Raw genomic sequence first — 72,089 nt, 5'->3', positions numbered from 1 at the left:
GGCCATCTTTATGAATGAACAATTAAAATGCTTTCCAGCTTTGTATTTGGACCATGCAATTATCTGCCAAATTCAAAATTCAATTAAAGTTAGGAACCATTTTTTCAAGACGAATGTTAAGGGACAGTGAGCGAAAACAGCCACCAGAGGGCAGGAGTTCTCTCCAGCAGCCCATGGGTCTCAAACATTTACATGAGGTCCACCAATACATTCTCACAGTTTCTCCTGCCCTGTTGGATTTGAATGCTTATATTGGAAAATTTGACAAACAGTGGCCATCTGAGAGGTTGCAGAAGGAAAATGGCCTTATTTGCCTTTAAGGTTGATTCAAGATTATAAGAAATTATCTGCACATCAGCTTGTCTCAAAATTAAACAAGATCAGATCACAAATGTGTCCAAATAATGCTGATTCTTCAGAAAATGAAATCACCTGAGTCATGTGTACTCAGGATGGTGTAACCTGAGGGTCACCACTCCTCAGGCAAAGGGAGAGATTGATGACAACGTCAGCCAGTGTGTGAACTGAATCCACATTGTTGATGTTACTCTGCAACGCAAACTAGCAAAATAATACTAATATACAAAATAATAATGGGGCAGCACAGTGGCTCAGTGGTTAGCACTGCTGCCTCACAGCGCCAGGGACCTGGGTTCGATTCCATCTGCAGGCAACTGTCTGTGTGGAGTTTGCACATTCTCCCCGTGTCTGTGTGGGTTTTCTCCAAGTGCTCCAGTTTCCTCCCACAGTCCAAAGATGTGCAGGCTAGGTGAATTGGCCATGCTAAATTGCCCAGAGTGTTCAGGGATGTGTTGAGTAGGTGGATTACAGGGGGACTGGTTGGGGTGGGATGCTCTGATGTTCGATGTAGACTTTTTGGGCTGAAGGGCCTGTTTTCACACTGTAGGGATTCTATGATCTATGATTAATACTGACCCTGGATCACCCCATGTGCATGGTTGTTTCATCAAGCTGTCACCATCTGTCACTGATAACAGTTTGATTCTTGTGTCCTTTTATGCATCTGTGCTTAAGATTATTCCACTATAGATTGGATTTAAGAATTAATGAACTCATGTTTCATACCTCTACACCATCTCAAAGTAATTTACAACCACAGAATTCATTATTAGTATATGGTGGGTTGCCAACTAATATGTATAGAAATACAAGGAGCCTACATAGAATAGATAGGATGCAGCTAACTCTGTCAAGAGGAGGTCAATGAGTAGGGAGCAGAGGCTTAAATTTGAGGAAGTTTGTTTTATTCGAGAGAGTGACAGAGGTCTGGAACTTTATGAAAGATTGATAGAGATAGAAGTCCTCGTTGCATTTAAACCCAGTTGGATGCCCACTTGAAGTTGTTGATTAAGATGACGATGACGTTGACATTGCTGAAGATGACGATGAAGGTAAAAGTGATGATGACAGTGAAGAGAAAGATGATGAAGTGTTGATGATGAAGATGATGCTGATGATGACAACATGTTGTAACGTGTAGGGCTACAGTCCAACAGCTGGAAAATTGGATGAAGCTGAATAGTTCTTTTTTGGCCGACATGCTCACACAATGGGCTAAATTGCCTCCTGCTGTGCTGTAAATTTCTAGGATTCAATCTTTTTATGACTTGTTGTTAGACGTATTCCTGGAGACTATGTTTCATGACCTCGTGCCTCCATATTGATCAGCCCTTTTAATAAAAAGAAAAAGAAGGGGTGTAAGTAAATCAGAAAAAAGAATTCTATTTTACTTTCAAATACCCTTTAATTTCTTTCCCTGGGTTATTTGTAGCTGTGTTCTTGATGTTAATTCTTAATTCTTGGACATTCTGAAAACTCCTAAGGAAGCAGATGCAGCAGTCAACATCCAGGCCCAAATAGCAAATGAGAGGAATAAGCAGTTTTCTTATGCTTTGGTTGAGGGACGAATGTTGCCTAAGGCACTTGGAGAATTTCCTGATCTACTTCCAATGCTACCTCAAGTTCTCCTACATCCATCTAAAACAGACAGAAATAGCCACAATTTAAATTTTTCTCAGTAAAATGGGACATCTGACTCCCTCAGTGTTGTGTAGAATTGTCAACCTGGATTCATTTTTGTTTACATCAGAAAATAGGCTTTAAACCATCATATTCTAGTTCAGATGTGAGACTATAATCAATGGAGGTCACCCGAGGAGTGATTAAATTGAGGCCTAAAACTGCTTGTTTGGGTCAACATAAAAGATTCTGATGCACTGTTCAAAGAAGATCACAGAATTACCAACTACCTTAATCAACATTCATTTAACAAGTAACTGCTGGCATAGATGTCACTTGTTTCCAGCAACCTATTCTCTTAAAATACATAAAAAAAAGGTTTACCTCACCCATCAGTATTTGTGAAACTGGATAGGTAATTTCACAAATTAGATTTGCAATGGGTAAATATGATCAGAACTATATCTGAGCTATTATCTTAAACTTGATATAAGTCAGTGTTGAACAATGTAATCATTACTTCATATGGATCTTAATTTGCTTCTCAACTGTAATTACCAAGAGTTCACACACTCTATGTTAGGCCTTTCAGACTTGGAACTGTCTTTATTTCTGATAAAAGAGTTACGAAGTTCTATTTATTTTCATGGGTCTAATCTTAGCTTCCCAAAAATACGTTTTCGCATATCAGAAAGTATCCAAATAAGAAGCTGAAGCAAAAAAAAAATTCTGTAACTTGTGCAACCAACATAATTTCAGTGCTCAGTATCCTCTTCTGAACTAATTAAACCAATAAACCAAATCAGCAGCAATAAATAATATTGTTAATTGAATCTAAACGGTAGAACAAAATGACAGCCGCAACATTATTGTTCCCAAATCATTCCATAACAGTGAATTTCGATGGGATTTGTCTGCACAATATTTCAATGTATTTTCTTCCTCTTTATGACTACATTTGCATCTCAGGTTATGGTACACTGTGATGGGTCAAACTCCCGAAGACAAGATTGGACCTTGTGTTACTTCCAACTTTATTTCTTCCTGCCGTGAGCTCTAACTAAACTAATTTTGCTCCCATTTCCCCTTGTGCCTTCTTCAATATTCATCCTCAGAACCACATTCTATCCCTTTGACTTAATTTTAACTTGATTGCAAATCATTCATCTACCCTTCTGGTTCCCATTCTAGCCAACATTATAAACACTTCCCTCTCCTATGGATTGTTCAGGTACTTGTGTAACAGTAAGAGCAGCAGTCATATCCTAGAGTTTGAGAAGGAAAAGCTATATTCTGTACCAGGAAAAGTACTTACCTTGAGCTGTAGAGTGTATTATAGTGTAGATAAGGATTTTAGAGAAAACTATCACTCAAAGGCAGAGGACAGAGGGAAACTCTCTAATTATAAAGCAGGCCACATGTTACCCAAAGAGACTTCCAAACATTATTCAAAAACTGGAACCAAACCATAAACCATCTTCTCATGTAAATATCTCCCTACTTCTCATCGTTGTCAGTACCTCCTAACTCGCATTTCTGAAGACTCTGAATTAGTTTCCACATGAATAGGGATCACATTCACCTCTACCTCCTCAATACATATCTCGACTGATGTAATGCCACTATCAGATTGATCCACTAAAGTTCAGTCCTGAGTGGGCCACAATTTTCTCCACTTGAACATTAAGTAGGCTTAAGTCCTCATTGCAAACTCCAGACTCATGGCACCATTTCCAGCTGTCATCTCAATGTAGGTATCCTAATCGATCATAAATTGACCTTCTAATAGCTTGGAGTCTCCAAATAAAAGGTTGCCTAATCTCTCTTCTGTAACATAACTCTCTCCCTCGCTCAACGCACTGACAACTTATACTCACCCATACCTGTCACTCTCGAGTTATAATGCATTTCTGGCTAACATTCGTCCTCTGCAAACTACAGCTCATTCTAAACTCTGTTCCATGTAATCTATCTTGCAATGAATCCTGTACAACCCCCTACTCCTGAGTACCTCCATTTGTTTTCAGTCCCCCAATGCTTGGAATATGAAATTCTCATCCTTGTGTTTAAATTCCTTTATAGACTCACTACCTCTGTATCGTTCCCCAGTTTGAAAATCCTCATTAAACTTCTTGTAGCTCCAGCGTGGTCCTAATACATCTCTGGTAACTGTTGACAGCCATCCCTAAACTTTTTACCTAACCATCTCCATCTCTTCTGTTAAATCTCTCTTTAAAATGTATTTCCTTCATTACTGCTCCCAATGTCGCCCACTTTGCATTGTTTGTAGAATGATAGAATTCTTACAGTGCAGGGACTGGCCATTCAGCCCACTAAGTGCACACAACCCTTTGAAGAGCATCCCACCCAGATCCTACCCTATCCCTGTAACCCTGCATTTCCTGTGGACAATCCACCTAACAATCCATTTCCCCTGGACAATCAGTACTGTGGGAGGAAACCAGAACACCAGGAGAAATCCAATGCAAACACAGGGAAAATGTTCAAACACTGCATAGACAGTCTCCAGAGGGTGGAATCAAACCCAGGTCCCTAGCACTGTGAGGCAGCTGCATTAACCACTGAGCCACTATCTGATGATGCCTGTGAAATACTTTTGTTTACTCACATGAAATATACAAATAAATTCACACTACCATTGTCAGAATGTAACACTGGAAGATTTGTCATGTGCATCCCTGCACGTTTTCTGAAAGGGTAAATTATTCTGCGTTTGATACAAGGCTTTTTCAGAATTTGGGAAAATGGGTTGAAAACTTCCATCCTATTTTGGTCATATGTATATGAAAAGACAGGTATTGATATTGTTCAAAGATGAGAGCAACAACAGAATCAGGTCTTAAATCTGAGCTTTGAAGATAAGCTGGTGCGTTTTTATTGAAGAAGGGGAATATGACCTGAGTTTTTAAAATGGAAAAGATTTGGTGAAATAGAAATGAGACCTGAAGATGATCACTGAGAACATAATTAAACAAAATAAAGTCAGTTATAGTCAAGTGGTTTGATGGAAAATACTCACTTGGAATGCTGTCATGAGAGTGATAAAATATGGGTTATCAATTTTTGGCTTCAATCATCTGATTTTCCAGTACTTTCACAGGCTTAAGTGGTTTTAAAAGGTAAAACATTGACTTACAAATGACTGTGATGATCACCTCACTAAAGGTTCAGCTGAGCTCCAGGAAACCAATGTGGACTGAGAAAAATCATCTGAACTAAAATTAACCCTTTTATCAAAAGAGACTGAAACCGGCCAGATGTGAAATAATTTGCTCCTCATGCTTTTAATTTACACCTGTATGATAAGTTCTGCATTCTGGAGATGAAAGATTTGTCAGTAATTACTGACCCTAAGAAAAAAAATGAAGTTGTAACATCACATAGACATATATACATTACCAAGTTAAAAAGTGGATAATGCTGAATACAAAGGGGAAGACAAAAGTCCTAAAGATGTAGTTTAATGGGGATGGCATAGTGGCTCAGTGATTAGCACTGCTGCCTCACAGTGGGTTTGATTCCACCATTGGGCGATTGTCTATGTAGAGTTTGCATATCCTCCCCGTGTCTGCGTGGGTTTGCTCCAGCTTCCTCCCACAGTCCAAAGGTGTGCAGGTTAGGTGGATTAGCCATGCTAAATTACATATAGTGCCCAGGGATATGCAAGCTAGATGGGTTAACCATGGAAAATGCAGGGTTACAGGGATAGGGTAGGAGGGTGGGTCTGGGTCAGATACTCTTCAGAGGATTAGTTTGGACACAATTGCTGAATGGCCTTTTTCCACACTGTAAGAATTCAATGTGATTATCCACCTTGGGTACAATAATCCCAGATACAGGAACACACAAATGTGTTGTATTTCAAACAAATGTTTTTGCAGAAGTGGCAAATGGATTTGTAACAGCAGACTTGGAAAAAACTCTCTCTCTGTGCTTTCATTCAGGAAGGACAAAGTAACCGCTGCCAAAACAATTTGGCGAAACATCTACAATCCCAAGAACTCAAGGATAGCTCCATTTCTTAGGCAGTGCCTTGGGATCAATGGTGACTTTCTTCCACTCCAGTGTTGGGGTCCAGTGGTTACTAAGTAGCCCAAATAGTTAAAGATATGTGTAGTATTCGGCTGCTGGTCCAGGCCACTTCTAATGAACCATGGTCAGGATAACATTTTACACCTCAAGGACACCTGAAGAACTTAAAACTAATCTTATTTTATCTTGCCCTTTGTAGTCAACTTTTTAACTTGTCCATTTCATGTGTATGTCCATTTCATGTCATAACTTCATTCTTGTTCTCTCAGTCAGTAAGCAATAAAGATCCTCTACATTTCACTCAAAAAAACCTTGTAACTGTCTCCTTGATGTTTCTGTTGAATTAATTGACTACTTTTGAAATGGAATAAAGATTAGTAAGAGGGGTCCTATAGATTAAAGACTAGAATAATATGCATCCAGAATGGAGATGAAAATGTTTTGAACAGTTCCCACACATGGGTAGCTTGACTATTATTACCTTTTTAGATTATTCCCAGCTAGATCAGATACCCCTCAGAATACATTTGGTTATGCATTTCTCAGAGAACACAAGCAAAAAAGCCTTCCAAATAACTAGCATTATACACAGGGGAAATATGCCCTATTATAAAGCTGTCACAGTTTATGCTAAACACATTCTGATCTTCATGAATTCAGTTTGGGCTGACTTTTTGAAGGCTATTTGCCAATACTTGGCTGAAAATGTGCTCACCACATTGACCCCAAAAAGGTTTATAACTCTGTGTTCTCATGATTCACTAACTTTCTTTTGATGAAATTGGACTGAGAGCTAGCAGACAGTGACTGACCCAATCTAAAGGCATGTTGACTCTCTTCTTAAATGAGACAGCCAATATATTTAAAGCATGTTCACAATTTCCACTGGGAAGCTGTCAGTTTTTGCAGTATGTGTTGCAACAATGCAGGCTTGAGCTCCCAAATCAATTCCAAGTGTTTCAACATATGCCCATGGCAGACCAGGGATAAAGTTAATGGAGTACCAGCATCAACCCACGCCAGCTTATAAATGTCTGGAGTCCAATTCAACCTCAAGCCATATTTAAATGCCAGCAGTGAGCCACTAGTAGGTGGTCTGTTTTGCCTTACCACTCTTATGAGTAGCAAGTTGGCAATGGAGAGAGGGCTGTTGAACATTACTCAGGACACAATGTACTCTGCACGGGAAACTTCAATGTCCATCATCAAGAGTGACTCGGTTGTACCAAGGACATATCTGCCAGGTTGGCGGTGAAACAGCCAACACAAGGGGAAACATAACCTCATCCTCGCCAGTCTGTTGCAAACACATCTGCTAATCTGCACAGTGCTTGTGAAGACAAGATTGCACCTTTACAGTAAGCATCATGTTGTGTTGCCTTACCACTGTACATAAATGAATTAGATTCAGGGCTGACCTACAAGCTCCAAACCTGGGGTACTGTGGCTTATCAGCAGAATTGTGTTCCAACACAATCTGCAACCTCATGGCCCAACAGAACCCTTACCCTCCTATTACCAGAAAGCTGGGGTCAACCCTGGTACATAAAGGAGAACAGAAGAGCTTGCCAAGAGACCCATTTAAAAATGAGGTGCCAACCTGCAAGCTATAGACAGAACTCAGCAATCCTACAACCATTGAATCAGATGGCAGAACCCAGCAAATGAGTACAAACCACAACACTGAAGTATTCATTCAGCCTGAACTGATAAGTGAATAATCTGAGAACTAATACTCATGCTCAAAAACCAGCAGGATCTTCAGCCAAGCTATTTCACCCCTGCTACAACACTGGTATCTACTAACAAAGTGGAAATGTTACCCAGGCATATTCTGCCCATGAAAAGCAGGAAGAATACTTTCTGGCCAATTTCTGACTCGTGCTACATGGGTACTCTTTGAGTCAATATCCATGTTACGCACCAACACTCAGTAGCAGCAGTGTGTACTGTTTACAGATGCACTGCAGAAATTTGCTGAAGATCCTTCAAAGCTCCTTCCAAATGCATGACCACTTCCATATAGAAGGATAAGGGCAGCAGATACATGGAAACACCACTACCTGCAAGTTCCCCTCCAAGCCATGCACCATCTTGACTTGGAAATATATCCCTATTCCTTCTGTGTAGCTGGGTCAAAATCCTGGAATTCTCTCCCTACCAGCATTATGGTTCCACCTTCAGCACAGTGTCTGCAGAGCTTCAAGAAGGCAACTCAACAACACCTTCTCAAGGGAAACTAGGGATGGGTAATAAGTGCTGGCCAGCCAATCATGCTTACATCCGATGAGTGAATAAAAAAAAAATGCAGTTGGACAAATTTGAGTAGTTTAAGTTGTATGGGTTATTATGGAGTTCCATACTCCATAATTTATTATGTAAAACCATGGGTCTGATCCCCAAGTACAAATAATGCACAGAATATGAAGAAAGAAACCTAAGATTTGAACTTTTTTTTTGACAGTCTAAGGTTTATGTTCTCACCCTTTAGTTCAAAAGAACACCTTTATTGCATTAATGTAACTATCTCTAATTCTGACATTAGTCACCTTTGAGGTCAATTTGAGCACAGATCTGTCAAAATGTGGCCAGTTTTGGCCTATGAACAAATTTTCATACATAAAACCATTACATCTCTTTCTGCATTAATATTGTTCCCAGAACACAAACGCATTTCCTCCTAGAATATGTTTAATTATATTTATATTGCAATTCAACAGTAAGTCACCCACTTCCGTTGACTACTTTCCTGGATACAGTTCTATCTAATTTAATGCATGGTGTCAAGCTGCATAAGCTGCACTTGTATTTAACCATTTTACGTACTCTTTTTCAGTAATGAGTATTTGTGAAGTTTGGTAGCAGCTTGAGGATAGCAGAACAGTATTATAAAATTACTGCACTCAGATTTGTAAATCTTTGGCTATTATTTCGTTGTTCCACCCGGAGTCCAACATCTACAATTCTGAATCACTAAAGAAACCAGTCCGGTTAGTTCAAAATAGAGAATGAAGGAATTTCAAACAGATGCGATAAAATGTGATTTCATTGCAAGGGTGTAAATTCTCATTATGCAAGCAGAGTTTCAAGCAAAACCAAAACTTTGTCAAAATTGCACCTGTTACAGAAGTCCAAGTCCTGAAGTATAGTAAGCAACTCATAGATACCCTGGTAAACTTTCTGATTGCAATAGAGTTCTTTGTACTCTTCCAATTCTGCATTAATACACATCCTGAACTTGATTTGATTTGAATTATTATTGTTACGTGTATCGAAGTAAAGTGAAAAGTATTGTCCTTTGTGCTTTACAGGCAGATTGTACTTTACAAGTGCATCAGGGTAACAGAACAGAGTGCAGGATACAATGTTACAGCTGCTGAGAAGGTGCAGAGAGAGATCAACATTAACATTAAAGAGGTCCATTCAAAAGTTTTATAGGTTTTTGTTACTCCATCACTATGCCTTCAGGTGCCAAAGCCCAAAATCTGGAACTCCCTATCTAGAAACATAGGAACAGCTGCAAGCCATTCAGCCCCTTGAGCTTGCATGCTCCATTTAGTGAGATCATGGCTGATCTGATCTGTAGCCAAACTCCATATACCTGCCTTTGGCCCATATCTCTTAATACCTTTATTTAACAAAACTCAGATTTAAATTTAACAACTGATCCATCATCCACTGCCGTTTGTGGATGGGAATTCCAAGCATGTGCTTCCTAATGTCTCTCCTGGATGGTCTGGCCCTAAACCTCAGACTATGTCCCCTAGTTCTAGAATCTCCAAACAGTAGATATAGCTCTGAGGAAGGGCCACCGGACCCGAAATGTTAACTCTGTTTTCTCCTTCACAGATGCTTCTAGACATGCTGAGATTTTCCAGCAACTTTGTTTTTGTTCCTGATTTACAGCATCCGCAGTTCTTTTGGTTGTTATTTAGTAGGTATAGTTTCTCGTTATCCACTCGGTCTTTTCCTGTTGATATCTTGAAGACTTCAATCAGCTCACCACTTAACCCTCTAAATTCTAGAGAAAACAGGCCTAATCCCTGTTTCTCACATCTCTACTGTTCCTTCCTCCATTAAGATACCCCATAGAACTTAGCTCTAAACAGGATTTTGGTTTCCTATCCTAATATAATCTTGATGTAGGTTAGTTTTCAAATCTTGTTTGATAATGAGGTTAAGCATTCTGAGATTTTTTTTATTCTAAGATTGTTTGTTTAAATTGTTTACATGTGGAATAATTCAATGGAAAGTTGATTCCCAATAAGACATATATAAATGGTTTCTGTCAAATATTCACCTCAACAAAATGAAGTTACAAGACTGAAAAACCCCATTGGTATTCAAGGGCTCAGTCCTAGTCTCTGGGAAATATCATATCATACATTTCTATTCATAGCTTTGTATCACATTTTTATAGGTGCTTCTCTAGTTTTCAGTCGAATTTTACAATATCACACCTTTGCTGTGCAAAATCCTTACCCCCATTACCCCAAGACCTCATTCCATATATCTACAACTCTTTGTGCAAAGTGGTAACAATGTGATGCTCAGAATATTTTGCTAATTAACTTCTGCAAGTAGCCATCAAATAAAGGCAATGGGCCAAATCTTACATTTTTTTGGCAAAATCTGAGTTGCATTGAAGTTTTTTGGAAGGTTTCTCACCATGAGGCCTACTGAGATTTCTCGCTGTATCTTACCAAATTTGCCTCTTTAATTATCTACCCAGTCCCTATGGTTTGTCTCACATCCAATTTCCATCCCATTGCACCATGCACCATTCCCATGATACCTTACCACTTGGCATATGTCCTGGAATTTACCAGCATCTCTTGCACCCACACCATCTTTAAAAGGCCATTGTGCATCCCGACAAGCACTGTCTGTCCAAAGCAGTCCCACATGGTTCCTGACATTTTCTATGAACATGACATGTGGCAAAATTGGTGCCCTGATTTGTGGGAAGGATTCTGGATAGGGTGGTTACAGTTTGGGCTTCCTCTTCCTACAGAACCACCAGTGCAGACCATGACACCAGACCATGATTCAATGTTGCCACCTAGGTTAAAGCAGTCTCAACCATTTGGAGGAATGCCAAGTCCTGTAGGAAGAAGATCAAGGTGCTTCTCCATTCCACCAGTGTAGGTGCCACCATCTTCTCTCTGCTACCCACACTCACTGTATCTCTACCAATGTGTCCATCTCTCACCAAGACTAATGCTCTACCACTCTCAGTATTGCCTACAACATCTTTCCCACTCACTTTCACTCAACCCAACCCCTGGCACCACTGACTGCATGTCCACTGTGTTACATACCCATTTGTTCATGAAACTTGCCCACTCTGACCAACAGTAACAGCTGTATCACCCACATTTGTCTTTCATAATACCTGCCTGTCTTTCACTTGATGAGGACAACAGTAGGGCATAAAGTGTTGAGATGGGTATTTTGCTGCCCATCATTCTGCTCCTCACTCCCTATGAGGAGAGGATACTGAATCTGACTGGTCTAAACAGGGCTTAGATTGGTATCAGAGCCTGCCCTTGACTTATTGTGCTGGCACACCCGAGAGATGGTTAACCTTCTTGTCATGGCTGAGGCCTACTGATAACTGTATCAAACTTCCCAGCTGTGTGCCAGGCTTTGTGTCTGTGCTCAACAGCAATGGTAAGACATCAGTCTTGTATTTCTGGTTGAGCAGGAAAAGCCTGAAAAAGCAAGTCAAATTAATGCAAGGCAGGGATGCTGTGAGCGTCCAGATTGGGTCAAAGGGATTAAGCAGTATCACAGTTAGTAAAGAAACCAGAGATACAGCCTGGTCCAGTCCAGGGTGCATGTCCCTGAGTACACAGTGTACTTGCTACAGCCTTACAATGAGACTTACTGGGGCAATGCGAGGTTCAGCGTTAAAGTGCAGAAGTGTCCTGTGAGTGGATCAGAGATGTGCCATCAGGATTCTTAGAGGCAGGCAGATGTTGGATGCCAATATGCATGGGCATGGGGTGCATGTGGCCAGTGCCCACGAAGGATGCCCTGAGATGTTGGTGCACAGTTTGCAACATGGAGATGATTCATCAGCAGTGAGTTGAATTGGTAGGTCCACACTCTGGTTTCCTTGTCAGGTTTTCCAGTCGTTGAGCTTGTTTGGCAAGTTTGCTGAAATGGGAGGTTGAATATTAAGGAGATGAATTATGATATTAACAAGGTATTTAACAAGCGTCAATACCCAACAATTGGCATCTTCCCACTTCTGCTTGTGAAAAGCATACAAGGTGAAGCAAGTTGAACCCAGCATTAAGATGGACCTCACTGCACTTGGCATTTGACTTTGCCACATATCTCGCCATAGCTCATGTCTTTTAAACCCCTGTGAGATTCCACCCAGAGTTTATGTTGAACCTGCTCACATGTCAGACTCTATGTTGCTAGCTGTTTCTATAAATGACCACAGACATATTCCAGGAAAGGTTTTTTTTTGGACAGATATATTCAGAATATTTAACAGATAGCTTTATCTTGATTTAATGTGGGGGATTAAGAACTGTTTTAGGAGTGTTTCTTAGTCCTACTTTCTCATGACATTGCAGGGAAAGCAAGGGCTCTGTGCAATTTTTTCCATAACATGAAACCCTGCCAATATTTCTCTTAGCACAAATGTTCCAATACAGATCTGAGTGGCATAGTAACTCACAACATCATTCTGTCATCTCTGGAATCCGATTTTATACACTCCATTCTGAACGACAACAGTCTCTTTTAGCTGGTTCTAAAGGTATTAAATTCACTGAAGATAATCAACCTTTAATCACCGTGTTTTCATGAATAGATCAACTAATCTCTATAATAAAGCACTGAAGCATTTTTATAGATGCTAAATTTACATTCCACTTGTAGTGTGAATGTAAAGTGGTTTGTACAGTATCACACTAATGTTGGAGTTATGGATACAGAAAGACTGAATCAAGGCTTACAACTTAACCTAAGGAGGAAGTATTATTCCTCTTTGCTTCAGAATTTGTTTGGGCATTTTCAACTAACTTGCAAATACAGAGATCCAATTTTTCTTGTCTTCTGTTGCAAAGGCCACTATAAAAGTGGGGTTCAAAATCACTGCATCACATTCTTTTTGTGCTGACTATGGGATTCCAAGATCTTGTCAGTCAGCGAAAGGCAGGAAATACAGGTCAGATGGAGCAGTAAAAATAAGGTAGGAGGAGGCATTTCTGCCACAGCTTCGAATTCCCTTTGCAATCTTTGTTCATCATCCAACTGCAGGTTTATCTGGAAAACTCTCATCCAGTGGTCTGCTCCAGAATCCCTAATGATCCAAGGATAGAACAAAGATATTAAACTGGGCCATAATACGGACCTCTCCATTACAGTTGCACTGTTGCAGATGCTATCAAACTGTTTGCTCATTTAGCTGGGCATATAAGATCCCAAGAGACAGTTTGAAAAAAGCAGGTGAATTCTCCAGTGTTCTAGTCTATAGTTATCTCTTATTTAAAACTGAAAGAACTGTGGAATGTGTAAATCAGGCACAAAAACAAAGTTGCTGGAAAAGCTCAGCAGGTCTGGCAGCATCTGTGAAAGAAAAAACAGAGTTAACATTTCCGTTCCGATGACCCTTCCTCTGAGGAAGGGTCACCGGACCTGAAATATTAAGTCTGTTTTTTTCCTTCACAGATGCTTCCAGACCTGCTGAGCTTTTCCAGCAACTTTGTTTTTGTTCCTATAGTTATCTCTTACCCTGCAATTGAAGCAAAATATCCAGTCATGTATCGCATTGCTATTTCTGACACTATGCTGCATGTAAATGGCTACTTCATTTCCCTACATTACAACATTACCTGCAGTTTGGAAAAGTAGTTATTTAGCTGTAAATCACTTTTGGATAGCCATAATTTGTGAAAAGCAGTATATAAATGCTCATCGTTTCCAAGACTTTTGGCGTACATTGCTGCAGAAACCATAACAGTAGCTCATGTGTGAATTGGAAAGATTTCACAGTTACAAGGGGGGCTATAGTTGGATTTCTGATGAGGTATTTGGACTGGGGCGCTATAGTGGGAGATTGTACCATATCAGAGCTAATTTTGGTCTCAGTGAACCCTTCCTTTCTTCTTGCTGCAAGATTTTAAGTTATGTCCTCTGTTTATTTCACCTTGATTTGTTCACTGATCCAGATTGAGACACAGTGTGTAGACTGGACCTGTTGATACTAGCTATGTACTCAATACTCAGCATTATTCCTTTAAAGGGATTTCATTCGACCTCTGCTGAAATGTTGGGCTGTCTATTCCCAAAACCGTACATGGCTCTTTTTCCATCATTTGTTTGCAATTCAAATTGTGCACTTGCCTCCTCGTCTTTGGAATTTCAGAATGACAGATTATGTTCCATTTCATCATTGCTCTGGTCACTGCCCCTCAGACTGTTACAGTTTATATAGTTTACATCTTTCTGCAGTAATGGTTAGGCTCAATGAGCAATGCCAGTTGCAACTTTCCTTACAAACGTGGTCATGAAGTAGTCACAAGATAATATGACCCTTCCAGCACCATCTCTGCAATTAGTGCATTGTCCTAGAAGTTATTTTTTCTTTAGAAATTGGTGATTCATCTTTGGCATAATGCTACCATCTTCTGCAGTTTTGGTCTCTCTCCAACCTAGTTTAAAATTGAACGATTATGTCTACGCATGTTGCTATAACATTTGCAGAAATATTCATTTGAGTCATTGCTCGACCTTGACGGAGAAATATTTATCAGAAATGAAAACATCATAAGTTCAACAAATTAGCAGTTTTCCTGTAATACTGCACACCACTTGTCCAATATCTGGATTACAATTTCTGATGTTCCCAGTCTTGCAATTTAAACACAATGTCAGTTTGTCCTTTACTGTAATATAGCAAATTTATTGAAGCAGTCTATCATGCAATTAAAATGGTTAAAGAAATACAACATTGCAAGCTCACAGGCTCCACACATAAAATAGTTGAAATACTCCTTGCTTAAGATGTGCTTAAGGTATAAGTAACTTCAAACATGTAAGGTTAGGAGCAGGAGTATGCTGCTCAGCCCCTTAACTCGACTCCACCATTCAATATGATCATAACTGATCTGATTATTCCACAATAACTCCTGCCCACTCCCAATAGCCTCTCAACCCTCCTTGCCTCTCAAGACTCTATTTGCCTCTGTCTTAAAAAACATATTCAAAAAATATTTGTTCTTTCTTCTTTAAAAGTTATTTTCTTCCTTATTTGCATTGAAACTTTTTACTGATCCATCTCACACAGTGTGGAAATCGAGAGTTGGAATCTTGGCAGAATCTCCCTTCTTTAACCTGGACTAAGGCTGCCAATTGAAAAGATCATGTAGACCCGGCCAAACTGAGTAATCTACAAGTTTTGACATGTTAAATCCTTGTGAGATTCACAAAAATGGTTGCAAGAATGAGGGATTTGGTTTCTTTCAATAGATTGGCAAAGTTGGAACTGTTTATCTTGGAGAAGGCACAGTTGAAAGGAGATTTGATCGAGGTACTCAAAATCGTGAGGTGTCTGCACAGAGCAGAAGAGGGGAAAATTGTTCCCAATGGTGGAAGGGCAAGATTTAAGATAAATGGCAAAAGAAACAATGGAGAGGTGAGGGGAACATTTTCATGGCAAGCGAGAAGCTGGGATCTGGAATGTGGTGCTTAATGGTGTCGTACAGGTAGGTTGAATTGAGGCATTCAAGAGGGAACTGGATTACTATCTGAAAAGGAAGAATGTTCAAGGCTACAGGGGGAAGGCAGGTACCAGTTGAATTGCTTATTTGGAGAGTCAGCGTAGGCAGATTGTGCTGTAATTAGTCTGTGATTCTGTGAGAGTTTTTTTTTTAAGTGATGGCAGAACAGCACCATTTCTCCTTTTAAGTGGAATAGTTTAATTAATTTATTTTATGTACTTTCAAAACAGTATTCCAAAGAGAGCAGACCAATCCATAAGCCACAAGAGGCTGCATGTCATGTTTACATGGTTATCTTGCTGATTGGTTGTCATGTAAAGATTAATGGTCTATGGAAACAGGCACAATTACCTGAAGAGAATCATTCCCCTTTCTGGCAGATATTTATACTCACTCTGAAAATTACCAGCACTGAATTTATATAAATATATCAATGTTTATATTTGACGTAAATGTTACATCACAATATTTAAAGGGTACTGTAGGATTAAAATAATCTGTAATATCAACTAAGCAACTAAAGTGTGTTTTCTTATGTTGCAACGAAATCCATCAAATTTAACAGATGACAATATAAACAATGTAGAGAGAAAGTTTCCACTAATGGGACAGCTCTGCTCAATCTGAAATATATGATTGTTGGCAGTGGTGGACTCTTTAATAACTCTTCTGTTGCCTTGAATTTTATCATTTTAATTACTCTGTCTGAGTTGTAATTAGAATTTTCAAAATAATCGGCAGTGCATTAAAGATTTTCTGCATCTCGGGCTGAGATCTTTCATTATAAACTATGCATCATTCAGATGTCAAATTTGATCATGTGCTCTGTTGCATTTTCTGATTTATAGAGCCAAAACCATATCTACATCAGGGCAAATGAGGAAACAAAGGGAAGTATGAACAAAGTCACTGAATTATAAGCTTTCAAATAAAAATTAATTTTTTTTCATCTTTTTCACTATTCCTAGAGCCTGAATGGCATCTGTGGCCATTATGAGTTATGTCTGACCGCTAACTTGCTTCTTCCTAGTGTGTTAAACAAGGTTGATAGTTTGCTTTGGGAGGAAGCGTGAGGGTCATGTGTAATGTCATGCTCTTATCTACAGGCAACTGTGCCCTATCCAAATCGTTATGAAGGGAGACAGAAGTAGTCAGGACCATGTTTTGTAGGTAATGCATACCATTGTTAACACAGTGGCTTTTAATTCGTATGTACATTTGACCCGCCAGAGATGTAATTTAAATCCAAAATAGATTTCTCTGCATTGAAGCACTGACTCCACCATTACAAACACTTCTTTCTGAGTCATAGAGATGTATAGCACAGAAAAAAGCCCTCCAGCACATCGCATCTGTACCAGTCAAAAACAACCACCAACTACTCTAATCCCATTTTCCAGCTTGCCCATAGTATGCCTTGGCATCGCAAGTGCCCATCTAAAGTTTGCTTAAATGTTTTGAGTCTTGAGTATAAATTGTTCAGCCATGTTGTCCACAAACCCGTTCCTGCTTACAGCTGTGCCGAATATGACAGAATGTTACGAAGGTTCATTGTAGACCTGGACAAAAATAGAAATAGCTGGTAAAGATCAACGGGTCTGGCTGCTTCTGTGGAGAGAAATCAGAGTTAACATTGAGTGACTGTTCCTCAGAACTGATGATAGCTAGGAAAATGTTGGTTTGTATGCAGAGGATAGGGTGGGGGCAGGTGGTAAGGAGTAAACGATAGGTGGGGATAGAGCCCAAAGAGAGAGAAGAGCAGTTGGACAGACAAAGGAGTGGATAATGACCTGGCCACGATGGTGAATAGCTGTTAATGGGGACTGTTAGTGGCTAACAATGCGCTATGTATAATAGCAGACTATGTGATAACAAGGCCTGGTGTGTGGGCGTTCAGGTAAGGACATGGGAGACCTCAAGCCCTAAAATTATTGAATTCGATATTGAGTCTGTAAGGCACAGAGTCCCCAAGCAGAAAATGAGGTGCTGTTCTTCCAGCTTGCACTGAGCTTCACTGGAACACTGCAGCAAGCCTGAGACAGAGATGTTGGCCAGGGAACAGGATGGTGTATTGAAGTGGCGGGCAACTGGGAGTTCAGGGTCTTTTTTGTGAACAGAACACAAATGTTCTGTGAAGCAGCCATCCAGTCTACGCTTTGTTTCCCCAGTGTAGAGAAGATCAAAATGTGAGTGGCAAATGCAGGTAACACTGCTTCACCTGTAAGGTATGTTTGGGCCTTTGGATACTGAGGAGGGAGGAACTAAATGGACAGAGGTTACACCTTCTGCGATTGTGTCTACCTCACTTTCCAAACTTCTAACAAGGAGAGTGATAGGAATATACAAAAGGTGACGTCTCAGGTCAGACACCGAATTGTAGGTGTGAGGCCTTGTCCAGAAAATAGCAGTTTCCAGAAGCCATCCTACACCTCATCTGCTTCATCCTGGGCCACAATCTCTTCACCTTCAACAACCAATTCTTCATCCAGTCACATGGAATAGCCATGGGGACCAAATTTGCACCCCAATATGCCAACATTTTCATGCACAAGTTCAAGCAAGACTTCCATGTTGCGGAGGACCTCCAACCAACGCTATACACCAGATACATCGACGATCTTTTCTTCCCTTGGACTCATAGCGAGGAATCACTGAAACAACTACATAGTGATATCAACGGATTTCATCCCACCATCAGGCTTACCATGCACTACTCTTTAGAATCAGTCTCATTCTTGGACACATGCATCTCCATCAAGAACGGACACTTCAATACCTCACTCTACCACAAGCCCACGGATAACCTCATGATGCTGCACTTCCCTTGTTTCCACCCTAAACATATTACAGAAGCCACCCTTACAGACAAGTACTGTGCAGACACAGGATCTGCTCAGATAAGGAGAAATGCGACAGACACCTAAAGGTGTTGAAGGATGCCCTCATAAGAACGGGATACAATGCCCAACTCATCAATCGCCAGTTCTGATGTGCCACAGCGAAAAACCACAACTCAGAAGACAGGCACAGGATACGACCAATAAAGTACTCTTCATTGCCCAGTACTTCCCCAGAGCAGATAGACTATGCCATGTTCTTCACAGCCTTCAACATCTCATCGATGACAATGAGCATCTCACCAAGATCTTCCCTAGGCCTCCACTTCTCACCTTCAAACAACCGCCAAACTTTAAACAGACCGTTGTTCGCAGCAAACTACCCAGCCTTCAGGACAACATCGATCACAACACCATGCAACCCTGCCATGGCAACCTCTACAAGACATGTCAGATCATTGACATGGATACTACCATCACCAATGGGAACACCACACACCACGTACATGGGAGATACTCATTTGACTCAGCCAACATTGTCTATCTCATACGCTTCAGACAAGCATGCCCCAAGGTATTGTATGTTGGTGAAATCATGCAGATGCTACAACAACGGATGAATGGACACAGCTCAACAAGCCAGCTGTTTTAGGTTTGTTCACTCCACTCACACCAGTTGTAAGATCCTTTGATCACTCTGCCCTTCATCTCTCTGCCTCTCTGTGTCTGTGTGCCCTCCTCTCACTGCACCTGACGAAGGAGCTGCACTCCGAAAGCTGGTGATTTCAAATAAACCTGTTGGACTATAACCTGGTGTTGTGTGATATTTGACTTTTTCAGGGAAAGCTTTGGAGCATTTCTTAAGAACCAGGAAACCTGTGCTGTTCAAGTTAAATTTGGATCCAAATTAAAAGCAGTTTCTAAAAAGCTCAGTCAATGTCTCGTAATGAAGTTAATAAGCACTCTCCCACATTCAGTTATAAAGTCCTTGACTTTGGCGAGTAGACTTTAACTAGTCCCAGCATCTAAATGCTCCTCTGTTAAACTCAGAAGAGGATGTGTTGAAGTTAGGTCACACTGTTGCTAGAGAAACCCAGGTATTCATTCTTCAGCTGCTTCAAACTCACCAGTTAAAATTCCAGTGCCAATTAGGCCTAAGACTCAGCTTCCACAAAACACAGATGCTTTTATTTGTTTGTAGTTATTACAAGATAAAAAAGACAATTCCACGCAAAAACGTAATTATTTTGTAAACAAGCATGTTGTCTGATTTCATATTTATTTTGCTGAAAACTTTGAGATTGCAATTAATGAGAAAAGAAATTATAGATGTTGTGTGATTTAATTGGTCCTCATTGTTGTTTAATGTTTTTTTAAATTTTGTTCTCTAGATCAAAAGAATCCTCTTTTCTTAACAGATCTTATTTTTTTGCATCAGCAATCTTTGAGCTGCTTTCTCCGTTTCCAATTTCCTGAATTCTGTCAAGTCTTATTTGCTGGTCATTTACTCAGAGCTAATCAATTATGCGACAGGGAAAGTGTGACATCATATGATAAAAACCCGTGGCATTATAAGGAGCAAACATACAATGGGAATGGTATGAGAGTGTATGTGGTGCATTGGTAATGTCCTTACCTCTAGATCAGAAAGTCTGGATACAACATCCCACCTCTTCAAGAGATGTGTCTGAACATGCTGATTAAAAATACCTATGGTAGAAGAGCAGAAGGTGTTTATATATTAGAGTTAGATGTCAAAAAATGTGGAGCTGGAAAAGCACAGCAGGTCAGACAGCTTCCAAGGAGCAGAAAAGTCAATGTTTCAGGTCAGAACCCTTCTTCAGAATCCTTCTCCAGTCCTGAAGAAGAGTTCTAACGCAAAACGTTGACTTTCCTGCTCCTCGGATGCTGTCTGACCTGCTGTGCTTTTCCAGCTCCAAGTTTTTGACTCTAGCTTCCAGCATGTGCAGTCCTTACTGTCTCCAAGAGTTAGATGTCACCCCTCTTGTGCTATCTTGCCACAATAGAAACAAAAAGTAATCGGAAATAAGGCATGCCTTTACACATTCAAAGCAAGGTATAAAAGCTATTTATATTAGGAATTCTCTTTCTTACTTGTTCTTTAGTTTTGATTAATGGTTGCAATTTTCAGCTATGCAACAGAGTCCTTTTGTTGTAAACAGTCCTCTACTAAATCTTTGGGTTAGCAAACGCACTTATGGATAGTTGGAATCTATTGAAGTCAAAAAAAAGCAAACAGAAAGGCAAATACAAGCACAAACATTGATTATCAGCTGACAGTTGTCACTGTTGTAGGTATACATCTGTAGATGAGGAGCATTATATACACTACAATACAATGCAGCACAGGAACAGGCTCACCAAGCCTGCGAGAATTCCTCATCCTATTTAGAACCGGTACTTATTGTATCTTGATAGACACATGAATGGGAGGTGAATAGGGGCATAGACCCACGTAAAGGAGCTTTATGTGCGAGGCTAGCAACAGTTCAGTCTCAGTGACTTAAACCACAGCTTTATGTCTTGAAGGGCAAGGGTATATTTGCTGCAGAAATTGGTGGAATTCATTGCACAGGTAACACTGGCCTGGGAAAGATATGTTAACATCAGACCTTGAGCAAAGTTCCCAAAGTTATTACAGTTCCATATGAGATTCAGCAAATACTTAAGCTCCTAGTTGAGGAGGGATAGATTGGCTCCTCTTCTCAATCCACCCACCACCCACTCTGAGTCTGAGGACGTAAGTTGGTCCCTTACCTTGGAGATCCTCCTGGGACATTTTTGCACCAGATCAAGTTCCTTCGACTCGGCATCCAATACGAGCAGCGTGTAACATACGGGAGTTCACCTCTTGCGCCAGGGACACCTCGGTAAAAATTCACTTTCTTCTCCTGCCAGCAAAGGCTTTGATGCAGCTATATCCATTATGTTGATCCCGGATTTGGAAGTCTTGTCAATACTGGACGGAGAGGGTGAATCCACAGGTTCTGGCAGCCTTTCTGACTGTTCTGAGGAAAAGGGCATGTTTTTTTCTAGTTTGCAGCTTTCATATGGTCCACGTACTTGTGCTATTCCTAACCAAACTTTATACATCACTGGTCCTGACCTCGCTTTTGACCATTCCTCATATCCCTACATGGTCATTTCTGTGGTTCTTACTCCAAACATCACCCCCCCCCCCCCCCCCCCCCCCGTAGTAAAATGGCTCTCTCACTTGGTGATTTCTTGTGTCTGGCACTGGCGTTCCTGATGCCCTTTCACCCTCCCCATTCAAGTCCAGGAAGATCAGATTTATCCTGGTGCAGAGTCTTCTAATCATTAGCAACTCTGCTGGTGCTATCCCCATTGTTGCATGAGGGGTGGTCCTATAATCAAATAAAAACCATGACAGCTTGGTATCTAGTGAGGCTGCAAACTATTTCTTCATGCCAGCCTTCAAAGTTTGGACTGCTGTTTCTGCCAGGCCATTGGATGATGGATGGTATGGAACTGTCCTTATATGTTGGTTCCAATTTGACTTTAGGAAATAACCTAAATTCCCTGCTGGTAAACAATGGCCTGTTATCTGTGACCAACACTTCTAGGAGTCCATGTATTGAAAAGGATGCACACAGTTTTTCGATTGTCATCCCCGTGTTTGGTGAATGAACTCCATGCACGTCCAGTCACTTTGAGTGGGAATGCACAATGACTAATAACATTGAGCCCATGAAAGGACCTGCATAGTCAATGTGTAACTGAGTCCAAGGTTTACCTGGTCATCCCCATGAATGTGGGGGAGCTGCTGGTGGTAATTTTTATCCTTGTTGGCACTCCGGGCAATGCCCCACCAATGCAGCTATGTCTGCATCCAATCCTAGACAACAGACATAACTTCTCACCAACATCTTCATTTTGGAAACCCCTGGATGACCCTAGTGAAGTTCATCCAGTATCTGGCAGTGAGCCTTGCTCTGGACAATCACTCTTGCTCTTCATAATAATATACCATCCCCTACTGTGATCTGGTCTCTCTGGGTCCAAAAAGGTTTCAATTCTAGTTATGCCGGCCCTTTGGTGTCCCCCATCACCACCAGTTGTTTCAGTTTTGACAGGACCAGATCTTTCTGCATCTACAGTCTTATATTGTCAGCTGTGACTGGAAGTATGCCCAGAAAGTTTAAAACCAGAACGGACTTTTCCAGTGGCGGCACCATAGGTGGTGTATCTGCTAGCAGGAGGTGGCTCAAGGCATCCACATTCACTGCTTGGCCTCCCAGATGGTGTTCCAACTTGTAATGATAGGCACTTAATATTAGAGCCCATCGCTGAATTCCTCAGCCTGAAGCTACCGGCGACACTGCCTTGTCCTCTTTAGGCAGACCTAGGAGGGGTTTGTGATCGTTATTATCACAAATTTTCATCCATAAATGTATTGGTGGAGCTTCCTGACTCCAAACATGACCCTCAATCCCTCGTTCTCCATCTGGATGTATTTGCGCTCTGTATTAGCCAAAGTTCTGGATGCATACACTATTGGGCGTTCCTCTCCATTGGGCCACCAATGAGCTAATACAACCCCAATGCCACAAGGGGAGGCATCGCATGTCAATACCAGCTTTCGCTTGTGATCATAGTGTGTCAACACCTTAAAGGATGATACCTGTTTCGTCACTTCACTAAACACTATGGCTTGGCTACATGACCATTTCCAAGGCCGACCCTCTTTTAGGGTTGATGCAAAGGTGCCAGGATGGAGGACAGGTTGTGTATGAACTTTCAATAATAATTTACCAGCCCAAGGAATGACCTAAGCTCCTGATTAGACATGAGAGCCAGGCACTTTTGATCTTCCTCACTTTATCTTCTAATGGGTATAACCTGGTCTTGGCGACTTTGTAGCCCAAATAGGTCACTTTGGGAACAAAAACAGAAATAGCTGAAAAAGCTCAGCAGGTCTGGCAGCATCTGTGGAGAGAAATCAGAGCTAATGTTTCGGGTCTAGTTACCTTTCCTCAGAATTGCGATGTGTGGTAAGGATCATTGCAGGGTCCATTGCTTTTTGTCATCTATAGAAATGATTTGGATGCGAACATAGGAGATATGGTTAGTAAATTTTCAGATGACACTAAAATTGATGGTGTAGTGGATAGCGAAGAAGGTTATCTCAGAGTACAACAGAATCTTGATCAGATGGGCCAAGGAATGGCAAATGGAGTTTAATTTGGATAAATGTGAGGTGCTGCATTTTGGAAAGGCAAATCAGGGCAGGACTTATACACTTAATGGTAAGGTCCGGGGGAGTGCTGCTCAAATGAACAAAGAGACCTTGGAGTGCAGGTTCATAGTTCCTTGAAAGTGGAGTCGCAGGTAGATAGGACAGTGAAGAAGGCATTTGGTACGCCTGCTTTTATTGGTCAGTGCATTGAGTATAGGAGTTGGGAGGTCATGTTGCGGCTGTACAGGACATTAGTTCGGCTACTTTCGGAGAGTTGCGTGCAATTCTGGTCTCCCTCCTGTAGGAAGGATGTTGTGAAACTTGAAAGGATTCAGAAAAGATTTACAAAGATGTTGCCAGGTTTGGAGGGTTTGAGCTATAGGGCGAGGCTGAATAGGCTGGGGCTATTTTCCCTGGAGCATTGGAGGTTGAGGGATGACTTTATAGAGGTTTATAAAATCACGTGGGGTGTGGATAGGCTAAGTGGGCAAGGTACTTTCCCTGGGATGGGAGAGTCCAAAACTAGAGGGCATAGGTTTAAGGTGAGAGAGGAAAGATACAAAAGGGACCTAAGGGGCAACTTTTTCACGCAGACGATGGTGCATGTATGGAATGAGCTGCCAGAGGAAGTGGTGGAGGCTGGTACAATTACAACATTTAAAAGGCATCTAAATGGGTATAAGAATAGGAAGGGCTTAGACAAATATGGGCCAAATGCTGGCAAATGGGAATAGATTTATATAGGATATCTGGTTGGCATGGGCAAGTTGAACCGAAGGGTCTGTTTCTGTGCTGTATATCTCTATGACTCTCTGACCTGAAACATTTCCTCTGATTTCTCTGCACAGATGCTGCCAGACCTGCCGAGTTATTCCAGCAATTTCTGTTTTTGTTTCTAAATTACCACGTCTGCAGTTTTATCGGTTTTTAGTAGGTCACCTTGGGGGCCTGGAACACAAAATATTCCCTTCTTAGGCATACACCCACCTTGGAAAAATGTCGAAGGACTATGTCAAAGTTCTCTAAATGTTCTTTATTGGTCTTCCCTGTTATTATCTCATCATCCAAATAAATGACAACCTAGGGGAGACCTTGTCGAATATTCTCCATCTTCAGCTGAAAATTTGAACAGGCTGATGATACCCTGAATGGTGGCCTTGTATATTGGTACAAACCCTTATGGGTATTAATTGTAGTGTACTTCCGGGAATGTTCATCCAAACGCAATTGCAAGTAAGCATGGCTCATATCCAGCTTCGTGAAGGACATCCCTGCCCTGCCAGCTTTGCATATAAACCCTCTATCCGAGAGATTGGGTACTTATCCAGCTGTGAAAGCTGGTTATTATTCATTTAAATTCTCCACAAAGGTGAACCAACCTGTTGGACTTCAAACTTGGTATGACTGGTGCTGCCCATTCCAATAATTGGACTGGTTTAATGATTCCTTCACTTTCCAACCTTCTGATTTCTGCATCTACTATTGCCCATAAGGTAAATGGCACTTAAAGGGCCTTGCAGAATCATGGAATTGCTTCCTGGTCAACATGCAAGGTGGCCTTGCCTCTCCTGATAGTGCCTAGACCTTCCTGGAAGGTTTCTGGGTATTTCATTGAGGAGTATAGAGAAAATAGGAAGGAACTTAAACGCAGAATTATGAAGGCTGAAAGGGGCCATGAAATGTCTTTAGCAAACAGGCTTTTTATGCATATATTGGAAAAAAAGGGTAGCAAGGGTAAGAGTAGGCACACTCAAAGACAAAGAAGGGAAGTTATACGTGGAGCCACAGGAAGTGGGAAATCCTTCATGAGTACTTTGTATCGGTATTCACCAAGGAGAAGGACATGACTGATGTTGAGGCCAGGGATGAGTGTGTGAATACTCTAGAGAATATTGAAGGAGGAAGTTTGGGGTATCCTAAATTGTGTAAAGGTAGACAAGTCCCCAGGATCTATCCCAGGTTACTGCGAGAGGCAAGGGAAGAAATAGCTAGGGCATTAGCAGATATCTTCACATGCTCTTTGACCACAAGCGAAGTTCCAGAGGATTGGAGATTAGCCAATGTTGTTCCTTTGTTTAAGAAAGGAAGCAGGGATAATCTGAGAAATTATAGGCCGGTGAGCCTGGTGCCTGTGTTAGGGAACATCTTGGAGAAGATACTGAGGGAGAAGATATACGCACATTTGGAAGAAAATGGACTAGTTAGTGAGAGGCAGCATGGTTTTGTATGGGAAGGTTGATTGAATTTTTTGATGAGCTAACAAAGATAATTGATGATGGAAGGGCTATGGATGTAGTTTATGTAGACTTTAGTAAGGCATTTGATAAAGTCCCACATGGCAGATTGGTACAAAAACTAAAATCACATGGGATGCGGGGTGGGCTGGCTAGCTGGATACAAAATTGGCTTGGTCTTAGAAGACAAAGGGTAGCAGTGGAAGGGTATTTTTCAGAACGGAGACCGGTAACTAGTGGTGTTTCACAGAGATCAGTCTTTGGTCCTCTGTTGTTTGTAGTATATATAAATGATCTGGAGGAAAATGTGGGTGGTCTGATTAGTAAGTTTGCAGGTGAAATGAAGATTGATGGAGTCGCTGATAGAGCCAACGATTGTGAAAGAACAAAACAAGATATAGATAGATTGGTGACTTGGGCACAGAAATGACAGATGGAGTTTAATTCAGACAAATGCAAGGTAATGCATTTTGGAGGATCAAATTTAGGTGTGATTTACACCATAAATGGAAGAACTCATAGGAACATTAACATACAGACGGACCTGGGTGTGGGGGTCCACAGTTCCCTAAAAGTGGCAACACAGGTGGCCAAAGTGATAAAGAGGGCATATGGCATGCTTGCCTCCATCATCCGGGATATGGAGTACAAGAGTTGGCAAATCATGTTGCAGCGATATAAAACCCTTGTTAAGCCGCATTTGGATTATTGTGTACAGGTTTGGTTGCCACATTATAGAAGGACATGGAAGCTTTGGAGAGAGTACAGAGAAGGTTCTCTTAGTCTTGAGGACATTGGCTATGAAGGAAGGTTAAAAAAATCTAGGATTATTTTCACTGGAAAGACTGTGGCTGAGAGGAGAGGATGGAGGTCGATAAAATTATGAGAGGCGCAGATAAGGTGGATTGTCAGAAGCTTTTTCCCAGGGTTGAAGTTTCAAATATGAGGAGGCACAAGTTCAAGATGAGGGGAGAATGTTTAAGGGAGATGTCTTTGGGAAATTTTTCACACCAAGAGTGGTAGGCACCTGGAATGCACTGCCAGAAAAGGTGGTGGAAGCAAGCATGTTGGCGACATTTAAGAGGCACCTGGATGGTTACGTGAATAGGGAGGGAATAGAGAGACATGGACCGAATAAGGGTAGAAGGGCATGATGATGATCGGCATAGGCTTGGAGGGCCGAAGGGCCTGTTCCTGTGCTGTACTTCTCCTTTGTTCTTTTGTTCATTGTCTAATTGAAAAATGTTGAGCCAATCTAGGTGAACCTCTCTCAACCAGTTTCACCCCATCAAGCTTGAGCCCAAGCTGGTAACAGAACCGGCCCATTTCTGAAGAAGGGTCCAGACCTGAAACGTCAGCCTTCCTGCTCCTCTGATGCTGCTTGGCCTGCTATGTTCATCCAGCTCTACACCTTGTTATCATTTATTTTGATTGGTTTAGCTTTGGATATTGCTAAGTAATTTAACAGTTCCAGCCCAGATGTAGGTAGACTTTCCAGGGTGAGTTCTCTCCTGGATACTAGCCAATGAGTTATCTAACTCAATTTAGGTCTAGCTGGACTCTTTTGCTGTGTTGAATCCACAGACTGGCAGTAACTACAAAGGCTTGCCGGCACAGATCCCAAAGAACATTTTAATTGTTTGGCTGAGGCTTAGCTTTGCTTTTGGGTTTTGCTGGGGCTGACCTAGAGTCCCTCTGTTCAGGATATGTCCTGAGTGAGGCTATGCAATTGGTGTTTCCCAAGCTCAGTCAGACTGGCAATGGTCTCCACTTCTATCAGAATAGCCCGCAACCCATACAGTCCACTTGCAGCTTTTTCCAATGATAAAGCCAGTTGTAGCGCCTGTTTGAAGTCCAATTGGGCTTCAGCTAGTAGACACTATTGCATGGTTACATCATTAATCCCACATATCAAGTGGTCTCTCAGCATCTCATTAAGGGATAAACTAAAGTCACATGCCTCTGCCAGTCAACTTAACCTGGTCAGAAATCCTGACACAGATTCCCCTGGTTCTCAAATTGTCAAGTAAAAGCAATAGCATCTCAGAATTAAAGGAGACTTGGGGTCGTAATATTCCTTAACTAAACCCATCAACTCTTGAAAGGTTTTGCTATCTGGTGCCTCAGGGAAAGTTAGGCTCCTAATAACAGAAAAGGCTGCAAGTCCACAGGTTGACAGGAGAATTACTCATTGCTTTGTTGTTTGCCTGGAAAAAATAACACATCCTTTCCACATACAGGGCCTGGTCTTCGACAGCACAGTCAAAGGAGTCAAGCTTCCCAAATAATGGCATGATGCAAGAAATGCTTCCCCCAAACTCAAAGATGACTGTTGCAAGTGAGTGTTTTCAGAAAAATGCATTACTCTCGTTGCCACTGAAATAACTCTACAGAGGCTGGTATCCCTTCCCAAGTCTCCCTATATTTACATGTGGAAAGTCCTTGTCTCTGGCACAGCCTCATCATAGTCAGTACCCAGAGTGTCAGTATCTCTGACATTCCCCTTATTATCTGTCAGCTAGGGCTCCCTGATTGGACGAGATTAACTGCTCTAATCAGGGAACTCATACCCGATGACATCCAGCCAGCTAACCTCACTACAAATAGCAGAAAAATAACCCGAAAAGGCAAGAACCGCAATGCCAATTTTTTGACTATTAATATTCCATTATCTTCTACTAGAGTAAGATTAGGGGCAGTCAAGGACAGCAGTGGGAAGTTGTGCGTGGAGTCCGAAGAGATAGGAGAGGTGCTAAATGAATATTTTTCGTCAGTATTCACACAGGAAAAAGACAACGTAGTCCAGGAGAATACTGAGATATAGTCTATTAGACTAGACGGGATTGAGGTTCATAAGGAGGAGGTGTTAGCAATTCTGGAAGGTGTGAAAATAGATAAGTCCCCTGGGCTGGATGGGATTTATCCTAGGATTCTCTGGGAAGCTAGAGAGGAGATTGCAGAGCCTTTGGCTTTGATCTTTATGTCGTCATTGTCTTCAGGAATAGTGCCAGAAGACTGGAGACTAGCAAATGTTGTCCCCTTGTTCAAGAAGGGGAGTAGAGACAACCCTGGTAATTATAGACCTGTGAGCCTTACTTCGGTTGTGGGTAAAGTGTTGGAAAGGATTATAAGAGATAGGATTTATAATCATCTAGAAAGGAATAATTTGATTAGGGATAGTCAACACGGTTTTGTGAAGGGTAGGTCGTGCCTCACAAACCTTATTGAGTTCTTCGAGAAGGTGACCAAACAGGTGAATGAGGGTAAAGTGGTTGATGTGGTGTATTTGGATTTCAGTAAAGCGTTTGATAAGGTTCCCCATGGTAGGCTATTGCAGAAAATACGGAGGCATGGGATTGAGGGTGATTTAGCGGTTTGGATCAGAAATTGGCTAGCTGTAAGAAGACAGAGGGTGGTGGTTGATGGGAAATGTTCATCCTGGAGTCCAGTTACTAGTGGTGTACCTCAAGGATCTGTTTTGGGGCCACTGCTGTTTGTCATTTTTATAAATGACCTGGATGAGGGCGTAGAAGGATGGGTTAGTAAATTTGCGGATGACACCAAAGTTGGTGGAGTTGTGGATAGTGCGGAAGGATGTTGCAGGTTACAGCGGGACATAGATAAGCTGCAGAGCTGGGCTGAGAGGTGGCAAATGGAGTTTAATGCGGAAAAGTGTGAGGTGATTCACTTTGGAAGGAGTAACAGGAATACAGAGTAATGGGCTAATGGTAAGATTCTTGGTAGTGTGGATGAGCAGAAAGATCTCGGTGTCCATGTGCATAGATCACTGAAAGTTGCCACCCAGGTTGATAGCGTTGTTAAGAAGGCGTACAGTATGTTAGGTTTTATTGGTCGAGGGATTGAGTTTCGGAGCCATGAGGTCATGTTGCAGCTGTACAAAACTCTGGTGTGGCCGCACTTGGAGTATTGCGTACAGTTCTGGTCACCGCATTATAGGAAGGATGTGGAAGCATTGGAAAGGGTGCAGAGGAGATTTACCAGGATGTTGTCTGGTATGGAGGGAAGGTCTTATGAGGAAAGGCTGAGGGACTTGAGGCTGTTTTCGTTAGAGAGAAGAAGGTTAAGAGGTGACTTGATAGAACATACAAGATGATCAGAGGATTAGATAGGGTGGACAGTGGGAGCCTTTTTCCTCAGATGGTGATGGCTAGCATGAGGGGACATAGCTTTAAATTGAGGGGTGATAGATATAGGACAGATGTCAGAGGTAGGTTCTTTACTCAGAGAGTAGTAAGGGCGTGGAATGCCCTGCCTGCAAAAATAGTAGACTCGCCCACTTTAAGGGCATTTAAATGGTCATTGGATAAACATATGGATGACAATGGAATAGTTTAGGTTAGATGGGCTTCAGATTGGTTTCACAGGTCGGCGCAACATCGAGGGCCGAAGGGCCTGTACTGTGCTGTAATGTTCTATGTTCTATGTTCTATACTCTATGTTCTCTTCACAGAAAATTTGGAGATTGATTTGTATATTTTTAGACCCTGAACACCTTCTCTTATGTTCTTACCCTATCCCCACACTCCAGGCCTGCTACCACAACCAATCCATTGTCAACCACTAATTGTCCCCATTAGCAGCTATGATTTCCCCTGGCTGACATTTACTCATTCCTTTATCTGCCCAACTACTGTTCTCTCTCTCTGGGTTCCATCTCCACCTATCATTTACTCCTCTCCACTCTGCTCATCCTATCTTCAGCATATATACCAACCTTTTTCTAGCTATAAACTGTTCTGAAGAAGAGTTATTAGACCCAAAACATGAACTCTGTTTTCTGTCCACAGATACTGTCAGACCTGCTGAGATTTTCCAGCAATTTGTGCTTCTCATTTTCAGCATCCTAAGTTTTTTCTCGGTTCATCTTTTAAGTTACTTTCCAATCAACCTGTTCTGAAATGTTGTGACGCACATCTGGAAACAGGTGGGACTTGAACCCAGGCCTCCTGGCTCAGAGATAGAAACTCTACCACAATGCCACAAGAACCCCTGTATAGCTTGTAATATTATTTTTGGACTCATTTCTCATTTCTAAACTGTGTGCTACATTATTATTTCTTCTCAAGTTTGGTAGCTAATAAAGTCACTCTTTGTTACCTGAAGACAGCCTGGTTAAATTGGCTCATTTTATAACAAAAATTTATTTGGTTTGGGTAAAAGTTTTCCAGTCAGGATGGATCCTTTGTAAATTAACCTTGTTGTAATCAACCACGTGGGTGAGTGAATGGAGAAGAGGGGCCAGTTTATAACTCACCTTAAGCTGGGAGTTTAAGAATTTGCTGTATCCCTTATGGAACTGTAATAACACGGAGAACTTTGCTTAGGGTCTGGTGTTACGCATATCTTTCCCAGGTCAGGGTGTTACCTGTACAATGAATTCTAGCGATTTCTGCAGCAAAAATTGCACTTGCCCCTTAAGACATACAGACTTGGTTTGAGTCACTGATGCTAGCTTGAGCTGATGCTATTCTGTCGCATTGTGCTCTTTACACAGATACCCAGACACTCAACAGTACACTGCCTGTGGCTACATGCTATAATCAATCACAATCTGTGTGAATTAGAATAAACAGATGTGCATTAATTGCACATTGTAATCTCTGTGCCTATTAATTGACCATAACCAGTTTTATACCCTTGAGTACCTGAGCAAATGATAGTAAAATTAAGCTGGACCAGATTAGAAATAGAGGGTGATCCAATGGATTTGACATTGATCTTTTGTTTCTATGATTTCGATTCAAATTCAACCCAGATTGATATGATAAATATCACCAGGGTGAGATTTGATGTTTTCAGTTTCAATCTAAATCTTAATAAAGGATAAGATGCCCTTTAACTGGGTCTGTGCACTCCCTATCTGAGTCAGCTTGGTGTTAGTATCCCCAATACTAAAGTCTTTCACCTTGTTGAACAGATCTCCACAATATTCCAATTCCCTGTGAGTCACTAAACACACCAAGTGCTGAGAAAAAAATTACACTGATAAAGGTAAATATTCATTAAAAATGCCATTCTAGTCTGATTTTGCCAAACTATAGTTGTGAACTTCTGGTCTACTATTTCCTTAAGGATCAATCAAGGCACGTTTTTTTTGTTTTTGAGATTTTGTTAAAACTTCAGATAAACATCTAAGGTTGGTTATTTCCATGAGTTCTAATTTCTTACAAAAATACTAATGGCATTTTTTTACTAGGCTAAGGCAGTTAATTATAGTTACCGATTATAATGTCTCATTAGGCATTATGTAGGGTGACCAGAGCAGTTGAACTCCTACATTTTGCACACAATCTTTCACTTTTAACTGCTGCAAGTGTACTATTTAAATAGATTGTACCATGTCAAGAACTGTGATTAATTGGCACCTCATGAAGGTCCATTTGGTTAACAAATATCTTACACTTTATCATGCATGAATCAAAACATAATAAATATTCGTTTATGAATTTTAATACATAATTTAATATATTTTAATGTTAATACTAACCTGTTATGCTCAGAATAAATTACATTTCCATAAATTATATAACGTTAGGACCACAACCTTTTATCCAATAATTGTCAGCGATTTCACTATAAATGATTCAGGGAATCTACCTTAAACGACACTCCCTCAGTGCAGATCCTTAACTTGATACATTTGATGTATTATATGTAAGATTCTAATTCCTGGTGGCTGTCTGAGTTATCCACTTATATATCAGAAACATATTTTCTGCAGATCTTTTTTGTGAAATAAGTCTATTGTGAAGTTTGAAAAGAACTTAATGTTATAGATTGAACAGCAGGTAAGTTCATCCTCCAGTCTGGAAAGAAGAAAACACAAATATTAGCATTTATAAAACATTTTTTAAGCCCACTGTATGCTTTCAACGCATTGTACAGTCAATGAAGTACTTTTGAAATGTAGATATTGTAGGAAACTGAAAACATGGAAATGTATGGAATATGGAGCAGGACAGTTCTAGGCTTGAACCACATGCTAAGTTGTGGCAATGTGCTCGCTTGACAAACCTAGGCCAGGAAAGTGAAATGTCAGCGCTAATAGGTAAATGAAGATTGTAGAACAGGAACAATACACGATAAAAAGGGTCGGCCCAGCTCCAAACTCTGGCGCGGCCACTGGCATAGCTGTCAGTCAGAGGCTCATTCAAGACAATGCTTTCCATGTGCCATTGGTATGACCATGCCCAAGGTATAGCAATTAGTGTTTGGATCATTAGTCATGAATGGTAGCTGGTATAAAGTAGTCCATTAACTCCAAATTGCATGAAGTATGATGGTCTCTTTTGAGCTCCAATCCCCCATGGACTACCTCAGTGGGCATCTACTGCGCAGCTCTCCTCAGCAAAGATCATAAGTCAAGCTATCTATTGGCTCCAGACTTGTGTATCCCAATGCTATGACCACTTTTGACTTCAATAGCAATCACTGTGTCCTGAGCCAGAAACAAGGCAAGCCTGAAAATCCATATGGTCCTGGGAGCAGTAGCTGTAGCTTTAGGGCCCACTCAATTCATCTTAAAACAGTATCTTAACAGTCAAACTTTGAGATCTAGTTTCATCCTCCCAGTGCAGAAAGTTTTGAGGGGGAAACCAAAGTCATTTATAGCATATGATGTCAAGCTAGGTGAATGAACAATCTGAAATGGTTCACAGTCCGGTTATTATCCAGCAGAATGGGAATGATCCTGACATGAAGGACTCCATACCCTGAAAAGGTTAGGTCCTTGCAAGCTGATGACAATTTTCTGTTTTTGTTATGAAAATCAGGTAAGCTTGAAAAAGAAGAACAAGTGACCCAATGAATGTCATAGTGGACTGCAGCATGGTTAACCTGAGAATTGTCAAATCAATTTAAAAGAATAAAAGTCCAAGGCCATTGGGACTTGACTGCCAGGATGCTCATATCTCAAATGTAAGTTAGGGCACTAAGTGTCAACCATATTCTGTATAACTGAATTCAGTTGTGCACCAGGTCAGATAGTTGCAGTAACATCCTTTACCTGGTGCAAATTAATAAACTGGAACGCTTTTAATAGCAATCCCCAAGTTATCAGATTTACTCGGTTCTATTTCAAAATTTGCTGTGAGAGACATGAACACTCAACCTCTGCTTTGCTAGTCCAATACCATAGCTAGTACTCGAATTACAGAAGATAGGAAAGCTTTAACAGATTCCCTCGTGAGCCATAGAGACTGACGTCAAATGTCCTCAGACTTAGCTGAGTAACACTGTTTCTGGGGTATTCTACAGTGACCTTTATGAGTAACAGGAACAAGATGGAGCATTTCAGGACACAGTTTTTCTGTCCCTAGAAGTGGCGTGTGAGTTGAAGAGAAGGCAATGTAATTGGGTAGGTTTGTCCCCTCCTCAAGAATGAACGGCTTTCCTGACTCATCAGAAATTCAGGCCCTTAAAGAAGAGTCCCGACCCGAAACGTCAACTTTCCTGCTCCTCTGATGTTGCCTGGCCTGCTGTGTTCCTCCGGCTCCACACTGTGTTATCCTTAAATGGTCAAGTTATGTTTACTTAAAGACATCAACTTACCATCTTTCCAATCACCTGCCACCTCAGCAAGTAAGGAAGGTGGCTCGTTTCCTGACAGCGAAACCATGGTGATCTGCCTGTCAAGTTAGTGGGTGGGGGGAGTCATCTAATTACCCCAATCTAGGGGCAATCAAACACATTGATGATAGGCAGGGAGGTGATTTCTACCAAACAGGTTTGGCTCCAAGCCCTTCAAAACCCCCTACCTTGCCCATCACCCTTGGAAGAAGGATAAAAAGAACTTACCTTCTCACCGTTGCATTCTCCAAGGACTTGTTGGTCTTTCGGATCAAGGAAGCTGTCTTCACCTCATTCTCAGTAAATTCAGTGGGACCAATCTTTCAACTTTGTGTTTTGCAGCAATGAACCTCTCCCACTAAGAGTACAGAGGAAATATGGGTTCACAGTTCAGGAAATGTATGGCATACTTACCCAGATTTACAAGGCAAAATGCCAGTGAACAAGGCTACCCGCAGGAGGTACAAAGACCCAATATTTGAACTGAATTGAATTAGCTTTATTAGCTCGAATTGGTGCAGTGAAAGGTTTGCAATGTCACCACTTATGGCATCATCTTAGATACAAGATACCTAAGTACATATACTGTATAAAATAGATAAAATAATAAATAAGAAGTCCATCATAAGGAGAAAAAGGGAAAATGAAGAAAAGTACTCAATTTACAGTCCTTCTAACGCAGTCTGTGATGGCACCTAGCCTCCGGAACACTATGGGCCAAGTTTCCAGACCATGCTGCCCTTCAAAACTTGAGGCGTTCCCTCCAGTCCCCAAGCTGGGGACTTACCTCCCCAGAATGGCCTTTTTCCAGGCAAGGGAAATCCTGGCTCTGTGAACCTGACAGCTAAAAATGGTTGTTTGCATCCCCAATTACAGGTTATTTTATTGTAAAGTATTGAAAGTAATCATAATTCATAATTCCTTACACCAAGTTAATTTCTAATGTTGCAATTGTACGGGTGTGATTTCAAGTATCATGAATAATTGTACTCGCTGTCAGGCAGGATTTTACTGACATCATTTTTCATTGTTCTATAATTCAGTGAAAAGATTACATTTTCTTCCATCTCTTTCACAGAGATAAAACATATTTTATAAAGCATGATTTTACTGTGCAAAATGAAAGGAGAAATTACAACAATAAATGACATTCAGGCCACATACTCTCTGTTGTATTAGCAAATTCGCTTTTGATTGAAAAGAAGCTTTCTTAAAAATGAATACTTCAGATAAGATAATCTAAATATTTTCTTCTTCGCCTAGAAGCAGTATTGTACAATAGAATTAAACCTGATATTTTTGACTTACTCCAATAACATTCATTTTTTGTTTGATTTGAATTGTAAAGGCTTTTCCTCATTCAAGTCAACTGCAATTTGTTACTTTTTAATAGCCAAAGTATCACATGGTTCTGCTACTGGCAAGATAGTAGCCACAGTCATAGAGCATTTCCACTGTGTTATAGCAGTATAGACCATATAATATGTCCATATAATATGGACTTCCACGCATTGAGTCTCCACATGCAATAAAACAATTTTCACCATCTGATCCCTATTAGCAATTCACCAAATTACATTACAAACAGCTTAAGATAAATGCTGCAGAGATAGTAGGAACTGCAGATGCTGGAGAATCTGAGATAACAAGGCAGTGGAACTCCCATTTCTGTAGAAGGGTCTAGGTCCAAAACGTCAGCCTTCCTGGTCCTCTGATGCTGCTTGGCCTGCTGTGTTCATCCAGCTCTACACCTTGTTATCTAAGATAAATGCTGTATGGGATTCATTGAAAGGCAGTAAACGATGTAATGGTATAATTTGTATTAATTCAATGAAGAAGATGCCTTTGTGAATGGTGATATAACTGTGATTTTACATTGCAACGGGAGTCCATTGTTCCACTGCCAATTTTCTGAAAGAGCGTGCTTCTTTGTTACAATGGAAACAAGGAAGTTAATAACTTCTTAAGGCTGTTCTGCATCATGTAATAAAATAGTTGAAAATTTTAATCATTTTGTCGGGGTAACATTTAGACTTTGGTCCAAACTGTCCCCATGACAATACTCAGATGCTGCAAGCTAGGAACTGCCCCTCACACTTGGTGTATGACTTATCGCATTGCCCAGGAAGTGAAGATGTCATCTGGTTTCCCCAAAATGGATCTTAAGATGCTGTTGGATGGAGTGGTGGAGAAGAGGCCAGTGCTTTATCTTCCTGACTGCCAATAGGTGGCTACATCACCAGACTTGTGCAGCCTGGTCCAAGTTTGCAATGACCAGGCTAAGACAGAATGCAAAGCAACAAGGATAATGAACCTCTGCACTCCACACCACTAAAGATCACCGCCTCTCTCTGCTACCTCACACTCACAGGGCTACCATTCACTGTGATGCTGCCCTGAACACTTATAGAATCATAGGGTTTTACAATACAGAAAGAGGCCCTTCAGACCATCATATCCATGCCAGCCATCAAACATCTGCATTTGTCCCATTTTCTAGCCTTTGATCCAGAGCCTTGTATGACATTGCGTCTAAATACTTGTTAAATGTCGCAACAGTTCCCACCTCTAGCCCACTTTCAGGCAGTTAGTTCCAATTACAGACCATCGTCTAGTTGAAACCGTTCTTTTGAAATCCCCTCTAAACCTCCTGCCCCTTTCTGTAACTCCATGCCCCCTGGTTATTGAGCCCACTAGATAAAGAGGAATTGTTCTTCCTATTTACACTGCCAACATCCCCCAGGATTTTGCACACATCAAGCATGTCTCCCCAAACCCAGCCTTCTCTGCTCCAAGGAAAACAACCCCAATCCACCTAGACTCTCCTCACAGCTGAAATGCTCCAGCCCAAGCAACATCCTGTTGAAACAAACACAGCGAATGCTGGAGAAAATCAACAAGTCTTGTGGTATCTGTGGAGAAAGAAACACAGTCAACGTCTTCAAATTGGTAGGAATCTTCTTCAGAACCAAAAGGGACTGGAAAATGCTTTTGACAGAGGCAGAGACCCAGTGCAAAAGACAAAGGGGTATTTTTAAAGATGGAGAGAAGGGAAATAGATGTAAAATGGTGTGTAAATTAAGGTGTGAAATGGAGAAAGTTGGTCTTCTCTACCAGGTGCAAAGTGAACAAGGCACAAAAGAAAAACAAACAAATCAAGGCTGTGTGGAAGGTGGGGTTCTTTGGAGGAACTGTAAGAAAAATGGAGAACTGACATTAGTTTGTTTCAGAAATTGTTGAATCTGCTGGTGAATCTCCTCCACGCTGTCTCTAGTGTAATTAAATCCTCCCTACAGTGTAGCAGCCAGAACTGCATACAGTACTCCAGCTGTGCTAACTGATGTCTCTTATACGGCTACATCATAACCTCCCTGACCTGGTGTTTAATGCTTCAACAGATAAGGCAAGCATTCCACATGCCTTCATAACCACCTTGCCTATCTGTCGTATTACCTTCAAGGATCTATGGATATGCACACCAAGTTCCCTCTGACTCTTTGTACTTTCTAGGGTCATACCATTCATTGTATATTCCCTTGCCGTTTTAGTCCTCCAAAATTGCACTATCATTTTCAGGTTCAAATTCCATTTGTGAGAGTTCTGTCCATCTGACCAGCCCATCTACTTTATTTTGTTGTCTAAGGTTTTTGTCCTCACTCTTTACTACACCACCAATTTTTGCGTCATCAGTGAACTTATCAATCAAGCGTCCTACATTCATGTCGAGCTCATTAATGTACACTACAAATAACAGGGGACCCAGCATCAAGTCCTGCAGGACACCACTGGGCACAGGATTCCAGTCACATAAATATTTGACTATCATCTTCTGCCTCCTGATTTTGGAGCTAATTTGCCAAATTTTCCTGGATTCAATGAGTTCTTACTTTATTGACCTGTCTCCATGCAACACCTTGCCAAATGTAGTCCATGTAGACAATATTTACACACCTCATCACCTCTTTGAAAAACTTAATTGAACCTGTCTGACATCATTTCCCCCTGACAATGCCACGCAGTCTGGAAGCAAGCCATTTGGCCCATTGAGTCCACAACACCCCTCCAAAGAGCATCCCACCCACTCCTCTATCCCTGTAACCCTGCCTTTCCCATGGCTAATCCAACTAGCCTGAACATTCCTGGACACCATGGGGCAATTTAGCATGGCCTAACCTGTACATCTTTGGACTGTAGCAGGAAACTGGAGCACCTGAGAGAAGTCCATACAGACACGGTAAGATTGTGCCAACTCCAGAGGGTGGAATCAAACCCGGGTCTCTGGTGTCGTGAGGCAGCAGTGCTAACCATTGAGTCATTGTGCTGTCTCTCACCAATGCTCATGGTTGAGACCTCTCAATATTGCACGCACCTAGCAGCTCTCACTCACCTCATCTTCCTGAACTAATAGCCTTTCTTGCCCTCTGTACTAAAAATCAGTGCAAGTCACAGAGACTAGCAGCCTCCAAGTAAATGCAAAGTTATTAAGCACTAACAAGTAAAGCTAAGAGCCATAAGATGCATCTTGTATAAAAATGAGATACAGGTTTCCCTGTACACTCGGTAACCTGGCAGAAGCATGCAAGTCCAACATATCCCTGGGCTCCAGAGTAAAGTGTTGAAGGGCTGAAGTGGCAAATGAGTACATGCAAGACCAGGATGTGGTGAGATTGATGGTTTGCCAATTCCATCTTGTATGGATGAAGGGCGGAGGAGGATGTTGTCCATTGGGGATGGAGGGATGTCACGATGAAGACAGAGTGGATGAAGGCCCAGCCAAGTAAATGGCAATAACCCACTCTTACTTCCACGTCAGGAATTGATTCCATCAGGTCTCTCAGTGAAGGAGGGGAGAACTGTAAGTGATAAGTTGGGGATAATAATGAAATGAAAACGCATGGAAATAAGGTAGTAAGTGACTGAATTCACAGATTCAATCTTAAGGTGAAAATTGGGAAGACATTTTCTGCACAATGAGATTCTGATTTTCTTTACTCAGCACATTTTCCTAATTTTCTCACCATCGCTCTTGCTGTTCAGTGGCCAGAAAAGTCTGCCCCTCTTGAGTTGCTTCAGAGCAACTTGTAAATGCTGCCACTGTGTGTTGATGGTGAAGGGAGTGAATTAGGGTTCCAATTCAGCATTCTGCTATTTCCAGTGTGGTGTCAAGCCTCTTGAGTGTTCTTGGAGCTGCACCCATCCAGGTAGGTGAAGAGCTACCCATTACACTCCTGTAAAGTGTTAATTGTACAGGGCAGAAAGGCTTTGGGGAGACAGGAGGTAAGTTACTTGGTACACAATTCTTAACCATTGGCCCACACTTGTAAATATTGTACTTACATGGCTGGTCCAGTTCAATTTCTGGTCAATAGTAACTCCAAGGATGTTGATCGTCGGGGATTCAGCAATGGTAATGCGATTGAAAGCCAAGGGATAGTAGTTAGGTTCTCTCTTGTTGGAGATGGTCAGTGCCTGGCACCAGTGTGGCACAAGTGTTACTGCCACTTATTAGCTCAACCCTGAATGTTGTACAGTTCTTGCTGCATATGGGCATGATCAGCTGACGTATGTGTGAAGTCATGAACATTTCTGAACTTTGTGCAATCATTAGCGAATTTCTCCACTCTGACCTTATGATGGGGGGATGATAACTGATGAAACAGCCGAAAATGGTTGGGCCTAGGACACTACCGTGCGGAAATTCTGAAGAGATGCCCTGGAGCCAAGATGACTGACCGCCAATCACCATCATTTTACTTTGTGATGGGTATGCCTGCAGCCACCAAAGAGTTTTTCCCCTGAACTCCATTGACAACAGTTTGCCAGGGCTCCTTAATGGCATGCTTGGTCAAATGTTGCCTTGACATTAAAGGTAGTGACTCTCAGTCTGCTTTGGAGTTCAGCTCTCTTGTCCCTGTTTAGACTGTGGCTGTAAAGGAGGTCAGGAGCTGAGCAGCCAGGCAGAATACAAACCCAGCATCAGTGAGCAGGTTACTGCTCAGTAAATTCAATTGCTTGAAAAATGACATCTGTAATACTGGGGACACCAAGAAGAGACCAAAATGAATTATCCATTTGGTGTGTTTTGCTAAGATACTTCAAATGTTTGTACTGATATGCTGGACTCCTCCATCATTGAGGACGGGATTATGTGTGGAATCTCCACGTTTTGTTAGTCATTGAACTGTCCACCACTATTCACAACTGGATTTTACAGAACTTCAGACCTTAGATATGATTAATTGGTGAGTGATCGTTTAGCTCTGTCTGTTGCATTTTATTTCAACTCTTTGGCAGACAAGTAGTCCTGACTTTGAAACTTCCCCAGGTTGTAAACTCACTTAATTTGATTTGATTTGATTTGATGTATTATTGTCGCATGCACCTAGGTACAGTGAAAAGTTTTGTTTTGCATGCAGTACAGGCAGATCATACCACAGTGTGTAAGGGTAATAGAATAGAGCAAGGAATACTATGCTACGGCTGCAGAGAAGGTGCACAAACAGCAAAAGGCCAAAGGATGGAAGGGTGGCTTGTGTGATGACCTGGGCTGTGTTTACAACGTTCTGTAGCTTCTTACGATCCTGGGCAGAGTAATTGCAATGCCAAGCTGTGACGCATTCATACAGAATGCTTTCTATGGTGCACGAATAAAAATTGGTAAGAGTCTTTACGGACATGCCATTTCCATTTTTAGGTGCATCTTGTGCTGCTGGAATGCCCTCCTGCATTCTTCATTGAACTAGGGATGATAGCTCAGCTCAATGATATCGGTAGATCAAGGGACATGCTGGACCATGAGATTACAGTTTGTGGCTGAATACAGTTTTGCTGCAGCTGAGGACTCACTTTGAGTTGTCCAGCTTTGAGTTGCTAGATCTGTTTGAAGTCTATTCCATTCAGCATGGTAATTGTGTCACACAACATGATGGGGGGAATCCTCAATGTGAAGATGGGATGTTGTCTCCAGAATGATCATGCAGTGGTCACTCATACTGATATTGTCATGGACAAACACATCTGTGACAGTTAGATTGGTGATAATAAGGTCAAACAGATTTGTCCCTCTCGTTGGTTCACTCATCAGCAGCTGCAGACTCTGTCCTGCAGCTATATCCACTGTGAGAAGCTCAATACTGTTTATGTGGATTTATTTTTAGTTGTAAAATGAGAACTGCAGATAACTTTAAAACAAAAAAAATCTTTAGACATGAACGCCTGTTATTCAGTACCAGTGCAATAAACTCAGAGTTCAGAATGGAATAGGAGAGAGGGGGAAAGAATATACATTTATAATTAAATCTTTAGAACTACCCAAAGCACTTTACAATAAATGTGTCACTTTCAGAGTGCAGTCATTTTGTAACACAAGAGTGCACAGCAATCAATCAACAGTAAATAAATACGCTGCAAGCATAGGACATGCCACATTTGTGCTATTATTGTTGATGTTGGGCTGATGCTGAAATCCATCTTCTAAATTATTGTATTTGATTTTTCCGGTGGGACTTGATTTTCATTTTTCTTTCAAAATGTGAAACAAAATTCCAGCTCGGTTCCGACTAATTGTCTCATTCCAGACCGTTGCATCATGACAACCAGATTTGAAAACTAGTTCAAAATGTACATCACCCAGATTGTGTGTGCTAACCTTAACTTTATACAATGCAAATGTATCTTTACTGTAATCACACAATTACTAAAAATGATTAGCAATCTTCACTAACGTCTAAAGCAGTCTCCTTGCTTATAGGAAAGATGTTAAACTTGAGAGGGTGCAGAAAAGATTTACAAGGATGTTGCGGGGACTGGTGGGTTTGAGCTACATGGAAAGGTTGAATAGCCTGGGCTATTTTCCCTGGAGCGTTGGTGGCTGAGGGGTGACCTGATAGTGATTTATAAAATCATGAAGGGCATGGATAGGGTGAATAGCCAAGGTCTTTTCCCTGGGGTGGGCGAGTCCAGAATGAGAGGGCATGGGTTTAAGGTGAGAGGACAAAGATATAAAAGTGAACTAAGGGGCAACATTTTCATGTAGAGGGTGGTGCGTGTATGGAATGAGCTGCCAGAGGAAGTTGTGGAGGCTGGTACAATTTCAATATTTAAAACGCATCTGGATAGGTACATGAATAGGAAGGGTTTAGAGGGATATTGGCCAAATGCTGGCAAATGGGCCTGGATTAATTTAGAATATCTGGTTGGCATGGACGAGTTGGACCAAAGGGTCTGTTTCTCTACTGTACATCTCTAGGACTCTAGAGGTTGCTCACTCCTCCACTGGTCATAACAAATTTTAACCTTAACTGGAATGATGATATGGCTAATTACATAGGTTTAAGATGGTAATTAATTTAATATGTTAGTTTGGGCTGATAAATGGCAAGTAACATTCACACCGCAGAAGTTCCAGGGAATGATAATCTCTAACATGAGAGAATCTAACTATTGCCCAAGACATTCAAAGCCATTACCATCACAGAATGCCTCACTATCAATACTGGGGTTACCAGTGGCTAGAAACTGAACTTTATGAGACACATAAATACTATGCCTACAAGAGCAGTTAAGAACTTTGTAAGAAACTCATTTCCTGTCTCCCCAGTGGCTATCTACCATCTACAAGGCACAAGTCAGGAGTATGATGGAATATTCACCACTTGCCTGGATGAGTGCTGCTCCAATAACACTCAAGAAGCTTGACATCATCCAGGACAAAGCAGCCCACCAGATTTACACCTCATCCACCGCCTGCAGCGTTCACTCCCTTCATTACGAACACAAAGTGGCAGCAGTGTACACAATCTACAAGATGCAGTGGGTTATTCTTGAATGCAAAAGAATAAAGCCTGGGATGTTCTGGAGTCTGTTGCTCTGATGATCTGACACATGTGGCTCAGTCACTGATCATGCATAGCTGTCTCTGAAGTCTTGCAGAGCTTGTTCAAGAAATACAACCTTGAGATGTTCTTTCAATCACTCAGTCAAAAGAACAAATGTGTTTTACTCTAAACCGAGGTTTCCTTCCAGAGTTGGGAGAGATCAGATGGGCTGGTTCATAACAAGATGTCCATCAATTCAGCTGGTTCACAGTAGAATTCTCTCTGAGACAGCTTGTTCTTACAGGCTTTCCTCCAAATCAGCTGATTCTTAGCAGACTTCCCTCCAACCAGATAAAGAACTTCTTCAAGTCAGTCACTATTCAAAACACAGTCTGAAATGTCTACAGGAAAGCCAAAAATTATTATATGATTTTTAAGAAACCTTGTTTAAAAAGTCTCTAAGCTTCCATTGTGAATTTTCAGGAACGTAGTTCATAAAAAAAGTCTAGGTATTTCCAAGAAATGAAATTCCTTTCACCACAATACTTCAAAACATAAGTCCTCTCAGCAATATTAAATATAAAGCATCTTCTTAACAATATCCAATGTCTTCTTTGTGTGCCAACAATTCATCACTAAACTGATCAAAATCTCTTTTGGCTGTTCCACAATGTTACTAAGTTTTGTTTTATTCAAATAAAAGTGTTTTCTATTGCTGTTGGCTTTGATCTTAACTATTTTGAACCTTCCAGCTTCTCCCTAATTTAACTCCTTCTGTGCAATATCAACAGCTTCTTCATTCTGAACTTTGACTTTCCAACACTCAGTTTTCTACACAATTCAAGTATCACATTTTCTGAATTCTCTCTGGATTTCTCCTTGCTTTTTCTCTGTTGATAGATTCGGCTTTCAATGGGTCCTTTACGTTTGCGATGGAAAGCGAGTACTTCTTATTGACAACCAGCTTCAAAATTTCCTTCCTTAATCATTTCCTCCATTAAAGACTTTTTTTTCTGTTTCATTGCTTCATTTCATCCGAGATCAACGAAGCTGCACTGAGACAGTTTTGCTCCCTGGGATACTCTTAAAGTCTGGACCTTTCCTTCCACATTACACAACTCATCTTTCCTGTTCTCCAGATTGTATTGCAATTTAAAATTTGCATTGCTCTTTTCACATTGAACAGTCAAAATATTTTTTGTCATTATTGGTATTTTACTCTGTCCTAAACTAAGTTATCTTCTACATCAGCAATTCCTTTTCCAGTTAATATTGTTTTTCACAACACTTCATAGAAATGTCCGATATGTGAAGCTCATTAAGTTTAAACTAAAGGTCTAGCTTTGTAGAATTTTCTTTGATATGTTTATTCTTGAGACATTATAGATGCTCAATCAATGATTTACTTTCTGTGAATGATAGTCATGTTTTAACAACTTCTCGTTTGTCATTGGCAAACTCATCGTTCATTTGGGAAAGTTGGTTCTCTACATTGATCATGATTTTCTTCATTTGCTCATTATCTGAAATAAGGTTCTCGTGTTTGGCCACAGAAATCGCAGGGAATTTGATTTGAATTGAATTTAGATTTGATTTGATTTGATTTATTGTTGTCGTGTGTACTGAGATACAGTGAAAAGTATTGTTTTGTGTGCTATCCAGACAAATCATACTTTATACAACTACATCAGGCTAATAGAATATATTGCAGAATATAGTGTTACAGCTACTGCAGGTGCAGAGAAAGATCAACTCTAATACATGGGAGGTGCATTCATAAGTCTGATAACAGCGGGGAAGAAGCTGTTCTTAAATCTGTTGGTAAATGTTTTCAAATTTTTGTATCTTCTGCTTGATGGAGGAGGGTGGAAGAGAGTATAACGGAGTGGGAGGGTTCTTTGATGATTTTGGTTGCCTTCCTGAGGCAGTGGGAAGTGGAGACAGAGTCAGTGGAAGGAAGGCTGGTTTTCATGAGGCTGTGCTCACAACTCTCTGTAATTTCTCATGGTCTTGGGCAAAGCAGAAGCCATACCAAGCTGTGATGCAGCTGGATAGGATGCTTTTGAGGGTGCGTCTATAAAAATTGGTAAGAGTCATCGTTGAATTTCCTTAGCCTTCTGAGAAATTAGAGGCATCGGTGTTCTTTCTTGACTGTAGTGTTGATGTAGATGGACCAGGACAGATTGTTGGTGATTTTACTCCTGGGAACTTGAAACTCTCAACCATCTTCACCTCAGCACCATTGATACAGACAGGGGCACGTCCTCCATTCTGTTTCCTGAAGTCAATGACCGGCTCCTTCATTTTGCTGACATTGAGGGGGAAATTGTTGTCTTTATACCATGCCACTAAGCTGTCTATCTCTTTCCTGTACTCTGTCTTGTCATTGTTTGCAGTCTGACCCACTATGGTGTCTCATCAGCAAATTAGTAGATGGAGTTAGAGTTGAATTTGGCCACACAGTCATGAGTGTATATTGAGTATAGTAAGGGGGCTGAGTACACAGCCTTGCAAGGGACCAGATTTTGGCAAAATCAGCCTAATCAGACAACTGCTGTTGCCATGTTACTGTCTACATTGCTAAAGTAATATCAACCTCTTCAATAGGTAAACTATTCCGCAGGAACAGCTCCATTTACTGTGTCAACACATAACAACATATACCAAGGAAAAGGCTTGTAAATCTTATGAATACCCCATTAAAGTATGGTTTTTATTTCATTAAACCATTTGGAATACAAGGTGCATCATCAGCCACCATCAAAGTCTGAACTGCCAGTGTCTTTCTGTCTCAAACTATTAATTTAAGTTGTTTATTTGCTTTGTTGGAGAAGTAAGGTAATACTACTCCCCTAGATATGAAATCTCTTATAACACCCAATAACCTGACTCATTTTTGCAGTATCTCAGAAAGAACTGCTTTGATTATCCTGAGCTGCATTCACCATTCATTTGATTCTGAGAGAGTACATTCCACTTATACTATTGCCACTGCTTTACCATTCTGTTTGCAATAATTAGTGCAAAGGTAGCATCTCTGGTTGAAATGGAAACATATTGGGCATTACCCCTACTCTCAATAGCTTCCTCTCTGACCTGAAGAGGGGGATCCTTTTTCATATCCATCTGTCCCTGTTTACTTTTGTCTTTCACCTTCCTTTCACCCTCCGAGGTTTTATCCTCTTCAGGTTTGTAGGGTGATGAAAAAAGGATTTCCCTGTAATAAGGGCTGTGGGCAAGCTTATGATCGAGAATCAGCAGTGGGGAGGTGATGGCCTAATGGTATTATTGTTAATCCAGAGACCCAGGTAATATTCCTGGGACAATCCCACCATAAGAGATAATGGAATTTGAATTCAATGCAAAATAAAATCTAGAATTAAGAGTCTAATGATAACCATGAATCCATTGTTGATTGTTGTAAATACCCATCTGGTTCACTAATATCCTTTAGGGAAGGAAACTGCCATCTTTACCTGGTCTGGCCTACATGTGACTCCAGACTCACAGCAATGTGGTTGCCTCTTAACTGCCCTCTGGGCAATTAGGAATGGGCAATAAATACTGGCCTAGCCAGTGGTGCCCTCATCCTGTGAATGAATGAAACAAAATCACTTCTGCTACCTATCTGACTGTTGAACCTTTTGCTTACCAATTGTGTGTCCTTATAAATGTAGGAAGTGAATTTTTAAATTCCCCAAAATTCCTCTTTGTGGTTCTTGTACATGGCATATATTTTACTTGGGAGTATCCAATAGTCAAAGGCAAATTGCTTTTCCTTCCCAAATTCTTCGTAAGTCTCCTAGATCTACTTCTGGAAATTTCAAAATTTCTGCCTATAAGCTTTAGGGATGAATGCATAAGCATTGAGGGTAATAAAAACAGAAAGTGCTGGAGAAACTCCACAGGTCAGGCAGTATCTGTGGAGAGAGAAACAGAGTTAACATTTCAAGTCGGAATTGACTCTTTTTCAGAACTGTAGACAGCTTTGCCATTTCATAATGTATGAATGTCTACTCAAACAACATGGCAAAGACATCATGAACTTTGCCAGTTAGCCTGCTCTACATAAGCAGCACCCTGCTTTCTATGTGCTACTTCATTTGCTTTTCAATATTTTCAAACAAAATTAAAAAGGTGCCTTGGTCACTATCTTCAGATTTTGAGATTACTTTGGCAAATTTGCACAGCTCCACATTTGGCCCTTAGTTGCGCGCGGATGTCCCCCGTCAGTATCTTCACGGATTTCAATGGAATTCTTCCCACTTGTTTTTTTGATTGAAATCCCCTTTCCTTTCTGACTCCTTTTCTCTCTCCTGCCTCTTCTTTTTTCTCTTCAACAAGTTTCTTCTTGCTCCATTTCCTCACTTTGAAATTCTTACTTGGTTTGGTCTACATGTGACTTCAGACCTAAAACAATGTCAGTTACCTCCTAACTGAGGGTGGCACGGTGGCTCAGTAGTTAGGATGGCTGCCTCACAGCGCCAGGAACCCGGGTTCGATTCCACCCTCGGGTGACTGTCTGTGTGGAGTTTTCACATTCTCCCCGTGTCTGCAAGGGTTTCCTCCAGGTGCTCCAGTTTCCTTCCACAGTGCAAAGATATGCCGTCTAGGTGGATTAGCCATGGGAAATGCAGGGTTAGAGGGGTAGGTTAGGGGGGATGTTCTTTAGAGGGGTGGTGTGGACTTGATGGGCCGAATGGCATGCTCCCACACTGTAGGGATTCTCTGATCTATGCACTGCCCTCTGAAATAACACTCAGTTCTAGAGCAATGGGGAATGGTCAACAAATGCAGGGCTTAGCAGCTGTGGAATAAGGGATTAATATCAGTCAGTGATCTAATGGATACTGTAATATGATCATGAACAAAACACTCAGACAGATATGGAGACATTAAATAAGCACATTCTATGTTAGCCTGCAGTAATGTATACAGTTTAAATAAAGAAATGGAACTAAATTACCATGACTACATTCAGGTTACTGGTAAAATAGACAAAGGTAACTAACCATTCAACACAACAGGTAACAGGGACAAGTTGAGCCTCAGTGAAAGGACAGATTAGACCATGGTCACTCCTTGATCAACCCCATCACAATCCATCAGCACCATGAAAGGGTTTTTAAAAATCTTGATTACCATAATCGTTCCCCTCTGAGTGATTCTGAACATTTATAAAGGAAATACGTCAATCATGTGAGTTCAAATGATTCCCTTGTCTGGCCTTGTGTAAGGCTGTCGCTCACGTCTGCATGGTTTCTGATGCCAAAGTTTGCATTTGTTTATTTTCTGCATTTGGAGTTTCTATGAGAGGATGGCACGAAAACAGCACCTCACAGCACCATCAAACTTGCCTTGGGCGACATTTATGGATGTGCATAATTTAAGTTTGACACTCCCAGTCACAAACTCAGGAAGTTTATACCATGGAGTTGATCAAAAGATTAGTTGAATGGCCAAATAACTTTTGTTCCCCCATGAGTCAAGCTCTCTTCCTTAAATAGTTTATAATTCCTGAACAGGAGGAACGCCCTACACTAATCAGTTAACACAGGCCCATGTTTCAATGATTTAGTTTCAGCATTTGTACGTTAAAACATGGCCAGTTTGACATTATCAATTTGCTATGGCTGTAGCTTTGAAAAGAGTTTCAGTCACACAAAAAGTTTGTGGTTTCTTTCAAAAGACGGTGACAAATCTGCTCCAAACTTGCTCAAATTTCAGGTTCTTGTGAAGATTTGTAGCTCGGGTTGTGGAAGAGGTTGTTGGCTTGTTCGCCGAGCAGGCTGGTTATCATACAGACGTTTCCCCACCATGCTAAGTAACATCATCAGTGCGACCTCCGATGAAGCGCTGTTGTTATACTCTGTTTGATAAGTCTGTTAAGTTGGTTGTGTCATTTCTAGTTCTGTTCTGCATGGGTTTGTATATGGGGTCTAATTCCCCATGTTTTAACGATGACAAATGCACCAAGTTAGAAGAGACACACCATCTCATCAACAATGTTTTCACCGTGATCAAATTTACGAGAGATGAGGAAGACAACAATCAACTTTCGTTTCTAAAGATGTCAGGGTAGAATGAATGACCAAAGGGGAGTTCCAAACCACAGTATATAGGAAGGCAACTCACACTGACCAGATCCTCAATTTCCACAGCAATCACCTCAATGTCCACAAACAAAGGTGTATTAGGACACTATTCAAACAGACTACAACTCACTGTGACACACCAGAATTACGAAGGAAGGAGGAAGAGCACCTACACAAAGTCTTTGCTAACAACTCCATTCGCAGGTGCCCACTAGGGAGATAACAACAAGAGGACACAGTATGCCCCAATACACTGGCCACACTGCCCTACATCAAGAACATATCAGGCCTGACGAGTCTCCTACGACCACTAGAAATCATGATAGCACACAAACCCACAGCCATACTACGACACTCACAGGCACCAAAAACCCCATACCCATGACATGCAGGACCAACATAATTTACAAAGTATCTTGCAATGATTACAACAAACATTACATCTGCCAGACTGGAAGGAAACTAGCCATCAGGATACACGAACACCAGATAGCAGCAAAACGACATGACAAACTTTCCCTCATCTCAGTGCAGTTGGACCATGAAGGCCATCAATTTAACTGGGACAAACATCCTGGCTCAAGCCAACCACAGACATGCATGGGAATTCTCAGAGGCCTGGTTTTCAACCTGTAATGCAATCAACAAACATGGGGAATCAGACCCTATATACAAACCCATGCAAAACGGAACTGGAAATGACACACCCCAAACCGGATCATATAAATATCACATGGAGTATGCCAATATCACTTTATCAGAGGCCGCACTGATGATATTACCTAGCACGGTGACGAAATGTCTGCACGATAACCAGCCAGCTCAGCGAGAAAGCCAAAAACCTCATCCGCTCAAATTCTACTCCAATGCTATTTATCTCTTCTGAAAACAAATAGAGGTGGAAATCGCAGCAGGTCAGGCAGCATCTGTGGAGAGTGAGCAAGCTAACATTTTGAATCTAGATCGCTCTTCACCACAGCTCTGACCCGCTGAGATTTCTGGTATTTGTTGTTTTCAGTACAGATTCCAGCATCTGCAGCAATTGCTCCGATTTATCGCAAGTGAGTGTTTGCAATGTCAATTCAAGCCATCAGGTGGCGGTAATCTGAAGGTCAAAAATCCATGAGTGTATAAGTATCCAAATATAAATGATGCTGAACATATTTGCTAAAATATTAATTCCAATCTCACCATTGCTACTCTGAAATAGAGCATGCATTGTGAAATCCACGCTATTAATGATGGTAGCTTGCAGCCCACTTTCCCTACTAAAATTTTAAAACTCTAAGTTATCATCTCCACTGTTATCTGCTGTGATCCTTCTTTGATATAATTAGGAATTGTTTGTATGTGCGGCTTCCATCTTTGGGTGGAAAAACAGTTATTATCTTATTCCCTTTTGCATTTTTCAGTTTTACGGCTTCCTTTGTCATCGCACTTTCTGACGCATTCTCAACACTTAACTTTCCCAAATTATTTAATGTTTGCTTCTTATTTTCGCCACACGCAATGTTTGAATCGGCCTACTTTCCTGCACCCAACTCCCCCGTTGCACAGGTTTTGAATGCATTGTCACTTCTTAACGTATGGTTGGATTTCTGAACTTTCCGGTGTGTTGCCTAATGAATTGTTTTCACGCTCCAGTGCAGGGTCTGGAGAGCAAAGGGTTCGTTGTTCCCACCCGCTATGCGAGCCTCCCCAGAGGCGGATCGGGTCACATCTCCCGGAGGCTCATTTAACAACCCCTTGCGCCGAAGTGACGCAAATCGAGGCGCAATTTAAAGGGAAGCAGCGGGCGTATCTGGTCTGAGCTGAAGAGAAAAAGCCAAGAGTATGTAAGAGCCTTGTCCATAAACAGAGGCACGGTCTCCCAGCGCGTCCGAGCAGCCTGCAGCAGTTCCCTGTGAAAATGAATGAGATCAAACTGGCGGTGTTAGGAACTGATGGAGTTGGGAAATCCGGTAAAGTGTTTAACTTGAGCATTTCACATGTACATTTCCAAATGGTGAAACTCAACACCATTCCTGTGTGTGTGTCTTTTTTAATCCTTTAGTGTGATTTTTAAAAAAATATATACTTTAATATATTTTAATAGTCTCCTTTGTACTAACCAATGCAATCTGCTGATTCATTTCTTTATTTTGTTCCATCTATTTGCAGCTCTCATTGTTCGATTTCTGACCAAGCGGTTTATCGGCGAATATGCTTCCAATTCCGGTAAGATTCCAATCCCGAATTTCCACCCGGCGTGTTTTTGTTTTGTGTGTTTGGAAACTGGCGATCTCCGCCAACAAACTTGTGCATTTATTTTAGAAGTTGCTGCTGTATTTATTTCCAAAATGTAACCCCTCTCTCAGCCCCTAGGACCTGGCCACAGCACGGGCGCTGTATCGAGCAGCAGAGATGTGTCTGGAGAACTTGTATCATTTAGGGTTCAGTGTGCGGTCAAGAGAAAGGTCATGGACCTAAAATAACTAAAGATGCGAGATGATTTTCTGTGCATTTCCCAGCCAAATGTTCACAAAATATCTTTGCAGGCGTAACCTTTGTCTTTTCTTTGTATGAAACGATGCAACTTTATGCAGATAATGGTAACGTTGTTGATTCTAAATTGCGAATACGTCCCCTAATTATCAATGTCACTGTAGTCTAGAAGGAAGTAAGACTGGTGATGTTTGATAATGCCTTGGCTTCTCTTTTTGTTAAATCGCAACTAAAACCTTTAAAATTCTTGAGGTCCGCTACGTAAATATCCAGCTGTAATAAACATTACACTGTGTAAGAGTGCAACGCTACTACGTTACCTAAACCTATGTGTAGCACTCATAAAGTGTGGGATGTTCCTGAAGTTCCTTTTGAAGGCTTGTGAAGAGCCTCAATATTGTTTCTTCAAAACAAGCAGAAACTCCAAGAGCTGAATTTGTCTGAAAGGTTGAAACATGCTCATTTTTAATTGCTGCTAATAAAATCCGGTATTTGCTTGTTATATACAAGCTTACAGCAGAACACAATATTTGAAATCCAGTGTTCTTACAGTTAACATTGTGCATCTAATTCTTGAAATGGTCTCAGTTCATAACATTTCTTTAAGAAGGGCGGATATTATTAAGCTAGAAAGAATTCAGAAGAGATTTACCAGGATGTAGCCAGGACTGGAGGCTTTGAGTTATAAGGAGAGGCTGGGTATGCGGGGACTTTATCACTGGAGCATAGGAGATTTAGGGGTGTTAGATCACAAGGGTTATAGTTAAGGTGATTTTCAGGTGTCTTCCCTAGGGTGGGAGATTTCAAGACTAGATAGCATTTTTTTAAGATGAGAAGAGAGAGATTTTAAAAAAAGATATGAGGGGCAATTTATTAACATAGAGGGTGGTTCATGTGTGGAATGAACTTCCAGAGGAAGTGGTGGATGCAGGTACAGTTACAACGTGTAAAAGACATTTAGATAAAGGACATGAATAAGAAATGTTTAGAAGGATATGGGCCAAGTGCAGGCAGGTGGGATTAGTTTAGTTTGGGATTATGTTCAGCATGGACTGGTTGGACCGAAAGGTCCAAGAAAAATCTAAGACAGGTACTCCAGCAGTGCTGGGTAATATTCTGATCATAACTCCAATAAATTTTGTTTCTACAGAGTGCATCTACAAAAAACGATTAAGCATAGATGGAAGACAGATGAATTTAGAAATATTTGACCCTTGTTCCCAAGTAAGTATTTCTTCAGAATGGGGTCTCTTGCTTAAAAAGGCATTCCTGTTTAGAACACTAGCAGAGGAAAGTTGTTGCTCACCCATCACACAGTATTGTTTGGGTACTTAGGATTCATAGTTCCTTGAAAGTGGAGTCACAGGTAGACAGGGTGGTGAAGAAGGCATTTGGTACGCTTGCCTTTATTGGCCAGTGCATTGAGTATAGGAGTTAGGATGTCATGTTTAGGCTGTACAGGACATCGGTCAGGCCACTTTTGGAATACTGCATTCATTTCTGAGCTCCCTGCTATATGAAAGATTTATTAAACTCGAAAGGATTCAGAAAAGAGTTACAAGGATGTTGCCAGGGCTGGAAGGTTTGAGCTATAGGTAGAGGCTGAATAGGCTGGGGCTATTTTCCCTGGAGCGTTGGAGGGTGAGTGGTGACATTATAGAGGTTTATAAAATCATGAGGGACATGGATAGGTTGAATAGCCAAGGTCTTTTTCGCAGGGTAGGGGAGTCCAAAACCAGAGGGCATAGGTTTAAGGTGAGAAGCGAAAGATTTAAAAGGAACCTAAGGGGCATCTCTTTCACACTGAGGGTGGTACATGTATGGAATGAGCTGCCAGAAGAAGAGTTGGAGGTTGGTACAATTAAAACATTTAAAAGGCATCTGGATGGGTACATGAATAGGAAGGGCTTAGAGGGATATGGGCCAAATGCTGGCAAGTGGGACTAGATTTATCAAGCATATCTGGTCAGCATGGATGAGTTGAACCAAAGGGTCAGTTTCTGTGCTGTACAAATCTATACTGTATGACTTAGCTGATTTTAGAAAATGTGTACATAGTTCAATGATAAGTGTTAATTCTCCATATTGTTTGTTTGAGGGGTACTAAATAAAACTTAAAAAAAACAAAAAGTCCAGTGACTACACTTGCACATAGTAATGTTCAATGTGCAACGTTTTCGGATGAGCATCCTAAGAGTTGTAACAGGTACTGTAACGATGTAGGAAGTTGAAAGAAAATTCATTTTTTCAAAACGATTAAAGGCTTTGCAATGATGAAATAGTGATGATTCCATTATTGACAAAAGCTGATTGTCAATTGAGAAATTAGATTAAAAGAGATATTTTCAGGCAAAAGGTGATTCAGATTCAGAGTGTTCTCCATCAAATATGTATGAAGATTGTTTTAAAGGCAAGTCAATATGTGTTTGTAAAGAAAGTAAGAAAACGATATGAGACCAAGGGTAGGGAATTAGAGATGATTGCACCAGACATGAGGAATGAATAAAGCAAGTTCCTTTAGTGTAGTAATGTTATTGCAACTTCTTTCTTTCATTAATGATGTTAATAGAGTTTAAAGCCTTCCTTATCTCTCTTCATAATTATGCCTGCAGTTAATGACCAAAGTTTAATCTATTTCTTTCTTGGAAAGTTGCAATTACTTTATAATACAATGTCAAGAGTATGAATAGATTATAATAAAGATATCCAGTGGATTAATTAGAATGAATAGGTTAGATGAAGTGTCTCAGAGCATACTTAAAATTGCCCAGTATTTTTTTCTAACAGCCCTTTCTCTTCCAGCATTCTGCGAGTAAATCCTCATTGATTGATCAAGTAAACTGGGCTGATGGGTTTGTTGTGGTGTATGATATCGGTGACCGATCCTCCTTTGTGTCTGCAAAAGCACTTATTAGACGAATCCGTGAATTAAGTCGTGAAATTTGCAAGCGGTAAGAGCATACTAACCTGTTACTTTTACACCGTGGCTACCCCTTTAATTTATGGCATTTAAATCTGCTCAGTGGCTGGCTTTCTGAGTTATTTAAGTAACATCTGCTGTATTCTGTTACTGTTATATTTGCTCACTCACTTCAAGAATGACCACCATTCACTGTTATTGAATGATGATCTTTTTAAAAATAAAAAAGACATTTTTGACATGTTGCTTTCATCAGATGTTCAAGCTTGTACTTCCTTCCATGTAAGAAGAAAACTTAAAATCCTATCATCACCAGAGGACATGTACACTCCTATATTTTGCTGTTGTTGACCAGCCTCCAATCTCGTTTCAGTCAAAACTTCAAATAGAGTAAAATTCACCATGAGCTCTTTAGCCTTTTATTCCAGTTAAATTGATTTAATGTGTGGTACAACTGATCTGGAAATGCAGGATATTTTCATTCCATTTCTAGGATGGAATAGGTGCTAGACATAGTGTTCTGTCCTTTGAAGGAATTATCCAAGTTAAATTTTAAAATTGCGTGTGTGAATTTTTCAGGGTAATGGAAGGAAACAGCAAAAGATAATTGCATCACTCGGATCATTATATCTCACATGTGCGTGTGATAACAAATGGTACTGACTGTTATGACTAATACTTTTTCAGCTGTACCAGTATTAATTTACAAAGATAGCAGCAGGAAAGTGTAGTACAGGAAAATATTGATCATAATGGCAGATAAACACTTGCTAGATGTTTTGACAGATGTAACTATATTCCATTTAATTAGACTGGGCCACAGTTGAAATTTAAAAGGGGTAGTATCCTTCAAAATATTTTTGAGCTCAAGTTCGGACAAAGATCAGAAGACTTCCATGTGATATATTATTATGCCGGTGCACAATGTTTTATCAGCAGAGTGGTCTTCTGCAGTAAAATGTTTGTATTATAAAAACAGAAAATGTTGAAATCCCTCAATAGCCGAGGCAGTATCTGTGGAGAGACAAGTTCGTCAGAACTGCAAGATGTTAGAATTAACAGTTTCCATGGAAATATGGAGCAGAGAAAAAATAGAACAGAGAAAGAAGAAAGGAAATAGTCAGTGGAAAGCAGGAGTAAAATGATAAAAAGCAAATGGAAGCAGTAGGGGACAAACATCGAATGAAAAGATGAGTCCAGTGGAGGTGCATATAGATGCAGAATTCCAAAAGAATATAGAAATGATAACTAAAATCAAAAGTTGTTGAAAATGTTAGGACCAGAAAGTTTATGAAGCACCTAGCAGAAAGATGAGATGCTTTTCCTTGTGTTTGGCTTGTGGTTCATTGGAACAGTGTAGGATGAAGTCAAAAATATCAGTGCTGGATGAATATGCAACATTAGGTGTGTATTATTTACTTATTGTCATTTAATTACACAACTGTGCCCCTTTAGTTAGTTTACAAAAATGACAAAATATACAATATTGAGTGTCCAGAAGTAAATATACAGACTGAGTTTAGTGATGTCCACACTATAACTTACTGTAATATAGATTTTCAGTGAACAGTAGCGCACAAAGTCCAATCATGATGACCGTGCAATCAAAAACTGATCTATTTTGAGGATGGATCCTGTTTCGACACAAAGTGTGATGTTTTTGTTGACATTTATTTTAAGAAAGGAATAATTGCAGGTTAGCTTGGACACATGTTTGATACAAGACAATGGTACCAAATGAAAAACATTGTAACCTTGATTTTCTGATCAGTGTTGTTTTAATCCTGGTGTTAACCCAATGGCTAAAATTACACTGTTCGAAAAATCTAGGCTTATATCTTCAGTGCATTGACTTTGCTATTTTATATTTGGAATTTGATGTGCAAGATCGCCACTTTTCATATAATAGACTAGAAAACAATGAATTCTGGAATTAAATAAAATGATTTGTCAGCATCTATGCTCTGTACCCAATGTGAGGACTATAGTTATAATCTAGACAACTGATACATTTGCATTTTAACATGAATTAATCTTGGCAAAATATATTGTCAAGTCAGGTTGAATTTGCATTTATAACTCAGTAGTCTAAAAGATGTATCAAAAATATGACTTTGTCATTGCCTATTTCCTTTCTTTGTAATTATTTCACTCAAACTCAGCTTATCAATTAAAAAAAATACAGCACTGAGTCATCTCATGTTTGTTTCACCAACAGTTCTTATTGTCTGTTGAGTCGTCTGGATAAACAGGAATTTTCCAGTTTTTTAAAAACTTATATACAGTTACATGCACTGCATCTTTGACCCATTTGGGTGCCTTGTTTGTTTCTGGAGAGATGATGAAGTCTCACTGCTAACATGCCTTGCCATTGTCCAATATTTGTCACCAGTTCTTAGTTAATTGGTTTTTATTGCAAAAATCTGCTTTGTTCATAAAAATCTTTCTGTACTTACATAGGTACTAAAGCAGTTCGGCACAATCTTTGCATATAGAGAAAACACAGATATTGGCATTTGACTTTCCCTGCAGTTGCAAAAAAAGCCATAGACATTTCCTACTCATGCAGGACATTATTTACATACATTTGAGACAAAGAGAGCATCTGACAGCTGAGCAGACCCCCATTGTACTTTGGCAGAAAGATCTTAAATGGTGGTCTTTCCTCACCATGCCCTGGCAGCAGTTGTCCCAAGCTTTAATGCATCCAGGATATGGTCCTGGACCTCGGAATGTGCCAGTCTGCAACAGCCAGTTGAGGTCAACTCTTTGCTCTGGAAGACCAACAAGTTTCAGGCAAACCAAAGAGTACCTTTCCCTGAGTTGATAGTCTTTCAAGTACAAGCCCAGAGGTAGGGACAGTACCACTAAGCCACAAGACCCTAGTGTTACCTTTTTGTTAACCTCATGAAAATGGCACTTTAGATATTTCCAATGGCATTGTGCCTAAAGTTATCTATTTTAAAAATTCTCCTAAATACCACAGTGTTTGCTGGCCATATACAGTGATTACAAATAGATTGATTTTTTCACCCAAAGAAATTCTAAAATGAGGAAGTCTCAGCTAAACCACTTGCTTATGACTGTAGACTTTCATTCAGTCTGAGCTTAACCTCTCAATTTTTTTTCCTTTCCTTTCAGTCAGAAAAATACTCAAAATATTTTCTATCTGGTTTGTATTGGCTTGGAATGTATTGCACAATATTTCTTGTGAAATATTTGGCAACTAAAGTTGTAACTTCTGATTACTTGAAATACAGTCTGAAGTATGATTAAAAGATTAGTTTTCCAGTTTTATTTGCAAAGTTCTCATTTACTGAAAAAAAAGTCATTTGCTTAATGAAAGATGTTATTTTATAGAACAACAATACTGTAGCTCTTATCTATAGATTCCGAATTTCACTTATCAATTCTAGTGAACTCTGGAAATGAGGTGGAGAAAGTGCAAAAATTTGTATTTGAGGTTTGAGGTCCAAGTGTTTTGAGCAACCGAGGGAGCCCTCCTGTTAGCTATGATATAGGACAGTCCACAGGGCAGAGCTTGTAGCTCATGATTATGCATAGTCAGACAGAATGTATATTTGGAAGACCAGGGTCTTTAGTATCCATAGGAATCAACAACTTACTGAACATCACATGGCTGTTCTCAAGATCAGTACATGGGCTTGCAGGTTCAGTGCAGCAATACAGCATGCACATTAGATGGTAGGTTCAGTCTGTGGCTAAATTATTTTCGATTCTGAAGAGAGAAAAATTGCAGTGGGGAGAAAGCAACAGAGTTAGGTGGAGCTGAGTTGCATTTGCAGAGAACTGGCACATAAAAAATAGCCTCAATAATCTCCTTGTACTGTAATCATTCTGGATATGCAAAATAAATCTGCTTTTGAAATTGCAGTGGAACTGGGAGCAATAACAATGTATTATCACACTCAGAAATCAATCTGCTTAAACCAAAGAAACCAGGTTGTTCAGACAAAGAAATTTTGTTTCAATGGCTGTGTATTGATTGAAAATTCCCAATTACAATGTGTACCTGAAGTTATGCAGTTGTCTTTTGGATTTCACATCTACTGGGAAATGTTGATGAGTATATGACTGCAGTTGCTTTCTTAATCCGTTGAATTTATCTTTACTTGTACAGGGAGGTTACATCAGCGATATTTCTAGTTGGCAACAAACAAGACTTGTGCCACGTGAGAGAAGTGAGAAAGGAGGAAGGACTGCTCTTAGCTGGAGAAAATAAATGTCAATTTTACGAGCTATCAGCAGCTGAGCACCACCAGGAAGTGGCGATGATGTTTTCAAAGGCCATCAGGAATGTAAGCGGGAGCCGCCGGAGAAGACCGAGTGGTTCAAAGTCAATGGCTAAGTTAATTAATAATGTATTTGGTAAAAGAAGGAAATCTGTCTAGTGTGACAGAAATGTTTTCATACTGATGTATAGCCATGTATGCTCACTAATATCTGATGTTTCATTTTTTCTGAATCACACTCTATATTAAAGTTAATTGATTCAGATTGGCAGAGAAAGAAACCCAGAAAGCCACAAACAATTGATGCGTGTTACATTACCAGTTGAAAAGCATCCAACTTAATGGCAGGTGGGGTAGTTCTGACAGAGTCTTGCTGCCACAAATTGGTGATTAAAGAATCATGCATGTTGCAAATGGGGCATGCTGACTCTCTGCTGAAAAGCCTGGTGTTCACTCATATCATGTAAAGCATTTTGCTACAGATGCTAATTTATAACCTGTCTTAAAACGTAATACTCTGATCCATTGTCAGTGAGTCTGTAATACATATTGGTACTTTATATCATGTAAATTATAAGTGCAATCAAATATGAAAATGTATTATATTTTGATTACTATTTAAGCGTACATCGTTTTTTGGAAGACCGCCAATTTAGCTTAAGCTTAATACATGCAAAGCAAAAACTCCTTTATACTTACAACTCACATTTTGTCAAGATGAAATTTCACTTTTCTGTCACACTTGAGCGATATTAGCAGTGTGTGTTGGGTACATTGTGAATGTACTAATGTAAAAGTTATGTCATAACAGATGTAAATATGTGAAAGTTTTGTAAATCGCAAATAGTACTAGGATCATATTGTACAAGTATATGGAAAGGAAGCACTTTGCCAGTTCCACAGTGTATTGGTTTATATTTCTTTTTATATTTCTATTGTTTTCAGTGCCTGTAATTAAACCTTTACACTACCAATGTGTGCAAATAGTTTTCTTTAAATTCTACTGACTGAATTTCTGATTAATTTGAAATTGATGGATCATTTAAAAAATGTGCATCCTAGCATGGTAGAAATATCCACGTGACTTAATGATTTCCAACCATTAAAATTAATGGATGAATAATCATGGCAAGATGAAGACTGTGTTTAGCAAGTATTCGCAGAAAGCATAGGAATGTTCCTTGTCTGGTATTGTTTCTTTTCTTCTCTTACCCTTCTGCTTTGTTGCATCTATTCCTATTTCTTACATTCTCATTCTTCTCCTTCTCCCATGGCGTTGACTTGTTTGTGCCGTGTTTGCTTGTAATAGAGAGGATATATCTCCTCCCAAAATGTTAAGTCATTCTACACCCATTCTACACTCTCTTTCACCTCTATTAGCAACCCCTTTGTCTTTTGCATTGGACTCCACATCCCTGTCTCCACTCTTCCTCCTCTGTCAAAAACATTTTCCGACACCTTTTAGCTTCGAAGTAGAGTCCTACTGGACTTGAAACATTAACTCTAGTTCTGTCTCGACAGATGCTGCCAGACCTGCTAGGTTTTTCTAACATTCTCCTTGTTTATTCTATTCCTTTTCTTACTCCATACCGCTAGAGGTAAGTGTGACTTGAACCTGTGCCTTCTGATCCAGAGGCATGGATGCTTATCACTGTGCCTCAGGATAGGACCCATGTGGCCTGTTACAGCTCTCTCCCACCCCCACCTTATTCCAAACAAATGTTGCTTGGGTGAGAAATCAGTCTGAGTTTTCACATAGCCTGTGTGATTTTTCCCAAAGAGGATGTGGGACCTGGAATGCAGTTTGTAATGTTCCAATAGTAATCTGGTCTGCCTTTGCTCAATTGCATATAATAAAAGCAAAATACTGTGTATGCTGGAAAACTGAAATGTACACAGAAAATTGTGCAGAAACTCAGCAGGTCTGGCAGCATCTGTGGAGAGAGAAATAGTGTTAACATTTCAAGACCAATGTTCTGAAGAAAAGCCACATTGGACTTGAAGCACCAGCTCCATTTCTTCAGAAATGTTGCTGTAGTGATTGGAATGAGGTCAGCCAGGTGGATATCAAGGAATGAGTTCCCTGATTGGGGCTCCCTGGTCCAGTCTGGGAGCCCTGGCTGATAGCTTTAAACAGGAGTGCCAGGGATTCTGTTCACTCTTGGAGCCAGCTCTGAGTTAACTGCATCAGTGTCATGTACTATGTACGTGTAAATAAAGCATGACTTGGTGACAGGATATCAGCCTTTGTGGAGTTATTTCAGTGACGATGAGAGAAAAACACCCCGGAAGAGATTTGTTCGCAACAGTTGTCCTGAAGTTGGGGTGAGCATTTCTGGCATCATGCAGGTTTTTGTGAAGCTTGACTCACTCGATTCTGCCATCACAGACTGGGCCCAGTATGTGGAAAGAATGCATTAATTTTTCCAGACAGATGATATTGAGGCTGATATGAAGCAACAAGTAATTCTCCTGACTGCTTGTGGATCCACAGCTTTCTTGGTTATTGGGAGTGCAACTTTCCTGGAGGCAACAGATGCTGAAACCTCTCAAGAGTTGATAAATTTAGTTAAGGATTATTATGACCCCAAGCCTCCTTTAATTCTGAGATGCCATCGTTTTCACTTGGCAATTCAAGAACCATGGGAATCCATGACGGAATGTTTGACTAGGTTAAGATGACTGGCAGATGCATGTGACTTTATCCCTTAATGAGATGCTTAGAGACCAGTTGATATGTGGAATTAATGATGTCACCATGCAAAAGCGCCCATGAGCTGAAGCTCAATTGGACTTCAAACAGGCACTATAACTGGCTTTATCACTGGAAAATGCAGCAAATGGAGCCTATGAGTTACAGCATATGCTGATGGAAGTGGGCACCCTCACCAGCCCGACTGAGTTTGGGAAACACCACTTGAGTGTAGGCAATTGCATAGCCTCATTCAGGACATACCTTGAACAGAGGGACTTTAGGTCGTCCCACAACAAAACCCCAAAACAAAGCCAAGCCTTGGCCAAATGGTTAAAACATTCTTGAGCATCCAGGCCAGTAGACTACTGTAGTTATGTGGACTCAGGACAGCTAAAGAGTCCCACTGTCCTGAATTGAGTAAGGGGCGGCACGGTGGCACAGTAGTTAGCACTGCTGCCTCACAGCGCCAGGGACCCAGGTTCTATTCCAGCCTAGGGCGACTGTCTGTGTGGAGTTTGCACATTCTCCCTGTGTCTGCGTGGGTTTCCTCCGGGTGCTCCGGTTTCCTCCCACAGTCCAAAGATGTGTAGGCTAGGTGGATTGGCCATGCTAAATTGCCCATAGTGTTCAGGGATGTGTAGATTAAGTGGGTTATAGGGGGATGGGTCTGGGTGGGATGCTTTGAGGTTCAGTGTGGACTTGTTGGGCCGAAGGGCCTGTTTCCACACTGTAGGGATTCTATGAAGTGGTCACAGGCCAGTATGTCTCCAGGAGAGTGTTCACCCTGGAAAGTCTACCTACAGCTGGGTTGGAACAGTTAAATTGCTTAGCAACAGCCAAATAAGAACCAACCAAAATAAAAATCTGGTTAAATAGTCACCCAGTTCTCACAGAAATCAATACTGACGCAGTTGTGTCAGTGATTGTGGAATCAATCTTTAACAGAATTTGCTCGGAACTCCAACCCTTCAGTTTGTGTAAGACCTCAGCCAGGCTGAGAACCTATATTGGGGGACCTTTACAGATTAAGGGTACAACTTCGCTTCTGGTCTCTTATGAGAAGCAGCTGGTTCAGTTGTAGTAAAAGACTCGGGCCCAAGCTTGATGGGGTGAAATTGGTTGAGAAAGAATCACCTTGATTGGCTCAACATTTTTTGATTAGAATTCCTACTTAAATATGTGGAAGCTTTTTCAGGAAGTTCTAGCGACTATCAAAGCAGCCAGGGCCACCTTGCATGTTGACCGGGAAGCAATTCCACAATTCTGCAAGGCCTGCCCAGTGCCATTTGCCTCATGGACGAAAGTAGAGGATGAAATCAGGAGGCTGGAAAGCAAAGGAATCATCAAACCGGTCCAGTTTGCAAAATGGGCAGCGCCCATCATACTGATTGTGAAGCCTGACATGTTGATTCACTTTTGTAGGGACTTCAAACAAATGGTGAACCACTTTTCACAGCTGGATAAATACCTAATCCCTCACATAGTGGACTTATAATGCAAAACTGGTGGGGGGTAGGGCTGTCTTTCATGAAGCTGGACATGAACCATGCGTACCTGCAATTGCAATTAGGTGAGGATTCCCAGAAGTATGCTGCAATTAATACCCATGAGGTTTTATATGAGACTGCCATTTGTGGTATTGTCAGCATGTGCAATTTTCCAGTGGACGATGGAGAACATTTTTTAAGGTTTATCCCATGTCGCAATTTATCTGGATGATGTGCTATTAGGTGGGAAGATCAAAAATGTGCATTTAGAGAATGAGCATAGTACATAAGCATTTCTCCAAGGTTGGGGTATGACTAGGAGGGAAAAATATGTGTTCTAGCCATCCCGAGTGATATCCTTGAGCTACAGATCGACAAGCCCGGGTTACACCAATTGGAAGATAACGTGAGGGCGATCAAAGATGCCCCGGCTTCCACATCCGTACAGGAGCTTAGGTCTTTCCTTGGATTGGTGAATTATTACGGAAAATTCAAATGTAACCTCGTCTCCATTGTGGCATCCTTACATTTGCTATTGAACAATGGTCAGCCTTGGAAATGGTCTTGTAGCCAAGATGTAGCCTTTAGGGAAGTGAAGAAACAGCTATTGGTGTCTAAGGTGATAGCACACTACGATCGCAAGCTGATGTGTGCTGCCTTCCCATGCGGTATCAGGGTGGTGTTGGCTCACCAGTGGCCCAGCAGAGAGGAATGTCCGGTAGTATATGCTTCCTGGATTTTTGCTGATGCTAAATAAAGGTATGCCCAGATAGAGAAGGAAGGTTTAGCGGTCATCTTTGATGTAAGAAAGTTTCACAGTTACCTTTACAGGCATAATCACAACAGACCACAGATCCCTGCTATGGCTAATCTAAGAGGACAGGGCTGTGCTGCCCATAGCTTCAGGTCAAATTCAGCAGTGGGTTCTTATTCTGAGTGCGTACAATTGCAAGTTGGAACAGCACAAGTTGGAGGCCAAGTGGCAAAGGCGGATGTCTTGAGCCCCCTCCCACAGCAGCATTGCAGTGAAAAGTGCTGGTTTGCTCCAAAGTGCAGTAAGGCAATGCAGAACTGTTTTGTAAGTGGATCGGAATGTGCCATGATGATGCAGTGAGTCTGGCGCGTGTTGGATGAAGACTTGTGTTGACGTGGGACGTGTGCAGCTGCTATCTGTGAAGGGTGTCTTGAGATGTTGGCATCTGGAGAGCCAGGCGACTTGTCTGAATTTAGGGATAGGAACTCTCAGTGTTGGTGGGAGCTTGAGACCTCGGCAAATTATTGAGGTGAGATTGTGTAGTACTGAGGGTAATAATCAGTGATTATCCACCTATTAATTTTCCTCTTGCTACTCTCTAGTGACAATCCCATTTTAACATCCAGGACTTTGTTGGAAAATGAGATGTCAGTTTGGACATCGAGAAAGACCTCACTCCAAATCTCACACAATTCTTTTATGATGATAATCTCTTGAAATAGAGGTGAGGGAGATAGTTTTAGAGGCCTCAGGAAAGCAAGCTTAATACTCATAATAACTGAGAAGGTACTGACATAGAACAGAAATGGTAATGACCAGAAACATGCTGTAAATCAATGTTGATACTTGTGGTAAAAATCAAGATAATATTAAAATAATATATTTTTGAGCTTCCTCAGTTGGTATCTACCATGTAAAATTAAATATACCATCTAAATGTATATCTCCCTACTGTATTGTTCAATAAGTGTGTAATGTTTGTGATTAGACAATTGGGATAAATAACGTCATGGGAATGGACTGGGTTTTGCAGCATAATGTCTGATCCATTTTAAAGTCTGGGCCTTACTCAAATTGAACCTATGACGTGCCTTTCCCAATGAACTATCAAGTCCAAAGGTATGCAGGATAGGTGGATATGTCATGCTAAATTGCCCATAGTGTCCAGGGATGTGCAGGCTGGGTGGATTAGCCATGGGAAATGCAGGGTTACAAGAATAGAGTAGGAGGGTGGGTCTGGGTGGGATGCTCTTCGGAGGCACAGTGTGGACTCAATGGGCCAAATGGCCTGCTTCCACACTGTAAGGATCCTATGATTCCTATGAAGATAGCCCAGCATAGAGCTGGTGTAATACCTAAGGTCCAGGGGGCCCCTACATCACAGCAAGATTATTTAGCATGTGGTGAGGCAGGGATAGGGCTTGTGAAGGGGGCATTGGTTGTGGAAGATGGGAGGCATGGTGAGGGCTATGTCTGCTTCAGGAATATGGAATGGATAAAAATTTGGGTTGGCAGAGGCCCAAAGTATTATTGTGGGATCCAGAGATCCGCTCCTTTGCTCAGCTCCAATAAAAAAACCGTTTGAACTTAACCTTGCAGGTCTGGTTTGTGGCTGAGTCCATGGTAGATCATCCCACCAGTTAGCGTTAAATTTCTGCAGAAATGTGACTGTCATTGGCATGGATTCTTGAGCCCATCACCTCATTCAGGAGGGACCACAACTATCCATACCCAGCTTTAAAATGGCTGCAAAGCTGCGTGACAGAGTAGGAACTGGGCTGCTTTTCATTTTTGACACATATGCTATCTAAGCTTTAAGACTTTGGTTATGGGATTTGGGTGTTGTTAGCTAAGCCAGCATTTATTGCCAAACCCCAACTGTCCAGTAAAATATCCCGTCACCAAGTCATCATTTATTAACATATACACGTTACATGGGCCAGCTCAGAGTCAGACCCTAGAATGAGGAGAACTTCTGAATCTCTTATTTACATCTGTCAGCCAGGGCTCCCTGATTGGTCCAGGTTAACAGCCCCAAACATGGATCTCACAGTCAATAAGATCCACCTGACCCTGGTTCCATTCACTACACCCAGAATCAATTAAGAAATCAACCACAATCCTGTGGATTTGGAGTCACATATAGCTAAGGTTGGCATATTTCCTTCCCTGAAGGATATTAATGAGCCAGATTGGTTTTCCTGACAATCAACAGTGGATACATGCGCCTTATTTGGTTCACATTTTTTTTAATTCCAGAGCTTGCCCAGCTGGAGGCAATAAAATTTCATTTCCCTGTTGGAAGTTGAATACCTCACTCATTTGCATTTTTCTCTTCGAAATAGCAAACTGCAATAATTAAGTGAGTTGCGGAACTCCAGTTCTGCCTCTGACAAATGTTGCTTGAAGAGACAACAGTTTGAATCTGGGCTGGTACGGTCTTCTCTTTGGAGCCAAATGCTGCCTTGGTTCTGTCACATCTTTCCTTGTTTTCATTGAAATAATCAGACTTGAGGTAGGTGAAGGGATTTGAGGTAAGGACCGGCAATGATTACGTAGGTTAAATGATTAAATGGCAAAACAGGTTCAAGAGGCTAACTGGCCTGCTCCAGCAGGAGGTAACACAATGACCTGCTCCTTGTCACAACTTATGCTCATGTGGTACAATGGGACAATAAACGGCAATGAGAATACATTCAAGGTTGTTAGATTTTCAGTTTCAATGTGAAACTATTCATGTGAATGGCAAAAGAAAGAATTTCAGGACTTTACATTAAACATTTCAAGAAGCAACATATTTTCATATTGTTTTCCAATCACAATAACATACAGAGAAAGTAAGAGTTGATCCTTTTGTTCCTTAATTCACTCCAGTGCTGCACTTGGACTGGATTGCTTTAAGGTGGGTGTGCCATAACATTGACAGAATGATCTTGTTTGCAATTTTTCAAGTAAGTGCCTGTTGCAGTAGTCATCTAATTCTCGCTAAAACGATTGAAATCCGTTGATCTGCCTGCACCAGAGATTCCCATCCCAGATGTCAAGATTAGACATGTGATTTGAAAACTCCCACTGCTGCGGGCTCAGGGCCCTGTCTGGACTTCTTACAATAAGTTCTGCTTGTGGCAAAGTGGAAATATGCGCTGGGTTAAATGAACTAGAACAGTATGGTGGATGGGATTAACAATGTGAAGCTCTTCTCAACTTAAGTTCATTCAGAGCCTGAAGCACCTATGTGGCCTCCATCAAACTGTAACCTTAAAGTGCTGAATTGCATAGTATTAATTTTTTTTTAAAATCCATTATGTGAAGTATGAGCCCAATTTTATTCCTGTTTGCATTTTTACACTGAAGAGATTCTCTAAAATTGAAAATGTGCCAAATTGAACTTTGAAATTAAGCTGCTTTTCATAACAAACAAGAGCAAATTAAAAAATACAGAGCACCTTAAATAATAAGTTTGAGAAAACACATGCTAGCTCCCAACCTCAAACTATACTATTTGTAGCAGCGTTCTATGCTTATTAAGGAAAATGAAAGATGAACTTTAGGCTTTAAGGTGTAGTTATGGAAAAAATAAAACTAATGAGAAAATTGCTAATTTGAATTAATTGCTTATGAATGAGTAATGCCGAAAATAAGTATATGATTATTGGATCACATTTTGTCCCCTGTAAGAGTGTGGGAAGCACAGAGGCAGGGAAAGGTCAGTAATTTGGAAGAGCGAGGTGAGAGCTGTTTAGTGAACATGATGTATACAGTACTGAGAGCTGTCATCCATGAGCTTTACTGATTTGTGTGTGCAGTGGCAGAGTAGGGGTGGGCCAAGGAAAGATGATAGAACTTACCCTTGTGTAGCACAGAAGATTATTAACCTCCTTCCTGACTGGCTGGGCCTTCTTTCTAACCCAGGGTGCAGCACTGACCTGGGCCACTATCTTGGTTTCAGGTGGTTATGTCTGGTTGCATCACTTCCTTTGACAGTCAACAGTGGACGGCATGCTGGAGATTCACCAGGATATTGCCTGGACTGGAGCATTTTAGCTATGAAGAAAGGCTGGATATGCTCAGGTTGTTTTCTTTAGAGCGGAGAAGGCTGAGAGGGGACCTGAAAGAGGTGTATATGAGGGGAATGGATAGGGTGGATAGGAAACAGTTGCTTACTTTAGTTGAATAATGAGAGGACATAATTTTAAGTTGAAGGGCAGGACATTTAGAGGAGATTTGAGGAAAAACATTTTCACTCAAGATAGTGGGAATCTGGAATGTACTGACTGGGACAGCAGAGAGCCACGAAATGTCGCAATCACAACCTTTAAAAAGTATTTGGCTAAGAATTTTAAATGTCAAAACATTCAAGGCTATGGGCCAAGTGGAGTCATTGAGTCATGCAGCACGGAAACAGACCCTTCAGTCCAACCAGTCCATCCCAAGCAATGTTCCCAAACTAAACTAGTTCCACCTGCCTGCACGTGGTCAATATCCATCCAAACCTTTCCTATTCATGTCTTTTAAACATTGTGACCATACCCACATCCACTACTTTCTCTGGCAGTCCATTCTACACATGAACCACTCTGTATAAAAAAAAGTCCACCATGTCCTTTTTGAATCTTTTTCCTCTCACCTTAAAAATATGCCACTAGTTTTGAACTCCCCCACCTTAGGGAAAAGACCCTTGTCATTCACCTTATCTATGACCCTCATAATTTTATAAATATCTATAAGGTCATCTCTCAACCTGCAGTGCTCCAATGAAAATGTCCCAGTCTTTCCAAACTATTTTTATCTCTCAAACCCTCCGTTCCTGGCAACATCCTGATAAATCTTTTTTGAATTCCCTCCAGTTTAATAATATCCTTCCTATATCTTTTTGCGGAGGCGATGGCCTAGTGGTATTATCACTGGACTGTTAATCCAGAGACTCAGATAATGCTCTGAGCATCTAGGTTTGAATCCCACCATGGCAGATGGTGGAATTTGAATTCAATAATTATCTGGAATTAACAATCTAATGATGACCGTGAATTCATTGCTGATTGTTGGAAAAACCCATCTGGTTCACTAATGTCCTTTAGGGAAGGAAACTATCATCCTTACCTGGTCTGGCCTACATGTAACTCCAGACCCACAACAATGTGATTGACTCTTATCTGCCCTCTGGGCATTTAGTGATAGGCAATAAATGCTGCCTAGCCAGCAACGCCCTCATCCCATGAATGAATAAAGAAAAAAAAAACAGGGCGACCAGAACTGCACACAGTACTCCAGAAGTGGCTTTACCAACATCCTGTACAACCTCAACATGACGTCCCAATTCCTATACTGAAAGGTCTGGGCAATGAAGACAGGTGCACTAAATACCTTCTTAACCATCCTGTCCAGCTGTGATGCAAACTTCAAAGAATTATGTACCTGAACCCTTAGATGTCTCTGTCCTACAACACTACCCAGGGCCCTACCACTACTTGTGTAAGTCCTGTCCTTGTTTGTTTTACCAAAATGCATAACCTTACATTTATCCAAATTAAACTCCATCAACCACTCCTCAGCCCATTGACCCAATTGATCAATACTGGAAAGTCAGATTAATACAGATAGGTTGGTGCAGACATGATGGACCAAAGGGCCTTTTTTGTGCTGTATTACTATGATTTATAAATACAAATTGGTCTCTGCTTTGAAATGCAACTTTTTTTCAGGTTTGGATAACAGCTGCTTACCAGATATTTTCATTTATCATGCATTCAAAAATTTCAATCCCCAAAGTGTAAGATATATTCCTACAATATCTCATGATGCAACAGTTTTGTAACAGTGTGATTTGTCACAAACCAGGTCACTATTCATATTTTCATGGATGGTCTTAATATGAAACAACAATTCTGTTATGGAATGTTGTCATAGATTTTCCAAAGAATAATCCTTATTGTGTGTTCTATTCTAATCAAAATTTATCAGAAGCCATGGAAATTATGGGTTCCATTCCAGTCAAAGTATGAGTTTGTATTTTCTGATACACTTCGTATAAGTTGGCAATAAATAAGATGTGTTAGCTAGACATTTTTGACAAAATATATTTCAAGGTTCCGTTCATGATTGTGTAAGGTTTGGAAATGAGTGTGGCAGTCATGTTGTGAGATTACCCCAACCTAAAAAGGAAAAGGAAAAAATATGAACGTGATTCCAAGATTGAAGAATTTGATATGTTCAGTTAAAGCATTTAAAAAGAGATTAGAATGTTAATTTAAGATGCAGTTTTACGGGAGAAGACAGGAAAACGTCACTAGGGGACCCGCTCAATCAATGACCAGTACAGTTACGATGGGCCAAATAGCCTCCAGCTGTGCAGAAACAATTCTGTGATTTGTGATTGTGTTTTAAGAAGAAAATATCCTTTCAGGTTCCAAATGAAACCTGTCACCAGGGGGTGTACTTTCCTTTGAGTCTGAAGCCAAATAGAAATTATTCTATCAAATGCACTGACTACATGAAAAATTGCTTCATTCATCTGATGTACAAGGGGAGTAAATATAGCCTAAGTTGTTCATACTATTCAGAGGCTAAAGGGCAGATGGCATAGGAAATGGAACAGTGACACTGCCGCTGTATTGGTATGAGGTTTCACGTCTGTCACTGAAGAACAAAGAACACCTAAGGAGATCAAGTGACTTTGATATAAAGCAGATCTCCTCTGTACATTTTCTAAAATGACACCTGCTTCTTCCACACTTGATTTTCCCACTGCAAGGTGACGTGTTAAATCTGGAACCAATTCAGTGATTTAGATTACAGCATCCCTGGACAGTCTTAATTCCATGTCTTTTTTTAAAATTTACAAAGAGTTGAATAACCATAGTGGATAGATTTTTCTTCAAGGCTTGTGGTCCAGTTTAGATGAAAAAAAAATGTGCTGCTTGAGTGGGGGAGAGGTTAACAGCTGATCCAGCCCATGGCCTTCAGTGTAACCACATAACTTCATCAATATTTCATGTTCAAAGACACAAGTTACTGTCATAAATATCCGGGAAAAGTGAACCAACCGATTAAGTGGTTTGAGAGAAAATATCTGTTTCCTAATTCTTGGGAAATTGCTTTGTATAGCAGACATTTTCTGAAATGTATGGTTGCTGGGATAACTTGGAGACACTTGCTGCTGTCGTTTGGCTTCCCAAAGTGAAAATTGAGTGAAGAAACATTACTCCATTCCATAGGAAAAATTATTCATAGTGTCATAAAATCCCTACAGTGTAAAAGCAGGCCATTCAACCCATCGAGTCCGCACCGACCCTCCAAAGAGCGTCCTACCCAGACCCACCCTCCACTCTATTCCTGTAACCCTGCATTTCCCATGGCTAATCCACCTAGCCTGCACATTCCTGGACACTATGGGCAATTTAGCATAGCCAATCCACCTAGCCTGCACATTCCTGGACACTATGGGCAATTTATCATGACCAATCCACCTTACCTGCACATCTTGGACTGTGGGAGGAAACCCATGCAGACACGGGAGAATGTGCAAACTCCACACAGACAGTCACCCGAGGCTGGAATCAAACCCGGGTCCCTGGTGCTGTGAGGAAGCAGTGCTAACCACTGAGCCACTGTGACGCCCTCACTTCATTTGTATTTTTGGTTCTTTTCCACTGGGGTGAAAGGCCCAGGTTGATTTTATAAAACACCAGCAAGGTTGAGAAAGAGCGCAAGAGAAGATATAAAACACGGAGTGAGGAAGGCTTAACTATCTTTGGTATTAAATGCTACAAAATCTCAATATAGCAGATAAGTCAAAGAAGGCCAAGAGTTCAGCAGTTTTTGAGAACCTGGGGAACAATAAAATTAACATCTTAAATGACAAGAGAACTATAGTTGTGGGGTGTGTCTGAGTTCTTAATGGGTGAGGCCTGTGGGTGAACTATCACAAAATT

At 40.8% G+C, this 72,089-nt stretch overlaps 1 protein-coding gene across 1 annotated transcript; it reads left to right on the top strand.

Moving 5' to 3' along the window:
* Nucleotides 1–51,337: 51,337 nt before the first annotated feature.
* rergla (RERG/RAS-like a) lies at nt 51,338–61,336 on the top strand. The gene is made up of 5 exons (XM_020513424.2): nt 51,338–51,526; nt 51,726–51,782; nt 53,200–53,273; nt 54,852–55,000; nt 59,111–61,336. Exons 1-5 carry the CDS (start codon nt 51,475–51,477, stop codon nt 59,379–59,381), a joined length of 603 nt encoding a protein of 200 aa, XP_020369013.1. The 5' UTR covers nt 51,338–51,474; the 3' UTR covers nt 59,382–61,336.
* The last annotated feature ends 10,753 nt before the right edge of the window (nt 61,337–72,089 follow it).

This window comes from Rhincodon typus, chromosome 22 (genome assembly GCF_021869965.1).
Source record: "Rhincodon typus isolate 14 chromosome 22, sRhiTyp1.1, whole genome shotgun sequence".
Taxonomy (NCBI): domain Eukaryota; kingdom Metazoa; phylum Chordata; class Chondrichthyes; order Orectolobiformes; family Rhincodontidae; genus Rhincodon; species Rhincodon typus.
The sequence above is the reverse complement of the archived record's forward strand: the minus strand, read 5'-3'. Positions and strand labels throughout refer to the sequence as shown.

Coding starts and splice junctions, on each gene's coding strand:
- rergla (XM_020513424.2), top strand. CDS start 51,475: ATGAATGAGATCAAACTGGCGGTGTTAGGAACTGATGGAGTTGGGAAA. Junction 53,274..54,851: donor TATTTGACCCTTGTTCCCAA/GTAAGTATTTCT, acceptor TTTCTCTTCCAG/CATTCTGCGAGTAAATCCTC. Junction 55,001..59,110: donor AGTCGTGAAATTTGCAAGCG/GTAAGAGCATAC, acceptor TTACTTGTACAG/GGAGGTTACATCAGCGATAT.